At 40.6% G+C, this 71,838-nt stretch overlaps 4 protein-coding genes across 6 annotated transcripts; 2 read left to right on the top strand and 2 right to left on the bottom strand.

Moving 5' to 3' along the window:
- The first annotated feature begins 6,174 nt into the window (after nt 1–6,174).
- On the top strand, nt 6,175–12,071 carry TOPP8 (Calcineurin-like metallo-phosphoesterase superfamily protein). Its single transcript, XM_008809078.5, has 4 exons — nt 6,175–6,531; nt 10,809–11,368; nt 11,458–11,658; nt 11,816–12,071. Exons 1-4 carry the CDS (start codon nt 6,300–6,302, stop codon nt 11,837–11,839), a joined length of 1,017 nt encoding a protein of 338 aa, XP_008807300.4. The 5' UTR covers nt 6,175–6,299; the 3' UTR covers nt 11,840–12,071.
- Nucleotides 12,072–14,482: 2,411 nt separating this feature from the next.
- LOC103719709 (U1 small nuclear ribonucleoprotein A) lies at nt 14,483–30,890 on the top strand. Its single transcript, XM_008809077.5, has 5 exons — nt 14,483–14,722; nt 17,253–17,425; nt 18,317–18,410; nt 27,438–27,511; nt 30,373–30,890. Exons 1-5 carry the CDS (start codon nt 14,635–14,637, stop codon nt 30,664–30,666), a joined length of 723 nt encoding a protein of 240 aa, XP_008807299.3. The 5' UTR covers nt 14,483–14,634; the 3' UTR covers nt 30,667–30,890.
- Nucleotides 30,891–34,685: 3,795 nt separating this feature from the next.
- On the bottom strand, nt 34,686–45,610 carry LOC103719726 (folate receptor family protein). Of its 3 annotated transcripts, XR_015975826.2 has the most exons (7): nt 45,213–45,610; nt 38,181–38,539; nt 37,489–37,823; nt 36,872–36,981; nt 36,411–36,475; nt 35,506–35,552; nt 34,686–34,882 (listed from the first exon to the last, which is right to left on the bottom strand). XR_015975826.2 is itself a non-coding variant. In XM_088716967.2 (5 exons), exons 1-4 carry the CDS (start codon nt 45,286–45,288, stop codon nt 36,876–36,878), a joined length of 876 nt encoding a protein of 291 aa, XP_088573093.2. In that variant the 5' UTR covers nt 45,289–45,610; the 3' UTR covers nt 34,686–34,882; nt 36,872–36,875. The 3 variants fall into 3 exon arrangements, 1 of the variants encoding a protein (XP_088573093.2); XR_015975827.2 differs by lacking the exon at nt 36,411–36,475 and having other exon boundaries at nt 45,213–45,457; XM_088716967.2 differs by lacking the exons at nt 35,506–35,552; nt 36,411–36,475.
- Nucleotides 45,611–56,254: 10,644 nt separating this feature from the next.
- Nucleotides 56,255–57,027, bottom strand: LOC120105566 (FCS-Like Zinc finger 6-like). The gene is made up of 2 exons (XM_039118146.3): nt 56,740–57,027; nt 56,255–56,613 (listed from the first exon to the last, which is right to left on the bottom strand). The coding sequence occupies exons 1-2, from the start codon at nt 56,955–56,957 to the stop codon at nt 56,433–56,435; spliced, it is 399 nt and encodes a 132-aa protein (XP_038974074.1). The 5' UTR covers nt 56,958–57,027; the 3' UTR covers nt 56,255–56,432.
- Between the last annotated feature and the right edge of the window lie 14,811 nt (nt 57,028–71,838).

Here is a 71,838-nt window from a genome sequence, read left to right on the forward strand (position 1 = left end):
TTGGCCCATTTATGGCGTAGTAGAGAACGGGGCCGAATCAGACCGGAACCAGGGAGTTGTCACGGTCGATCGGACCTGTTGGAGTGGTTGAACCGCCGGCCGTAGCGAGCCTGGGGTCTATGGATGGTAAGTGCATTTATTACCGAATGAACCGGCGGCCAGATAGAGCCATACGCTCTGATGGTTCAGTGATCCGGAGATCGTCTTGGGCCGTGTTCATTAAATGCCTGAGTGTATCGGAGACTTGAGGGAGTCTCATGCATTAATGGCAGGTTGTGCCGAACGCCTGCGGAGATCTTATGCCTTGATGGCTTGGAGATAGTGGCAGGTCGCAAGCCGTAGGAGTTGTCAAGTCCCTTGGACTCTAGGCGGAGGTTGAACATTTGGTAAAGGCATCGGTTCGGCAAGGATGCCGAGCCGAGCTGGTCGCGCAATGGGGCGCCCTGTGGCGGGGCTGCTTTGAGTACTCCTGGTCGGCGCCCTTTAGGCGAGCACCTTCTAGCAGAGCGCCTTGGCGCTGTCTTTGGTCGGCACTTTCTAACCGAGCAGCTTACTTTGGGTGGGGCACCTCTTGGCGCGCGCTCTGGTCGATGCCCTCTAGTCGAGCGCCTTCCTGGTCGGCATCCTTTGGCCGAGCAGCTTTCCGGTCGGCACTCCTTGGCCGAGCAGCTTTCCGGTCGGCGCTCTTCGGCCGAGCGCCTCCGTGGATGTATGACTTAGGGTTTTTCCCCTAACAAAGCCAACCATGAATTTGTCATAAAAAAGAATCTTGGCCTAAAGGTCATATTAGTGAGGTTACTGATGAGTGGCGACTGATCAGTATACCTGAAGGTATGCACAGAGATTTTTATGTAGGTGTCCACAACTATAGTTATAGGTTCAAGGAAAGAGAGGTAGCACAAGTGAGCTAGTGAAAACTGTATTGGAGAAAGAATAATATTGTGCTCTCATCCAACCTAAGAACTTCCCTTCTTTTCGAAAAGAAACACAGAAACTGTGTCAGGCTATTGCAATTAGCCTCTCTTCAAATAGTCTAAAAAACAGTATAGCATTGAATGAATCTTCAAATAGTCTTGGATAACCACTCAAACTTCTATAAATAATAATAAGCCGTACTAAAACAAGGAATAGGATACAGTAACTAAAATGTGGGCAGTGGTCACAAACCATTACAAAAATCATCATCAGCAGCACCACCATCATCATCAAAGTTTTACATATCAAATATGAGATTTACCATAGAGCATAAGTCTAAAGTTTAAGAATAATAGAATATCATGAATTCACTAACAATAATGCATCAAGTTCGTCATTGTTAAAATGAGCTGTATTAAAATATGCCCTTTCCCACTTATCACACACAAAAAAAGAGCAAAGAACCTCCAGTTAGTCCACTTCAAGCAGGAACCAGCCTCCATTGTCAATGGGAACTAACCTCCAATTGGCCCATTTCAGGGGGGGAAATCAGACTCCTTTATATCTTCTAGAAGAAGAAGAAGAAGAAGACAGTTTTTCAAGCTCTAAGCTTCTTCATAGCCAACAACATCGACAAAGAACTCTAAATGGGAGGCTGGTTTCCTCTCTAAGTGGACCAATTGAAGGTTGATTCTCATTACAAAGAACCAGATTTCCTCTTTTTCAGACTCCAAGGAAAAAGGCACACAACTTACATAGATAACCCTTGCAACTAAGCATTTCCATCACCTAATATTATGTATGATTGAACAACTACTACATGCCACCATCAAGTCACATGCATAGGAAGAACATCATGTCCTTCAACATTGCAAGTCCAGCTGAATGGATATCTAGAACACCAATTTGTAAATATTCATGAACACAGACTACTACTTGAAGCTGCATATGCTGGAAACAATCATATGCAATATAAACCACAACTTTATCTGGGGCATAATCTGCTATTTATGCCAAAGTATGAATAATGAACAGAACATCAATAGCAATGAAACAAGATGAATATCCACAGAAATTTGCACATGTTCAAACTTGCACTCGTTTTCATAACTTTTGTCCTGTGCAATAAGCCACTTTCCTTCCAAAGAGCACAAACAATATATAATCAATAATAAATCAATAATAGAAGCTGGAAGCTAAAATCAGAGGCATCTAAAGTAAAATTAGAAATATCTATAAACCTGGAATATAATATGTTGCAGGCAAAAATTCTCGGACGGAGGCGGGCCTGAATCGATCGGGACTTGGGGCCGGTCGGTCGATGCCGGAGAGGAGAGAGGAGGAGAAGATCCTCGGGCGAACAAATTAAAGAAGGAAAAAAAACCCACGAACACCCGAAAAAGAGGAGGAGAAGAAGGAGAACAAGCGAGACGGTGGGAGAGGAGGGAGGAGGAGAAAACTACCTCGGGCGGAGCGGGTTGGGGTCGGTCAGTCGATGCCGGAGAGGAGGGAGGAGGGAGGAGGTAGGAGTCGGACGGTCCGCGCCGGAGAGGAGGAAGATGGGGGCTAAAGCAGCGCCGGAGACGAGGAAGATAGGGGCTAAGGCAGCGCCGGAGAGGAGGAAGATGAGGGTGCTCGGGAGTAGCTAGGGCAAGTATGTGGGCTCGTGGTCGGTCGCTGGGTTTTAAGCGGGCTTCGGCGATGCTTGTAAGCGTCGTATTAGCGTTTCAATTAACCACGCTTATACGCGTCGTCTTAGGACAAAAGAACGACGCATCAAGCGTCGTTTGGTCTTAGGTCCACGACGACGCTTTTAAGCGTCGTTCATTGATTCAAATTACCGACGCTCCTAAAAAGCGTCGGAAAAATTGGGCGCGGGAGCAGAATTTGCCAACGCTTTTTTCTAGCGTCGGCAGTTAAGCTTCGGCTTTTTCCTCTTTTACTGTAGTGTCTCTTCCTCTCCTCCCCCTCCTCCCTCTCTTTCCTCTGCTCTTGCCTCCCGAGTGGCCGGCATGCCGCCCGATCAACCGCCATCACCCCTGCGCCTTCCCCTGTATTGGAGATTCACTTCCCCTCGGTTCTGAGCGCCGCCGCCGCCGGTTGACTGCCGGATCGAGCAACAGCGACTGAGATCTCCCTCCTGCCGCCTCCATCGACCGCCGGTAAGCTCTTTTTTGCCCTTTATTCCATGCCAAATAGCATGTTTTCCTCCCTTTGTTTTGGTCCCAAACCGAGATCACTCGGTTTTCCTTCGACGCCGGTCGCCGCAGCAGCAGCCGGCCGCAGTGGTGGCCGGCTGGCCGTCGACCAGATGACGACCTCCACCACTAGGCCGGCCACCCTGCTGCCCCCTCCCTCTTCCGTTCTCAACTCCCCTATCCATGGGGAGTTCGGTGAGGAAGAAGGCCCATGTGGGCCGAACTGGACCAAGCTTGGGCCTGATTCACTGTGGGCCCAGTTGAAACCCGAACCCAAAATCTGAAATCCGAACTCGGAATCCAAACCCGGAATCTGAAACTCGAAACCCAAAACCTAGAACCTGTTTGGCCAATAAATGAAATTTTGCAGTTATGCCCTTGACGATATATTATTTCACAAAAGAGTCAATTTATATTTGGTCCCTATAAGAAAGATTTATTACATAAAAGTCCTCAAATATATTTGTTTGGTCCCTTTACTCAAGTTTTATTATGGAACAGTACTTTGTAATTAGATATTGGTCCCTGCAATGAATTTTTATTGCATAAATGAACCAATTAGAGGTCAACTTTGGAGGCCTTATTGGCCAAACAAGTCAGCAAACTTGCTTGCTTTAAATTAATTAATTCCTTTATTAATTTTAGAGCAATAAAATTAAAATATTTGAAGGTAAGTAACTTAATACTTCAAAGTGTATTTTCTAAAGTATTTTACAAAATAATTATTAGTGGATTAAATTTTAAAATATATTTTGTATTTAGTAAAATGGGCTAGGCATGTTAAATTTTATTTGAAAATTATGTTATATGTTCTGAAATCCGTAAACTATGACTGGGCAATTTATGAAATCTGTTTTTATATATATACATTCTCAGCATGGCTATGATCTGTTCTGTTCTGTTCTGGCTCCATCAATGGGGATTATATGTTGGACTTGTCAACTTGTAATCTGTGAGAAACCAATTTCGACACCATGCCACCGGTGATTAGAATAGTGGATTTGGACATCGGCTACCATCGGTGGGTAAATATAGTAGATTTGGCATTTTTGTGCAACACCGGCTGCCATCGGTGGATAAAAATAGTGGATTTGGTACTTTGTGCAACCCATGCCACTGAATTACGTGGTCGTGGCCAATTATGTTGAGATTCTAGTATCAGAGTTTTTGTAAAAATGATAATAAGTTTGGAAAAGAGAAAAATGATGTTATTTGTTATTTACTCCAAGTCATTATTGTGTATTTTGATCTGATATGTTTTGACTCCCACTCTGGGGTATTTTGTTGCTTACTAGGCCAGTGTAGCTCATTATCCTATTTTCTTTATTTTTTTTCAGATCCAAAGGCTTAATTGTACGGGATTGGGGTGCGTTAGATTTTTCGATGATTTCTTCACTTATTGACATTTTAGTTAGATTAGCTTGGACATTTGAATTATATTGGCATATGCTATTTTGAAATTTTGTAAGACTGTTTCTGAATAATTTAAATATTTATGTCAATTTTAAGTATTTGTATTCGTTTCGATATGATCAGCTGCCTTGCACACCTGTGCGGCCCACCATGTAGGCGTGCGGCGTCTGCCGCGCTCCGAGCACGGGGCTTGACACCATGGCACCGAAGGTAGGTAAGGAATGACCATTGACTAATGGAACCTTTGCCAACTGATGAATGAACACCTTATCCCTCTGAGCCTAGCCTATCTCATCAAAAAGCCACTTGATTTAAACCCTCCACCCTCCCTGGATGATCCTTTATAGAGTATCGCCCTCTCCTCACCCTTCTTTCTCCTCTTTAGAACCTAGTCTCTTTCGAGGCTTGCCATAGGCCAATCGTGGCCATAATCCTAAAGACTAGGAGAGTGAGAGAGGATGAACTATCCATATTTGGTTGGAAAATTTATTTTGGCTAGATGCATTATATATCTTGAAATCTTTATTGATGGATATGATACATTTTAAATATTCATTGTCATATTTTTATTTATAAGAAATCATACAGACTGAAAACTTATATTATACTTAATTCAACTAGAGGTTTTAATAACTTACTGACCTTGTGAAGCCCATTCCCTCTCTTCTATTTTTTTGAGATGCAAAAGAATGGACATAGCTTGAGATCAAGTAAAAAGGAGCTTAGGATCTAGAAAACATTTGATTATTCATTCTTAGTATAAACTGATTGGACATATTCTTATTATTAGTCATTATAGACTATTTCTTTTGAATAATTGTAATAGATTAATTGTTTCTGCCATGGCCTAGTTTAAAATGATATGAATATGAATGAATGAAAAGGTAGATCCTGAATGTCCAGTGCGATTAAACCGTATAGATATGCAGCCTTCTTTTATGTGCTTGGCTCAAGCCATCTCTGGTCGGGGCGTGACAGCCAGGATAAATGTTGATCTTGAAATAAACTCGAACAATGCAAACATTTATCTACTACCTTATTCTTAAAGAGTTTGGTGGATCATGAACTAGAATTGTACCGGATGACGTACTTCAATCATTATCCAAAACAAGTCAGCAAACTTGCAGTCATTGTTGCCTACTCATAGACATGCCTTGTGAATCATAATGCTTCAACAATAATCGTTTATCCTGCCACCATGCACTTGAAGACTCAACATCAACTTTGTGTTGCCACCACCAACCACATCCATACCTGACTCTCCTCCTAGAATTCATTCCTCATTATAGTAACCACACCTAACTCATGAAACAAGATTTAAACTATAATTTCAGGTGGAATCTAGATTCTTCCTTTCATTAATTAACCATGTCAAGCCTAATTCTATCCAATCCACACCTACCCTGCACCTTATGACCTAACCCATGAATCCAAAAGTGGACACAAATACCTGACCCAAGAAAACAACATTAAGCTACAGAGTCGGTCTCAGGAGTCGGTCAAACGCGACATGGGACCCTGCCAAAAGTTCCGAGCTTTCCGTATCCGGCTGTTGCGCCAACGCGCTTAATCGGAGCGCTGAGCCTCTCCGGGGCTCCCCCAACCGACGGCTATTTCGCGTCCACGCGCTTTTGAACCATTCACCGCAAAAGAAAGCCACCACGTCGTCGTTGCCTCCCTCCTCGGACTCAAAACGTTGATCCAAAGAAGGGGGAGATCGAAAGGCGGAGAAGACGAAGGGGAGGCGAAAGCCCCCGGATTTGGAAGAGAGAGATGATGATGACGAAGAGCTCGATGGCGGCGATGGAGGGGCCCGTGCTGGACGACATCCTCCGGCGGCTCATCGACGGCGGCAGGGGCGGCGGACGGGGCGGCGGCAGGGGCGGCGGAGGGAAGCAGGTCCAGCTCTCGGAGTCCGAGATCCGGCAACTATGCGTCGAAGCCAAGCGGGTCTTCCTCTCCCAGCCCAACCTCCTCAATCTCCACGCCCCTATCAAGATCTGCGGTCTGTTTTATTCCCCTTTATCTTGAATTTTTCTTTTTTCTTGTTGCAGTTCTTGCCATTGATGGTGCTCGTGATCGAGCATGAGGTGGTTTTGTGGAAGAATTAGGGCATGAGATCGCGAATTAATTAGGTTGCTGGGATTTTACTGGGTGGTTGGTTTTGAGTCTGTGCGAAAAGAATTTCTTTTGGTCGAGGAAATTTTCGGGGAGTTGTTAGATTTTTTAGAATTAGAAAATTGAAGGGATCATGATTTTGAGGGGTGAAATTGGGGTGGTTTGAAGAATCTATTGTTGGATTATTAGAATAACGTCTAGATTCTTTCTCTTAATTGTAAAAATCATTGTTTGTTGAACCGGGCGGTACGGAGCGTACCAGTATTATGCACGGAGGACGTGGAAAAGGCTCATACCGTGCATAAAAACTACTAAAGAAATAAGGAAAAGGAAAAAAACCCTCCAATATCAACTTCTAGGATGATGCCAAATTGCTTCTTGGACCAAGTTTCGGTTTTCCTTCTGATGCGGTACTTGGGATTAGCTTGATCCTCCTATTAATAATGAGAGCACCTGATTGTTGACTAGATTAAAGGGGAACATATTGGTATGACAGTAGGAACTCAAAGATGCAAACAGATAGAAATAACCAAAAAAACAAATGGAAACATAGCCTTCTAGCGAGGTTTGTAAATGAAAATGAACAACAAAGATCTGAATGTCAACATGTTTCTATCTGCACCCTCTGTAACCATAGCCGTATGAACAAACCCTATCTGCCGATATTTTCGGTCAGCTTAAGTCTCCATGTCGAATACATTCATATGTAGGGATGCATTCTCTATTAATTTTGGTTGTTCATGTTCTTCTTAACATATCCATTCTGTCCCACCTTCTCTTCCTCATGATAATCCAAATCTACTGTTGTCTGAAATTTTTCCTCAAGTTTCATAATGCTGCAACTGCTCAATGCCTAGAGGCACCTTGCCACTTTGTCCACCCTTCTATGATTCTAGTGAACGTACTTTGGCTTCTTTCTTTGTCCATCCCCGATACAACGGTCATCAAATTTGACTATGCCCTTATTTTATCACTGTTGCATGCCATGTACTTCATCAACATCTTGTGCTTTCTAGCATATTTTTGATATTTTATTCAATTTTACTCCCGTTTTATTAATATAGGCTATATCACTTCTAATGAAATAAATAGTAGCATCTCTCCTGCTTATTGGCCTTGTACAGTGTAATGATCATATCTTTGGACTACCTGTTGGTGAGATCTCACAAGTCACTGCAATTAGGATCACCGAAACTATACCTAAAGCTTATTTTACCCCATACCTGCTGGAAAGAGGATTATTGTACCATCTTAGTATCTTGTTTCACCTTTAACACCAATCTAATTGGCTCATTTCGTTTTTACTACATGAATTCTTCAAGTCAATGTAGGTCATGTGTGGATTCAGTCTTTCCTTTCAAAATATATGCCAGTTCAAGTAACCTTCACAGTTGACCTACTCAATATATGCCAGTTTTTCTTAATCTCTATTCCAGTACCCATGCACCATGTGCATACTTATCTAGCATATTTTTTATGCTTTAAATTCAATGGTAATTGGTTAATTTAACTTTTCGCCTTTATTTTTTTATAGCTAGTACCATTACCCTTCTTCAAACATAGGATTTTCCTTAATTTGTTTATGTTATTGAATAAGATAGTTCTCCTTTGATTTTTTTTTTCATGAACTCGTATTCACTTGACCTTGATAGCTTTTTTTTTTTGCAACTTAGGCGAGAAGTTATCTATAGTCTTTCCTTTATTTATCATGGTTAAGGTTTGTTACACAACCATCCTCCTTAGTTGCTTTCTTCTAAATTAAATCTTCAATTTGACTCATTTGATACACTCTGGAATTGACCATTTCATATTCTTTTTGTTTCACGTTTCTCCAAATTTGAACACTCTTAATGCACAACTTGATCTCTCTCTTTATCTTTTCTTTCTTAGATCTTGATTTCAAAAAAGTTTCTCCTCACCTTCTTTTGGGCCAACTTAGTCTCAATATTATTTTTTCTTGTCATTTCTATTGAAATGGATGCTCTTTTCCTTTATTACCTTCTGGATCTTAACGTATCCCACCAAAGTTTGTCCTATGTATATATTCCTTAAAATTTTTTGTACTTTGTGTTTAAACTCAAGAATCTGCCAAATTTATAACATGCTTGCAGCATTCCATTAGGGTTTCCATCTTTTTATTTCAAGTTTTTAACTTGAAAGCTGAAATTGATAGTATATTCTTTAACATTTCCCAAGAGTGGATTTGGTCTTACTTGGATTATGAAGGGTTAAAGTTATTCTCACTGCTCTTTGTTTTAACTCTAACCACCTATAGCAGTTTACTGGTTGGAGATGGTGTCACCAAGGTAGTTTCCATAAGAGTTGGGCTTGCTGTTGTCACAAACAACTACCTTTTGGGAATCCACCTGAGGCAGTTGAACTAGCCTAGTGCCTTCACTATTCTAAATGAAGCCCTGGAGAGTGGCTGTAGCTTTGTAAAAACACTTTCGTGAGTGTTTGAATCAAGGTCCGCCGTACCGGTACCGGTCGGTGTACCGGTGGCCAGCCGGACCGGTACGGTACCGGTCCGATCCGGTACATACCGGCCGGTACGCGGTGGTTTCAAAAACCACAGCGCGCGGCGCTGTGGTTCTAAAAAAAAAACGTACCGGTACGAGGCCGGTAGCGGCCGGTACGGGCTCCGAACCGGCCGGTACGGACCGGTACCGGCCGGTACGGGCTCCGAACAGGCCGGTACGGACCTGTACCGGCCGGTTAAACCGAAAAATACCGGTTTTTTTGTCGTTCCGGTACCGGTCTAGGACCGGACCGGTACGTACCGGCCCGTACAGCATTCCATGGTTTGAATGCTTATTTTAAGCATTTGCATAAAACATTAAGCAAATTCTCTCTCAAGGAGTGCTTTTCTCATTAACAAATCATCCATATAAGTTAAAGATTTTATACATTGAAATGACAGATGCAAATGGGACTGCTTGTCAGTCAAATTCTATATTTTTAAGGCTGGGTTGTCATGTCAGTATCGCAGTCCTATTGAAAATTTTAATATGCTTAGCCCAAACCCAGCTCATTTGTATACCTAACTAGAACTAATCTTAGTTACTGCATTGGTAATTGAGTAGGATATGCATAATTTTCAAAACTAGCTATTGCTCAGAGCATATGCATAATTCCAAAACTAGGGATGCTCAGTTCCTTTAGAATCCCTGAACAACAATTTTGGTTGGGTTCCTGCCAATGATGGCCATCCAAGTTTCATATCATCCACATAGAAGCCTAACCATCTCTCCTGTTGCAAACTAAATATTTTATGACCATATCTCTTCATTTCACCTCTTCTTACATCACATGCTTCTGAATCATCATAATGCCATATCGATTATTTCTTGGTTGAAATAGGCCTGATAGGACAGACACACAGTATAAAGGCATGACAAGCAAAGGTGCCTCAACAACTTATTGTCAAGTTTGGTAGAGATTGTATATTGGGGTCCTAAGTATTAATTCCCATTTCCAGTTTGGATGAGTGAAATGAGCTTCTTTTTAGGAGTTTTGACAGTTCTAGCTCCAGCTTCAATTTCTTTGGCCAAGAAATAGTAAAAAGTATAAAATAATTCTAAAAATTTAAAATAGAGAATGATTACCATCTTATTGTGTCTCCTGAAATTTAGAAGTAATATATGTTAATATTTGTGCCTTGTTGTCCTGGGAGTTGTCTCCATTTGAGGAAAATGTAAGGCAGATTGTGGGGGAAATTGTTGAGGTCTTGCAGAAATCATAACTGAAAAGCTGGAAATTTTGAAATCCTTGATCATTGTATAACCATTTTTAAAAGTTATCAGATTACATAAGTCTTTAATGAGCTGATTGGTAGCCAACAGAGTGTGAACTACAAGTTCATAATTGCTAATTGAACCTGCCTGGATACACTTCGACATACAGCATGCTATCATTCTGGTTCTCATACCTGTAAAGTCTGTAGATTTGATTATAAGTTTTGTCTAGGGTGTCCCTCTGACAATTTTTTCTGTTGGTTATTGGTAATTCTCTGTTGCATGGGACTGAATATACATGAATGTTGTGACTGTTTGATTCAAACTAGAATTCAAGGTTTTGCTTAGTTAAAAAATGTGCATATTAATTAATTGAACTCATACATATTTGAAAGTCCTGTCTCTTTCTAACATGACTGTCATGTTACAGGGGATATACATGGACAATATCATGATCTCATAAGGATATTTGAATGTGGTGGCTATCCTCCTGCTTCAAATTATCTATTTCTTGGAGATTATGTCGATAGGGGTAAACAGAGCTTGGAGACAATATGTTTGCTTCTAGCGTATAAAATAAAGTACCCTGACAACATCTTTCTTTTGAGGGGGAATCATGAAGATGCAAAAATCAATAGAGTCTACGGTTTTTATGATGAATGTAAGCGGAGGTTCAACGTCCGGCTTTGGAAGATCTTTTGCGATTGCTTCAATTGTATACCTATTGCAGCACTCATCGATGAGAAAATCTTGTGCATGCATGGGGGCCTTTCACCTGAGTTAACCAGTTTGGACCAAATAAGACATATTGAGAGGCCCATTGAGATTCCAGATTATGGTCTTCTTTGTGATTTGCTTTGGTCTGATCCCGATCCTGAGGTTCAAGGGTGGGGAATGAGTGACAGAGGGGTTTCATGTACTTTCGGTGCTGATAAACTTGTTGAGTTTTTGGAGAAGAATGATCTCGATCTTTTATGCCGAGCTCATCAGGTCAGTTAAATATAAAACCATTTTTCTCGTTCTTTTTTTTTAAAAAAAAAATGAGCTATCAAACATCTCTGATATGTGGAAACTCTCAGGTAGTAGAGGATGGGTACGAGTTTTTTGCGCAACGGAGATTAGTCACAATATTTTCAGCTCCAAATTATTGCGGTGAATTTGATAATGCTGGTGCTTTGTTGAGCATAGATGAGTCCCTTTTGTGTTCATTTGAGATATTGAAACCCATTGAAAATAGAGCTGGACCAGGTGGCTCCACATTAAGACCAATACCGAAGAAGGTAATGCTTTACCATTGTTGTGGTGTCTTTGTGCCAATGACTTGGTCATGTTATTATGCAATCAACCTTGTTGGTTAATAATGCCATTTATCATAAACTTGTTTTACTCGAACCCTATTGTAGACACTAATTGGTCATTCTGTTCTCTGTTAAGCAGTTGCCAAAATGTGGGAATATTTGATGCCTCTACAGTTATGACTGATCAGCTCAGCTAAAAGAGGAGATTTAAAGGGCTTTGATTTTCTATGTCCATTTCTGCTATTTAGTCTGCTAGGAGTTGCAAGCATTTAACACCTGTGAAACCATCAGGCAGTCAAAGCTTGTCTATTAATTTCCAGGAAAAATCTGTAAATTAATTCTGAACACTTTCTTTCTGTACAGCAATAAAGTATTATTTAGTGTAATTTTGATCACCTCTTTACCACTATCTACTTAGTGGCTTTATGGTATGTTGAAGTTGGATATGCTTTCAAAGCTCAAACTTCTCTCTGACGTCCTTCTATTAGAGGTGGGACCAATGCTCGTCTTGGTTTATGAAGCCATTCAGTGCAGCTATGGCATGTTCTAAGAACGGCACATAGTTAGCAGCAATTGAATTGGTCATCTTTCTTCCACTCTTGGTAATACTAAATTGCTACAGCATCGAGCCACGATTTGAAAGCTGGATCACTCTAAAGCAACAAAGTGCAGTTCGGCTGGAAGGTTGTCTATGGTGTGCTATCTTTCGCTTTTCTCACTCATCGAATTAGTAGCACAATGTAAGTTTTAATATATCGATTGTTACTATTGGTGGATTCAATTGCTCATATTTCATACTGCATTTTGCAGAGTTCATTGGTTCAATGTTTTAATGCTTGGTGACTGCATCATGTGAGAAATAGGGTCATTTGCCAAGGAGCTTCAAGGTCCATGCTCAGCTACTAAGCAACATGGACTTAAGATATCTATCAGAACAGACTACTTGGAACTGATATCTAATTTCCCTCTCTTCCTCAAATTGAGGGATTAATTCAACTCTCATTGAAGGCATAAAATTGTGGTTACTTTTAACCTCCTCTGTGGAGGCCAGGATGCTGACAAGCTGATGGAAATAAAAGTTCCAGATCTCCTTTGGGATAACTTGCTGTCCCACAAATTTCAGAATATATGAGCCTCTATTTTTCTCTCTTTTATGGTTTCTGGATTGCTGGGTGCTTTTCTTTGACTAATTTATTCTATCATGCTGACAGAGGCTGTTGGCTGTTGGTTTATTTCCTACTTTCAAAAGCTTATTGGAACATAATTAATTATAAGAGCCAAACTGCGGTTGGAAAGTTAAGATGCATTGTCTTCAATGCCCTTAAAACCCTTCCTGGTAATTATCCCGTGCTGTCGTCCCTGCTCTCTCATGAGATAGAAGAATTGTTGGCCAGATCAAGATGAGATAAAGACCTGAATCCAATCTCAACACCAGCCTTCAAAGGCTTCATCTGATGTGACCATAAGCATGTGCTTCAGTCTCCATGTGCCTATGTTATCTTCTTTTTTCTGATTTTGTTAACTGTACTCACACTGAGCACGTGTGAGTTGCCGTTGTATTAAAAAAAAAAAAAGAAAACTTCATCAAAGATCACCAACAAGGGGATTGTTCGCCGGCCAGCTCATATTTTGATATTTAGCTCAAAATTTAACTCAAGTTTAGCTTTCTCAAAATTATATTAACTTTATTATTACAAAATATTATAATATATATATATATATATAAACTGTAAGATCAAGATATAATTACAAATTTATAAAAATAAAAAGCCTGAAAGATCCCAATTTTTTGGATGGGTGAACAGCTTAAGGTCCTGTTTGGGGAAGCTTTTGGAGGGCCAAAAAGCACTTTCCCGGCCCTCCTCCCGCTGCCGCCGTGGCCTGGCCCCCTTCCGGCACCGCTGGCCTCGCGGGAAAAGAAGAAAGGAGAAGAAGGAAAGAGAGCAAGGAAGGAGAAGAAGAGAAGAAAAAAGAAAAGAAAAAAAGAAGAAGAAAAGGAAAGAAAAAGAAGAAAATGAAAGAAAAAAAGAGAAGAAAAAAAGAAAAAGAAAATAAATAAATAAAAATAATAATAAATAAATATATTTCAATGAAATAAATAAATAAATAAATAAAAATAAATATTTGTAATTATTTAACTAATTTTATCACCTAGCTAGAAAATTTGTTAGAGAGATAAATGGTCATCAAAAGAGTGAAAAATTAATTTACACTAATAATTATAATATTTTATACATTTATTATTGTATTATACTATAAATATAATATAATATAATATTATGTTATGTTAAATAATTTAATATTATATTAAATTATTATCCTATAGTATACAATGTTATAGTACTATATTATAATAATATTATATTACATTACATTAATATTATACTATATCATATATTTATGTATTAATATATATTATATTTTATTATGCACTATTGTATGATACTAGTAATGTTCTTTATGGTCATTTTGTCATACAAAAAGTATTTTCTCAGTTTGTTTACCAAACAAATGTTAAAGCGTTACAGCACTTTACAAATGTAGTTACCAAACAGCAAACAGCTTTTTATAAAAGTTCTACTTCCAACAGCTCTACTGTCAATAGCTCTACTGCCAACAGCTCCTCCAAATAGGGCCTAAGTGCGGCTTCGAATTACATGAGCTGGCTTGAATTTGGATCATTTTGAGGGGGCTGGTTTTGACCTCGTCTGAGGTGGACAGGGAACCGGTTCGGGTCCAGCCGGTTCGGGCTGCGACGTCCGGCCGTCCTGGTCCGGCTATTATTGCCACTCCACTAATCGGACCGCAGCCGAGGCGGCTCCTTCCCATTTCCCAAGCTCACTCTCCCTCCCCACACCGTTCCCTTCTCCCTTCTCTCCTCGCTTCCCCCCTCCTTCCGCCCTCCTCCCCCCCTCTCTCTCTACCCCCATTCCTCGCACACTTGCGGGGGGGAGAAAGATGACCGCCGTCGGCGATGAGGCTTCGACGATTCCACCCAACAGGACTATCTACATCAACAACATCAACGAGAAGATCAAACTCGATGGTAAGTCCCATCTCCCCCTTTTCTTTTTCTTTCCTTGAGGCGATGCGAGAATCAGTTACCCTTCTTAAATTCTAAACCCTAGGCTGGAGATTAGGGTTTATGTCTTCACTTTTTTTTTTTTTTTTTACTTTAAGTTCTCGAGGAAAACCTGGGGTCTGTACGTGCTGTTGTTGTTTTATTTTACTGCTCTATCGTTCTGGTCTTGATTCGTTGGTCAAAGCCTAGTAAGAATCTTTAACCAAGTGGCATGTCATTGATTCTTCGGTCCAATTTTTAGATCTTACAATGCACGTTTCTCAAAATAAGTCTTGCTTCCGCTCTCTTTTTTTTTCCAAGCTAAGAGTCTCGGGCTTAGTTTTCATGGTGGGCTGATAAATACATGAATTACTTTACCTGGTCTATAATTTTCCAATTTAATCATGAAGTCGTGCTCTCGATTAGTTTGGCGATCACTAACTCCTCATGGATTTGCGCAGGAGTGTTAAAACTGACACAGAATCTGAGGAACATAAGATGTTGTTATTGAAAGGAAGCATGATGTTGGATTTGGACACTATGTTTGTGTGTTAGACTGGATTTGTTCAATAACGTCTTTTATTTAGGATACCTAATGAGTTTTATGGTTTTAGGTTTCAAGATCTGCTTGCGTAATAGACTGTTCTGATATGACTTGCTTTTCTTCTGGGCGGGGAGAATTGCCTGCTAGTATGTTACCTCAGAAAACCGAACCTATGACTGAAAGCTTGTGCAGCGTTTCTTCCTTGTTTTCATGTGCTGGCTTGGCTGCAGAGAAAAATATCTTGCTTTTCTCTGACCTTTATGCAGATGCAATGTATTACTCTTTAATAATGAAAAAAGGAGTAAGCAGATAGTGAAATTTTGGAAACTCATATTTCATACAATCTTCCTGATTTTGCCAAAATTTAAAATTTCATTGTTCTGCCAAACAACATAATGAAACCTTAAAATTGTAAACTTTCAATAAAAAAGATAATCAATAGTTTGAAAGGTTTCCAGCAGTTTGGAAACTTTCATGGCTACCGTCCTGACTGTAACTAGTTTATAGAAGCAGGAGGGGAATGGACATGAAAATGCTTGTATTGATTGTAATAATAAAGAATAATTTATACAAAGAAGTCAAGAACATCTGAGTGATGAGGTAAACATTGATGATAACAGCTGTTTTTCTTTCTCTTCGTTTTGGGTGAGAAGACTTAAGTTTAGTTCCAGTCAACAAATATAGTATGGCATTCTTACATGAAAAGGTTAATATAATTATACAGTGAGTTGAAGCCTGCCCTGTTGTCAACAAGCTAGAATGTGGTTTGGCCATATCTAAGCTTCATAACATTGTTGAGTAACAAATTCGCAACAGCACAAAGAGGATTGTGTTAGGATTTGATTTGGCCAAGAAACAACAAGTAGCGGATAGAAGTATTATGCATCAATATTATTTATCCCAGTGCCTTAGATTTTGTATCCTTAATTCTTTGTGGAATCGATATTTAGGCCTCTTTTCCTATTTATAGATGATGACTGGTAAATAATTTGCTCTTTATTCGTTTTAGGATAAATCATAACCTTAATTTCTAAGTAGTAGTTAAAAAAAAGCTACAGTTATTCAGAAATATAACCATCCTAACAGTCTTTCTATTGTTTCTCACCTCATCTCCTAGACATCCTTCGTATGTTTCTTAGCTTAAGATTTGTGCTTTTGTTTGTTCTGATAATGATGAGGAGCATCAGCATTTGACTCGAGAAACTTGTTTAAGCATGGGAAAAAACCAAATATTTCTGGTCATCTTTTTTTCACAGATTACTGCAATGGATATTCAAAAGTGGACGATGTGCTGTGTGCATATTTGCACAAATGGGCATTTAGCATGCCAATGCATTCTTCTATTTATAGTTTTCAAAGTTATGAATCATTTAAGTGCAAGTTTCTAAAACATATCTAAGTTGTATGAACCATCGACTTTCTAAGATGGATCAATTGTCCATTGGGATCTGTGTTTTTGTATGAAATTCGACAAATTTCAGAGAATAATTAATATTTGACTTCCTGATTTTCTCCGTCCTTTATTCTCTCTTCTTCTATGCTTCTCCATTCTGATTTTACTCTATTCAGATTTTTCTAGATCACCTGAGAAGTCTGTAGCAGCCTGCATAAAAGCTTCCTCTTTGCTTTGTCTCTGTTAAGCTATTTACCTGATCAGACATCTGATATGATCGTCTTCTACAGAAAGTGAACATTGAAATGACCGGAAAAAACAGAGCTGTTTTCCAGTGTGGGCTCTTTGAGGGCCAGCGTGATGAATTATGATAATATCTCTTAGGAGCACTCATCTGCAATTCAATATTGGAATCAAGTAAACTAATTGATCATCTATTCTGAGTTGTTGATAGCTGTTTGATGTGTCACTTTCTTTGTGTCGCTTTATGGATTTGTATCCTCTTATGCCATTTGAGCTTCTCCTTCTGTTTTCTTGGCTTAATTTTGTTTGGCTAAAATCAATATCTTGTTAAACAGAGCTCAAGAAATCCCTACATGCGGTGTTTTCACAATTCGGAAAGATATTGGAGATGCTTGCTTTTAAGACGCTGAAACATAAAGGACAGGCATGGGTTGTCTTTGAGGATGTTTCATCAGCAACTGAAGCACGCAAGCAGATGCAAGGATTTCCATTCTATGACAAGCCCATGGTAAATGGCAAGGCCTTTTAACCCTAATTATAATATTTACAACAGAATTTGTTAAAGCTTTCATAGTAACCCTTGAAATTTTAAATTGGAGTGTCGTCACATGCTCGGTACCATTCCTTACATCATGCTTTTATAGTTATATTGAGTTAGCCATGCTTTGTTTGAGCCATGGCGATCTTTTTAACATTACCAATTCTAATGCTTGCTTGTAAAAACTAACGCTGGTATTCTGTAATAGATTGATCATTTAGGCACCATTCTGCATTCATGACAGAGCAGAAAGCAGTATGGCACTTATCAAGAATTCTTTGATCTTTTAGGCATATGCTGTTTAAGTTGAAATGGTTAAGAACTTGTGTCATAACTTGTACAAGAATGTCTTGGTAGGACACTCCAGAAACTATGTTAAATATCAACACCTCTAGCTGACATATGGACTCTATCGTTGGGGCTGTCAACGAGTGCTGTAGTTTGTCATTGGTGTCCATTGTCTACATATGTCAGCACTTCAAAAATCTTGAAAATTTGGGTTCAGAGGATATGGCATTTGGTATTTGAATAGAAGTTCTTTAAGCGACTTATCATATGACGAAAAAACTGCTTTCAACTTGCATCCTACAACCTCAGAACTAGTTGAGTTTCTCAATTTTCATCTTTTCCACTATCAACACAAATGTAAAAGCAAGCAATGATATTTATTGCATGCAAGAAGTTGCATGTGTCAGCCAAAGTTATTTCTGTTTTAAAGTGTTTATGAAAATCTATTATGCGCTTCCAATATAATATGACATTCTACATCTTTGTTTCCCCCTCTTACATTCTTGTCCCATAATGGGTCCACTCCTTTCTCTACCCTTCATAAATAATAGAGATGATTTTGTTAAAATGCAGAGAATCCAGTATGCTAAGACCAAGTCAGATATAATAGCAAAAGCTGATGGTACTTTTGTCCCTCGAGAAAGACGGAGGAGGCTTGAGGACAGAGGTAAGACTGGATTTTGGTATTCTTTATGTTACTTAAAATTTGTTCGTTCTCTTTTATGTAAGAAAACTGCTTATATCTGTCTTATGTGGTCTGGTGATCCAATTTCTTGCTTCTTGCTGATGGTGTGCGTGCAGAGGGCTAAACATGAATTTCAGAAAATTTTATGCGGAAAGAACGGGTTAAACATTTTAACCCAAAACATGCTTGATATTTTAGATATTTTGACTCTGGTACCAGTCGAAGACAGTCTTTAACTGCAAATCACATGTGGCGCGGGCTCAGTCCCAATACATAGGGTGACACTTGCGCGTGCCTATCAAAGCACTCATCACATGAGCCTCCGGGTGGAGAGCCACGCTTCGTCACACGATCACGCGTGAGAGTTTCCGGAAATCGGATAGTCTCCACTAATCCTTTGCTTTGACACCAAATATCACAAAGCCCTCAGATCCCGAGAATTGTGTGATTCAAATAAATATGCATAAATCACAACTTCTTGTGATTTGAAGATTGAGATCATATCTCAACCATAAAAGAGATCAGATCTCTTACCTTTAGAAGGAGGTTCCTTCAAGGATGCTTCGCAGCCGCACAAGCATCCGGCCTCGATGACTCGTCGGAATGATCAGCTTTCTGGGGAGTGCTAGCTCGCAGGGAGCCAGAAGGTTGGCTGAAAGGGAGAAGAAGGAAGAAGATGGACCTTCATAGCTCAAGAACTCCTTGAGCTTTCATCTTTAAAGCTTCTCTCTCTTCTCACTCTCTTTCTCTAGTGCTCTTGATGTCTTAAGAAGGAAGAGGGGTGGCCTATTAATAGGCCAAGAAGAGGGTGAGGTGTCCCTATGAGGTGTTCGATGAGGTGTCCTGCCAGGACACATGTCACACATGCAAGAAAATGAGGTGTCCTGCTCCGCCACGTGTCATGCATGCAAAGGGGTGAGGTGGCCTGGGGGGCGATGTCATGGATGACCTCATGAGGCAGATGAGGTCATGGATGACATCAGGAGTGTGAGGTGTCCAGGCCCGCCACATGTCACACATACAAGCAAAAGAGGTGTCCTGCTCCGCCACGTGTCACGCATGCAAAGGGATGAGGTGGTCGGGATGTGGGTCCCACATACAGTATGTGGGTCCCATAAATGCAGGACGTGGGTCCCACATACAGTATATGGGTCCCACATACAGTATATGGGTCCCACCTAGGCAGGACGTGGGTCCCACATACAGTATGTGGGTCCTACATAGGGAAGGAAGTCCTAGTCATACTAGGATCATAATTGATTTTAATCCAATTTGACTCAAGCCAAATCTGATTTGGTTGGGGGCAAATTAGACATTCACCAAACCAATTTTGGTGTCAATTACGGTTTTACCAATTTCAAATCATATTTGAATTTGGTCAAGCTCAATCTCTATTACTCAATCAAATTGAGTCTAATCAGTGATCCAATCATCAATTAACTTCTCAAAGCAACAATTGCTTAGGGCAATCAGTTAATCACATTGACTATTTTATCTCTAGACGATTCTTAATCGTCAATCAGCCATTTGATCAATCTAGAAACTTCTAAGCGTGTGACCTCACAGGTTCGAACCTAAGCCGGTAGTACAAGAACACTTCCTGCACTAATCGAAGTAACCATCTAGCAATGGGACCCGACGACCGGATAGGCCGAATAGATGCAAAGCAACATTCTAGAACCTATGGACTATGGTTACCGCATAATTCATCCTCTTGACCAGAAAATATCCAGGGTGGGTTCAGAGTCTGTCTACCCTAAAACGATCCATCCGGAAATATGTTTCAATTCAATAAGTCAAGTGATAGTGATTTGACTTTTTCTGGCCAGGGTACTACTTAATTGAAAACACAAAGCATCCACCCTTATTTCTAAGGGAGGTCAATCCTATCTTGATCTGCAACTGACTACCACAAGTACTTGACTGGATCCAGAAACCTTCCGTCGCTGGATTAGAAATTCAGGTAGTTCGGCACCAAAGTACAGTGAATTGCTTGCAAGCTACCGGTTGCAATCTCAGGTCTAAAGAATACATATACCCATATCCACTCGGAACAACTTTTGACAAGAGAGAGTCCGTCAATTAGTCATGTTTAGTGAACGTACACTACCATTCACCTGTATACCATACTAGTATCTCTATACTCTTTGGTTTGGAAGACAACCAATAAATATGATACACAATGACCTACGCCCGATAATACTATCGTCCTATTAATAGTATATCATACGGTCATGAACATTTAAGGACCTGTGTGACAAAATCATATTTCATCACACAAAGCAGTCCTAAGAACTTCATCACATCGGAGTTTTTGAAGATGTTCTGGTGATGAATAAATACCATGTTATTTATAATTTATTCAAATACATTTACAATCAACAATTGATTGGATTTAGGACATAATTTCCAACAACTTCCACTTGACCTAAAGCCAATCAGTACAGTATCGTATACCCATCTTCAAGTAATGATGGTCAAACTCCTTTACACTGAGGGCCTTAGTGAAGGGGTCGGCTAAGTTATCCTTTCCGTCAATCTTTTGAAGATCAATGTCACCTCGTTCTACTATCTCACGAACAAGGTGATACCGACGCAGAATGTGCCTGGTGCGCTGGTGTGCCTTTGGTTCCTTAGCTTGAGCGATGGCCCCAGTGCTATCACAGTATAGTGGGACTGGTCCATCAAAGGAGGGTGCAACTCCGAGCTCAGCAATGAACTTTCGCAGCCACACAGCTTCTTTTGCCGCATCTGATGCCTCAATGTACTCCGCCTCGCACACAGAGTCCGCTATAGTAGTCTGCTTGGAACTCTTCCAATAGATAGCCCCACCATACAGGGTAAAAACAAATCCAGACACACTCTTGCCATCATCACGATCTGACTGGAAACTGGAATCAGTATATCCTACAAGTTTCAAGTCAGAATTTTCATAGACCAGCCATTTATCCTTAGTATTTCTCAAATACTTGAGGATAAATTTTACAACGGTCCAGTGGCTCTCTCCTGGGTCAGACTGGTACCTACTCACTACTCCTAGCGAGTGTGCCACGTCCGGTCGTGTACATATCATGGTGTACATGATGGATCCCACAGCCGAAGCATAGGGAATCCGATGCATACGGTCTCTCTCTAGCGGAGTTGTCGGACAATCTCTTTTAGAGGAAAATTCCAGAAGCTATCGGAAGATAACCCTTCTTGGAATTCGTCATGCTGAACCTTTTCAGCACGGTTTCAATGTACATGGATTGGGATAGACCGAGCAATCTCTTAGATCTATCTCTATAGATCTTCATCCCAAGGATGTAGGATGCTTCTCCCAAATCCTTCATGGAGAATTGTGATGAAAGCCATATTTTTACTTTCTGTAGTACAGCGATGTCATTCCCTATTAGGAGAATATCATCTACATACAGTACAAGAAATAAAACTACCATACCATTAGCCCATTTGTATATGCAAGGTTACTCTTCGTTCTTAACGAAGCCATAAGTTTTGATAACTCTGTCAAAACGAATATTCCAACTCCGAGCTGCCTGCTTTAGTCCATATATGGACTTTTGCCGCCTACATACCTTAGACTCATCTGCAGAAATAAAACCTTCGGGCTGTATCATATACACCTGTTCCTCTAAATCTCCATTTAGAAAAGCGGTTTTAACATCCATTTGCCAGATCTCAAAGTCCAGATGGGCTGCAATCGCAAGCATGATCTGAATGGATTTCAGCATTGCCACAGACGAAAACGTTTCGTCATAGTCAATACCATAACGCTGACGAAATCCCTGGGCAACCAGACGGGCTTTATAGGTTTCCAGCTTTCTGTCTGCGCCTCTTTTCCATTTGAAAATCTACTTACACCCTATGGGTTTAAATCTTTCGGGTAGGTCAACCAATGTCCATACATCATTGACCTTCATGGACTCTATTTCAGATTCCATGGCTCCAAGCCATTTATCAGAGTCAGACCTTTGCATAGCATCCATATAGGTGACGGGATCCTCATCGTTCTGATCGAGACCAATGGGATCATCGTCCCGGACCAGAAAACCGTAGTATCTATCCGGTCGATGCGGTACTCTACCGGATCGCCTAACGGGTGCAACCTCAATGGGTTCTGAGTTTGATCCAATCAAATCAGACTCTAACGGTTCAGTTCTAGTTGTCTGATCCTCTACCTGTTGAACTTCATCAAGCTCAATCTTAAAGCTGTTCGTTCCTTTACCAAGGAATTTTTTCTCCAAGAAGACAACTCTATTGCTGACGAACAACCTTTGTTCATTAGCCTGATAGAAATAATACCCTTTGGTTTCTTTTGGGTAGCCGACATTCACCAAGGGCAATTATGTGAGAATTTGAAACAATTTGAATATTACCTAATGCTAGAACTGGAACAGTTCTTCCATCTCCAACATTTAGGAATTTCTCATTGTTACCGAAATTTTTAATGACTTGCAGTCCTTTTAACGTATTACAGATATTAAAAGAACTCCCGGTACCCAATATCCAAGTCATAATATCACATACAGAGAAATTATAAGGTGTTATCATATAACCACCTTGACCAGCAACTCTTTGCTGACTTCTCTCATTAGAACTTGAGTTAGCCTGATTCTTAATCAAAGGTCTAGTCGGCTCATCACTATCCAATAGTGATAGGGGGAATTTATAAGAGGACATTTCTGCATAAAGGACAAAACCAAGGCCTTATTAGTAAATGAATCTCTTAATCTAAAGACATGGATTTTAGTCTAAAGATCCTCCCACTATTTTATACGAATCAGGAGCCTCTACCTCTAATCCGAAGAATTACTCTTAATTCTTTAGTGGGCAATATCCAATAGGCTACACCTGGGCCCGGCTTTGGTCGGTATCAACCCAAATACACCTAAAGGTAGGTTCAAAACAAATTGTTTCAACTAAACAACTTATAGTGATCATTTTGCCCCAGGAATCACTTCAGCAGGCGTATATCGACACTACTGAAAGTCCCGGTTAGGTCCAACCATTAACATGTAGCAATCAATGCAAACTATCTAATAGATGGCCAAGCCCGACTTTGGCCGGTATCCAACCGAACCACCCATTCCAATAGTTGCAACTGACTCATCATTATTGTATGACAATTCCAATGGCCATACGCACCAGTGCGCGCACGCGCCTCCAATGTATATATACGCATTGGACTCATTATCACACAACTAATGGGAGGCTATGACGTGGTCATCTCCATTAACCATATCATTTTATGGACCTAATAATTTAGAGGATTTTATAATAAAAAAGCTGACTCAATCCAAATCCTCCCACTGACTTCATAAGTCGGGTATCATAGGAAATAGATTCAAGTCAGTGTACCTAAATCAGTCCAACTGATTTTCTTACAGGCATGGGTTAATTAGAGTCAATCAGAGATCTGATCAAAAGAGATTCACCAAGATGGCCAGGTAAGTGAGATCAGCGGAAGGGTATGCCATTAACTTGACTGGACCGAAACCCAGCAAGTAGCTCCTAATTAAAAACCTACTGATGACAGTTGCCTTTGGCACCAACTGGTTTATCAATTTCAATTCGATCAATATCATAACTCAAACTCAACTACGAAGCCTAAATCAACATCCATTTGGTCTAATCAAAGACATGGACTTGATCAACTACAACTATTGCAAAGATCAAGAGTAATCTTGACCCAATTTAAGAAACAACTCTAATTAGATTAGATCAACTACTCTACCAAGTTTGATTTCAACCATTGAGTCCAAATCAATTGGATTTGATTTAGCTAACCCATTACCCCATGAATTATGCAATGTCTTAGACATTCAAATCACATTTAAAGTCTAGGATCTATATCATTACTCAATTCATAATTAAGTATATTACATTATTCATGTCTTATCTTTGTTTTACATGCTCAATAACTTTAAATCCTTAAAACACTTTTAAGATTCAAGTTAATCATGCAAACAAATATGTTCATTCATCATATGAATAACATAATGAAATAATATAATCAGTTTACATCATATGTAAAAGATCCCATCTTGCATAGATATTTGATATCACAAAGAACCTGGATGGGCTCTAATACCACTGATGGTGTGCGTGCAGAGGGCTAAGCATGAATTTGAGAAAATTTTATGCGGAAAGAACGGGTTAAACATTTTAACCCAAAACATGCTTGATATTTTAGATATTTTGACTCTGGTACCAGTCGAAGACAGTCTTCCACTGCACATCACATGTGGCGCGGGCTTAGTCCCAATACATAGGGTGACACCTGCGCGTGCCTATTAAAGCACTCATCACATAAGCCCCTGAGTGGAGAGCCACGTTTCGTCACACGATCACGCGTGAGAGTTTCCGAAAATCGAATAGTCTCCACTAATCCTTTGCTTTATCACCAAATATCACAAAGCCCTCAGATTCCGAGGATTGTGTGATTCAAATAAATATGCATAAATCACAACTTCTTGTGATTTGAAGATTGAGATCATATCTCAACCATAAAAGAGATCAGATCTCTTACCTTTAGAAGGAGGTTCCTTCAAGGATGCTTCGCAGCCGCACAAGCGTCCGGCCTCGATGACTCGTCGGAATGATCAGCTTTTCGGGGAGAGGAGGCAGAAGGTTGGCTGAAAGGGAGAAGGAAGAAGATGGACCTTCATAGCTCAAGAACTCCTTGGGCTTTCACCTTTAGAGCTTCTCTCTCCTCTCACTCTCTTTCTCTAGTGCTCTTGATGTCTTAAGAAGAAGGAAGAGGGGTGGCCTATTTATAGGCCAATAAGAGGGTGAGGTGTCTCTATGAGGTGTCCGATGAGGTGTCCCGCTAGGACACATGTCGCACATGCAAGAAAAAGAGGTGTCCTGCTCCGCCACGTGTCACGCATGCAAAGGGGTGAGGTGGCCTGGAGGGCGATGTCATGGATGACCTCATGAGGCAAATGAGGTCATGGATGACATCAGGAGGAGTGTGAGGTGTCCACGCCCGCCACATGTCACACATGCAAGCAAAAGAGGTGTCCTGCTCCGCCACGTGTCACGCATGTAAAGGGGTGAGGTGGTCGGGATGTGGGTCCCACATACAGTATGTGGGTTCCATAAATGCAGGACGTGGATCCACATACAGTATGTGGATCCCACCTAGGCAGGACGTGGGTCCCACATAGGGAAGGAAGTCTTAGTCATACTAGGATCATAATTGATTTTAATCCAATTTGACGCAAGCCAAATCTGATTTGGTTGGGGGCAAATTAGACATTTTCACCAAATCAATTTTGGTGTCAATTACGGTTTTACCAATTTCAAATCATATTTGAATTTGGTCAAGCTCAATCTCTATTACTCAATCAAATTGAGTCTAATCAGTGATCCAATCATCAATTAACTTCTCCAAGCAACAATTGCTTAGGGCAATCAGTTAATCACATTGACTATTTTACCTCTAGACGATTCTCAATCGTCAATAAGCCATTTGATCAATCCAGAAACTTCTAAGCGTGTGATCTCACAGGTTCGAACCTAAGCCGGTAGTACAAGAACACTTTCTGCACTAATCGAAGTAACCATCTAGCAATGGGATCCGACGATCGGATAGGCCGAATAGATGCAAAGCAACATTCTAGAACCTATGGACTATGGTTACTGCATAATTCATCCTCTTGACCAGAAAATGCCCAGGGTGGGTTCAGAGTCTGTCTACCCTGAAACGATCCATCCAGAAATATGTTTCAATTCAATAAGTCAAGTGATAGTGATTTGACTTTTCCTGACCAGGATACTACTTAATTGAAAACACAAGGCATTCATCCTTATTTCTAAGAGAGGTCAATCCTATCTTGATCTGCAACTGACTACCACAAGTACTTGACTGGACCCAGAAACCTTCCGTCGCTGGATTAGAAATCCAGATAGTCCGGCACCAAAGTACAGTGAGTTGCTTGCAAGCCACCGGTTGCAATCTCAGGTCTAAAGGATACATATACCCATATCCACTCGGAACAACTCTTGACAAGAGAGAGTCCGTCAATTAGTCACGTTCAGTGAACGTACACTATCATTCACCTGTATACCATACTAGTATCTCTATACTGTTTGGTTTGGAAGACAACAAACAAATATGATACACAATGGCCTACGCCCGATAATACTATCGTCCTATTAATAGTATATCATACGGTCATGAACATTTAAGGACCTGTGTGACAAAATCATATTTCATTACACAAAGCAGTCCTAAGGACTTCATCACATCGGAGTTTGTGAAGATGTTCTGGTGATGAATAAATACCATGTTATTTATAATTGATTCAAATACATTTACAATCAACAATTGATTGGATTTAGGACACAATTCCCAACACTTGCATCTTCTGTTCTTCATGAATCATTTTATGATAAATACTAGCATAACTACTTAAAATAATTCTTTTCCCTGTATTTAGCTGCGACCATCAAATCAAAAAGCAGTAGCATCTGCTCTTTAATTGAAATGATCTTTATTCATGGTTTTAAAGAAATTTGAACTCTAGAAAATTTTATATCTGAAAAATGATGTGGCTATCTTCAGGTTTTTTTTTCAGTTAGTGACATAGTGTGGCACATTTAATTGTGAAGTAATTGCAAATAATGAATAAACAAAATGTTGCAATTATTGGCAGAATGCTGTTACTGGATTTCAAAGCATCAGTAAATAATGTTGGCAGATTATTTAACTTAGAATAGGCCACCTCAATTTTCTTTGACACAAATATGAGGTATTAATAGATAAGTAACTAACTCCTTAAATGCTTTTCAGATACTAAGTTAACGACATATATCATTTCATGTATATATAATGAGGGGCTATGTCTTAACTCCTGCTTGGCTGTCTTGGGAAGTTATATGACATAATTTGACCTACCAAAACTGTTAAGAATCTGTTGTGTTTATGTATATTTGCTTTTCTTAATTTGCATTATTTTGATAGGAAAAGATTCTTATTCTTTTTCTGGTCCTGATACAATGCAGCTGAAAGAAAGCGTCGGGAGCAGCGGCTTGATGCTAATCAAGCTGGATTGGGTCCCTATGGAGCTGCACCACCGGTATGCATTCAGGGATTTTCATTTCTTTCATATTTCGGATCCGACCATGGCCTATTTAGAACTGTAATTACTTTTCAGAGAACTTCTGTACAGGCTTCTTCATGAACTCTGCTAGAAAGCCTTTTGTTCTTGTGTATATTTGTTAGAAAGCAACCTTTACATAATACACTAATAGTACATGGCATAGAATTGATTGCATGCTTATTGTGTGAAGTTATAGTTATACTCCCCCCACCCCCCAAAGAGAAGGGGAAGAAAAAGAGAAAAACAAGAATCTGCATAATCATGAATATGTTTACTGTCTTGGTTACCCTCTCATGCCTTGTATCAGCACACTTCATGCCCATCCAATTCTAATTTGCCATAAGATTGGAAAACCCAATCAAAGCAGTGTTCATATGCTCATGAAACTAAAATCCATTTCTTACGTACAAATTATTAAAATGAAAAAAACTTGATATTTGATTGCCACACATTCCCTAAGACTTGTTCTGCTTCCATGTGCACAAAGAAGAGACCTCCAGTAGGGCTGGGTAATTTTTTGTGTTGAAGGATGTAAAAGAGAAGGGATAGAATTGAAAAGTTGCATGGATGGAGATTGTTAGAATATGGAAAAGTTTGAAATTATATCAGAGGTAGCCATCTAGAAGGAGGAATGCTTGGCAAATGAGGATTCATGAAACTAAACCTAAATAGTTGGGACAAGGCTGAATGATTATAGTTATGGTTAGGCTGAATAATTATAGTTATTGGTTAAGTTTGAAATCACATCAGAGGTAGCCATAGAAGTAGGAATGCATGGCAAATGAGGATTCATGAAACTGAACCTAAATAGTTGGGACAAGGCTGAATGATTAAAGTTATGGTTAAGGATTGCCATAATTGAAGAAGTCTATTGCAAGAAGAAATCTCTTACGGGAATGATCTAACAGGCGTTAATACCTAGAGAGGAATAGGCATAAATAGAAATTATAGGTGAAAGGGGTTTCATAACTCCACCCTGAATAGTTTGGACAAGACTTGATGGTTGTTGTTCGTGACAAAAAAGAGGATTGAATAGAAAAGGGGAGGTAGCACCCGGGAGAGAAGAGGAAGAAGGGGGGGGGGGGGGGGGGGGTCATGCTCAAAATATGTGCTGATGCATAATAAGAGAAGGCTGAAAGAGTGAATGATGAGGTTTTCTATTGATCCCAAAAATAAGGAAAAAATAAATGCAAAAAAAAAAGAACATAAAGGTGGTCATGTTCAAATATGTGCTGATGTATATGAAACTTACATTACGTGGTGTAATTGAGGTCTTAAACATATATATCTGAACTGTTTAAAGTAACATTTGTTGCTAGTAATTAAATAACAAGAGATTATGGCTATCTTCTTATATAATCACCTTTTCCTGTCATGTTGGAGTCACAAATGATTTTGCCAAAGGCTGATAGAATTGGTTCAAAGGTAAATGTGATGTCTATCTATTTCAGGTCCTTTCTGTGGAGAAGCTTAGCAAAGTGGTGATCTCAAAATTTTGAGCATGTTATGTGATATGAAAATATGTTGTTTCTATGGTGATAGATCCTAGGCTTGCTGCTCGCATGCCCAACCCATGTACAAATTTATTAGCCAAAACAGATCTGTTGACAAATTTTATTCCACATATTATCGGCATTATAATCATAAGGATAGCACATTGTTTTAGAAGTAGTTGCCTGTATAGCACCATTCCAAGAGCCATACACACATATTTGTATTTTTAAGTAGGCAAGAATGTCCAAGTTGCAGTTACCAAACCTGGATGCTACTAGCAAAGGGGACAAAAGAAAGTGCTGTTTATCTACCTTGATAGTGGTATATAACACTTGTTAGGAAGTACAACATGAATAATGATATGATAGCACCAATTGAGCACCAAAAGTAATTTGTGTTAAGGAATATAGAGCCGTGCATCTGGATGACAGGCACCTTCAAGGGCAGAATTTCTATTGGGAGGAGAGGAGATTTGCTTTAATATTTGGAAACTCGCATGCTTTGTAGCTCCTATAATATACCAACAATTTTCTGATTTGATCCTTTTGTTGAGAAATTTAATATAACAGACCTGAATGATTGGTCTGTTTTTTGATACCTATGGTCGAACATCAATAATAATCCTTCCATGGTTCTCAATACTGGTTTTGGTGCCCATAGGTACCATAATAGTAAAGTGCTACAGGATGGTTCGTGATACCGATATATACCGAGTATCAGTTCGCTACTAGTACTGTACAATATGCCTGATAAAGCAGAATGGGCCCTGCATTGTTGTCTGAAAGTGACTAGCGATGCTGCATTTAGGGCCCATTTGGTTTGGTGTGAGTGGACTGAGAAGAAACCCACTTTCTTGGAGTGGCATCGGCTCTCCCTGGCTGAAGCCGCATCAGGTCATTTATCCCTAGTAAGGCATTTATCCCTAGTAAGGTCATTTATCCCTAGTAAGGCATTGTGGGAATTCACTTCAGCTCCACTTGTGGCCAACCAAACACCTGAAGTGGGCTCCTGTAGGTTGAACTGAATTCGGATGCCCAGTTACAGGCAACCAAACAGCCTTTTTACCAGCATCTATAATATCAAAAGAATGTTACGAGGAAATGGAACAATCCATAAAACTGTGCTTAAGACAAAAAGTCTAAAATCTAGGTTTTGTTGCATTTATGATAATTTGGGCTCATGACCATAACCATCAACACATACTTGTGTTGATGGTTATGGTCTAGCTTTTACGTATATTGTTGCCTTGGTGTGAGCTCTGATTTACTAATCTTTTTTGTGTTCCTTTTTTCATTTTAGAAAAATTTTCCTTATATACGTTTCTTATGAAAAAAAAAATGCAGCTTTCTCAATTACCTTACCCTGGAGGGGCTAAGTCTGTGGTTCCTGAAGCTCCAGCACTGCCAAACAACATTCTCTTTGTTCAGAATCTTCCCCATGAGACGACTCCCATGATGCTACAAATGCTTTTCTGCCAGTATCCTGGTTTTAAGGAGGTTAGAATGGTAGAAGCAAAGCCTGGAATTGCTTTTGTGGAGTATGGAGACGAGATGCAGGCTACACTTGCCATGCAAGGGCTTCAGGGTTTCAAGATTACACAACAGAGTCCTATGCTTATATCATATGCAAAGAAGTAGGTTGTGTGAATTTCTGGTATGTTTCTTTAGGGCTTTCTATTGCTGCAGTTTTAACATGGGCACTTCTTCCCTTCAGCCAGGGAAGTTTTGGATATTCCATTCTGATCGAACTTCTTAATGTATCATCTCTAGGGGAATTACACTTTGCTGTAGTTTTGCGTCTCTCAGCACTAATGAATTCTCTCCATACATTGCTTTGTCATTCATAGATCTTATTCCAGGGCCTAGTGTGTTGGCTTCTCTTCTGAATGGTGTTGGCCATTTATACTATGAGTTGGCCCCTCTAAAAGGTTGGGATAAAGCATGCACTTGTGGTTCATTGTCATTCTCAGAAACAACCCTGATGCTTTGTATCTTCAATTTTTTATTTAGAAGTATTCTCACATTCAAAATGCAAATGAAGAATTGCATGTGTAAGTCTCTCTAGGCCCGATAGCACCTGTTCTTTTCTCTTATTCTTCCAAATTTCAGAAAAGCTACCATCGCTGGCATTTGCTCCTGTGAAGAAACAGAAGGTTCACTTTATACATATGATCCAGTATTAGTTATCCCAGGCAAGAAATCATCAGGCATGTCAGTTTCTGACACTGGGATCATTTGATCAGTATGGAGTTGTGCTCCAGGTGCTATTTGTTGTTTGAAGCTTTTAATAGGCCGCATAGCCATTATAAAAATTCTGATAATATTTCCACCTTCAGCTCTAATATTCTTCATTGATGGCAACTGCCGGCATCAATCATCTCGCCATTGAATTCTTGCACCGGTAGGTCCGTCACGATACATTTACATGACTGTTAATCTATCTTCAGGATGAGCAGCTCTTTTGGAAAGTGTTGCATCTTATACATTATTGTAACTGGAAGCTCTTTTGAGAACAAAGCATCTGTTGTAAAAAATGCCGAACAAGGACATCTCTATTGTCTGCTTAACCAGTGTTCTTAGTCAACTTTATTTCGTCTTTCTATTTTTGCTGTGCTGATAAGATCATAGGTTAACATTTGACATTCTAAAAGCATTGACCCAATCGATGGCCATAGGTTAACATTTGACATTCTGAAAGCATCGACACAGTCGATGGGAGTATGTTTTTCTTCTCACAGTTTGGTGATAAAAGAATGAAACTTCCTCCCTATCGTTATATTTCCAATTATTCAAACTTTACAGGTGTGAGGAAATGTATAGGCGAAATATGTTTGCATGAGCTTGGGCTTTTTTGTTTTTTTGTTGCTGCTAAGTTGGGTAATTCATATAACATATGTACGGATACATCTAATAAAGTCGGAAAACAGAATATCACGGAGCTTCCGAGGCAGCTCCCTATCCTCCGCCCACACGGTGCTACCAGTATGGTTGGCCACGTAGGTAACCATCAAGTCTGCAGCTCCATTAGCTTTTCTAAACACGTGCTTAGCCTGGACAATCCCTCCATCTCTCATCATTAACCAGATATCTTGAAGCAATGAATGGTCGTCGGCAGCGACCCTCAGTCTTCCTTGGATCCAGCTAATGACTGTAGCTGAGTCATTTTCCAGGATGACTAAATTAACTAGTAGCACACGCCGAGCATGTCGAAGGCCTACCTAGACAGCCCTTAGCTCCGCACGGAAACCGTACAGTCAAATAACAGACAGTCACTTGCTGCCACAATCCTAGAGTTTGGGTCCCTAATGATGAAATCTACTCCACCAGTTGTGTCTTCATTTAGTACCGACCCATCGAAGTTGACCTTGAAGAAGCTAGGGGATGGGAGCTCCCAGGTGAAGAACATCGTACGGGGTGCTGCAAAGGTAGAATAGGAACCCCAAATATCCCAAGCTGTCAGAGGCCCTTCTAAGAAAGAAGCTTGACTAATCTCTGCCACCTGCACCCGGGCGCTCCACTGCGAGCCTTGGCGACATACTATGTTCACCGAAAGTTCGAACATTCCTTGACAGCCATATTTGGTATGCTGTGCAAGTCGCTCTAACCATCTCCTGGCGTGTCAATGGGTTGCCCGACCATCGACGGATGGTCCCTAAGAATAGATCCTCCTGAGACCAATCCTTCCGTAGCAGCCCTGCCAACTGCCAAATCACCCTCACCCATGTGTACTGAAACAGCGTATGGTCCACTGTCTCATCGACCCCGCACATCCCGCACTGAGAAAATTCTCAAGCCTCGTACACTAAATACTGCTCTCATCGAAAGCCGATTCCAGACCACCTTTCATAAGAACAATGCGACCCTCGGGTGGAGGCTCAGGCACATGTAGTCTATATGTCTGCCGATTAACATTATGTTAAATGGCTACTCCTGTAGCCTACAATCGTCCTTACAAGAATTACTTCACCAAATGAGGTTGATGCCAGACTTGGCAGCCTGTCACAACTCAAAATCTGTCCATTCCTCACGTTTAATTTTCAAACTGGGGCTGATGTAGGGGATGATTATAATGAGACTTCCATTGATTATATGCTTAATTAAATGCCTATTTTATTGGTTAACATATCCACTAATTTGCAGATGAGATCGACAACATTTTTTTGACATGAAAAGACCCAACGATCCTGTATCAACTTCCATATCACCACACCTTCGGAAGAAAGCTGAATGACGAGGCTCCCTCAAACATGGGAGACATCCTAGGGAATCAGAATATCAGACCTTATCAGGCCAACAAGGTCCAGTTCTGTTTCGACACTGTAAAGAGGGGAAAGAGAGCACCCTACATTAGATTAATTGACATTGTAACCATCCTTTTCCTTCTCACCCATTCTGGAGATATTGCAGGGAAGAATTAAATTTTCTTAATGGTACACGATAAGGGGATCAGTGGGAGTGTTCAGTTAGTGTATGATCAGAAAGTCGTAGATGAAGAGTAACATGATAATATAAAATAATCAATGCTTAGTCATTTGGGAAAGGCAGAATGCAGACACAAGTAACCTGGTGCAATGCACTATGACTGTAGCATTAAAACATACAACGAGGGCTGCTATTATATGAACCGAATAGGAGGATAATGCTATCATACAGAGATGCCATTTAGTAGAACGGGAGATAGCAAACACAGGAACAACCTAAAAAATAGCACCCACCAAATAAGGAGGGCTGCAAATTATATACAGATATGGTCCTCATGAGTCAGAGGAAGATGCCGGTTTTAGCCTATGCTATATTACAGAAAGGAAAGAGGAGGTGGGCGGTGATGGAAGCTGTATTAATTTAAGCTAGCGAGAAATTTTTTTTTGGAACTTGTGGTAAAAACAAATATCAGATACAACAGTTGACATTGGATTGAATCTCATTCCTTCTTCATGTCAGATAAATACAATTGCTACCATCAACGAGGTCATACATAAAATTGGTAAATTATACAAGGGCACTTATCCAAAGAGGTGAATAGAGTAGCAGTTGGATGATGAAACAATTGAATGAGAGCATCCTAGGAGTCTAAAATTGTGAGAAAAATACTTCACGCAATCTAAAATGAAAGGTAAGTGATGTACCACACCATGTGAACTCAAAACCTGTTAAAGAAAGACATCTTTGCCAACTTTGGATCAAGTATTAGATTATACAGGCATTCTTATCATACAAGAGGAATAAAAAGACTACAGAAAATGATAATTTTTTGTCAGCAAGCAATCAAACCACCTCAGTGGCCGAAGAAACACCAGCTTGCACAATGTCTACAGTACTGAAATTCTAATCAAGGTCGATTAGGACCTTCATGTTGTGAGTGAAAAAAGAAGGAAATGCACCAAATGCTTGCCAAGCAGTTAGCAATATGCAGCAGAAAGTTTGCAAAAGAAAAAGGAAAAATAAACTCAGTTACAAAAATCTAGCCATAGTACATCGTACCAGCCCAAACCGAATAGTACAGTACCATACCGCAAAAACCTCATATAGTACTGTACCAACACTGTGTTAGTGTGGCACCTATCACACCCTGAACCCAAAGCGTAACAGAAGCCGCATACTTGTATAGCGAACCATACAAGCATGCAAAGTTATAGATTATATCAAAGCAAAAATAATTTTTAAAAATTTATTTAATCAAGAATTTATCCAAATGATTTACAATAGTTCCATAGTGACATAAGTCAATGTTTGCTAACTATTAACATAAATCAAATAAAATACTCTAACTAGTCTGACCAAAACTCCAATAACTAAAAGTATCTTCAAAAGAACTAGCGCACTCCTCAAGTCCCGAGCAATCATGCAAACGGATCTGAAAAATAGAAAAAACATAATAATAAGCTATACTAGCCCAATAAGCAACATAATACCCCAAAGTTGGGTCAAAGCATGCCAAATAATAAGTTAAAGAGCAAAATATTGGCTAAAAAATAAATCATTTTTTGAATAATGTATATTTCTTTTTGAAGTATACTATTCTTTTCATAAAGAAATACCAGAAACCCAACAACAGGTTATGGCCACGTAACCCAGTGGCATGGGTCAAAATACACAATGTGCCAAACACTACTATTATTAATCATCAGTGGTACGGTATCCGAATACTACTATTTTAATCACCGGTGGTGCGGTGTCGAAACCGGTTTCTCACAGATTATAAGTCGACAAGGATAAAGAATAATCTCCATTGGCGGGGCTAGATCATAGTCATGCTAAGAATGCATACATATAAAACAAATTTTTCATAATTGCCCTGTTATATTTTTCAGATTTCATAGCATACTACAACATATTTTTAAAATAATTACTATCATAACATTAACATGCTTGACTCGTTTAACTAAATATAAAACAATAACATAATCAAATTTAATCAAATAATTATTATTTAATCAAAAATTCAGAAAACACACTATGAAGTATTAGGTTACTTACCTCTTCTCGCTTCGAAATTCTACTTCAGTTAGACGGGTCAGGTTCACCTGTTTTAATATCATTAAATACAATTAACTTTATGTTATCTTAGAAGCCAAGCAAAATTAAAATATTATTGCATATACGGCCTTATGCCCAAATCAGGATGGACGAAAAGCAATGTTAATCAGACTACAGTACCTGACTGCATGGGTCGGTCCGAACAAGATGAACTGGACTGATCAAGATCAGACAAAATTTAAGTGACTCAATGAAGGCCAATGATGACAGAATTCCAAAGAGATATGACAACGCTGAGGTAATGGGCCGGTCTACCGCTCAGGCATCAGGGTGGTTCAGGATTTCCACCCAAAGGCAACTTGGATCTGAACAAATGATGACAGAATCTTAAACCAAGATCTCTAAGCATACTTAGAGAGAGAAAGAGGGACAAGAGAGAGAAAGAGGGACAAGAGAGACAATATAAAAACAAAGAAAGAAGAAAAGAAGAGGAAAAAGAGGAAGAAGAAAGAGGAATGAAGAGGTAAGGGCCACGATCATGTGGCCGTGGCGGTCGACAGCTGGAAGAACGGCGACAGAGGCAACCGGCGGTAGTGACAGGGCGGTCGATGACTTAAAGAAGAGGAAGCAAGGGCCGAACACACAGATGATCTTGTTCCTTGGTGTATTCGGATCCCAGCCCGCTTGCCGACGGCTAAAGGTCAAGCTCCGACCATGGACCAACATGGAGAAGCGGCTGACGACTTTAGCGATGAATGCCATCGACGAGCATTGCCCGAAAAAGAGAATGAGGCAAAATAGGGGATCCTTATCCCGACGACTTTTGGCTAATTTTGCAGCCGACGACCATTATGTCAGGTCATGGAAGGAAGAACAAGGAGCGGAGAAGAGGGTCGAAGCATTACCTTGGCTCAGTCGGTGTCGTCGGCCCTGATTTCTACCTTGGCTCGGTTTCCGGCGAGCACAGTGACTAGGAATCGATGATGCATAAGAAGAAGAAAGAAAGAAAAAGAGGCGACAGTGGTTAGCAATCGTCGGTGGTGCGTGAAGGAGAGTTGGAAGGACTTTAAATAACAATGGAAGCTAGGATTATCCTAGCCTCCAACAGAGTTCGTGGTAGATGACTCTTCCTCCTCTGCCGCGATCTACAAGGGCACTGCCCTATTTCTAACTAAAACAAGCCTTCAGGCCATTGTTTTGGCATCGGCCAGGCCAACAGGCCGGCCCAGTAAGGCTGGGCCTCAGTACCACTATGGGGTCCGGTACCGAGATAATGAACCTTGCATCTAGCATACAAACAATATGAGGAATCTGCTAAATGACATGACAAAATAGGTACACATTAAAGAGCAGACTAATATGGCACCTCCCTATCTCTGTCTATTAAGGGGCTGCTGGTTGATCCTTGCTTCTAACTTTCTCGCAGTGCGAAGAATAGCCGCTTGCTTTTGGCGATGGCTGTAGCTCTTCCTTTTGCTGCATAAGAACCAACATATATCAGTAGAAATATTTTCGTAACTGCCCTATTCTAGAACTATGGACAATTTTAACTAAAAGCTCACAAACACCTTTTGAGTCCACGATGAGAAAAATTCATCATATGCCAAAGAATATAGATATTTAATCTTATATTTGGTCAGCCACAGGATAACATTATTATAGCTATTTTGCATAGGTTTAGAAACTGAATGCCAGAAGGTTATCATTCTCATAGCCAATAACAACAATAAGAATGACGCTGACAATTAGGCAAACTTTTACACAGGCACAATTGCAAACAAGTGTTTCTTATTGGTAAGCAGTCCAACTTTCCAGTTCAAAATATTCAAAATAATTTGTATGTTAATGCTGGAGACCAACCTTGTGGAGCTAAACGGAACAAAATGCAAAAGCTCTGACACTTCATATAAATATCAATGATAAAAAAATTGGGCCAGCAAGATTTATCACTTTGAATTGCATAGGTTTAAATATCTGACTAACCTTATGAATAGAAGTCCTGCAGTAAGCACCAATCCTCCAACTGCCCAAGAGACCATTTCACTAATTGGCATTTCCCCCACCCATTGCTGAAAATCTTCGAGTACCCTAGAGTTTTTGGTCTTTCCAGGGGAACTAGATTTCAGATTCCTCCAAGAATCAGCAATTGATTCTAAGCTTGCTTTCCCACCATAGCAAAAAGGCTCATCAACATCTTGCGAGCTAACCCTGGCTACTTGCACAGAGAAACCTGCAAGTTGGCAGAGCTCTGTACCATTAGAGGCCCATTCACTTGCTCTACCACAAACAATGTTGCTTAATCCACAAGGAGACAAAACCTGGCATAGTAAGAACAAAATCGAATAAGAATCTCGACTTCAAAAAATGGGGCTCCAGTTTAACATATTTTCAGGGTTTGTGTGTGTGTGTGTGTGTGTGTGTGTGTGTGTGTCCAACCTTGTGTTTGGAACACAACTTCCTATAATCAAGATTTCACTATCAATATTTAAGCCAACAATTAGCAACTGTCAGCATGAAGTAATACTTTAAATAGTTTCTTTATATTTGCCAATATCATTAGACAAAGTTGAGCATAGATTTGGCAAGTGATGTTTGGTACATGTGAGCTTACAAGTCTGAGTGGAACAACTTAGTCGAACTTACTGAAAAACTAAAAATGAACAGAGACTAGCTACCTGAGTTTTTGCATCAATAGAGAAATAAGCATTTGAGCATGCCTCTAAAACCATATCACAGAAAGAGGCGCAAATCAAAGGTGGCCCAGGCTGAATGCCAACACGTGGATCACAAATAGAGCACTCCAACAATTCCCACAGATGCAAGCATTCTTGACTGCCTTCTCCAAATGAAGCTAGCTTTCTTACTGCTAGTAAAGCAGGGTATGTCTGAGCCACATCACAACATGTACTTTGGCGGAAGACCCTGCAGAGTGCTAGATCTTTGGGTCCCCGGGAGACTTTCCTAGGAGGCTTCCCTTCAGATGAAAATGCAGGGAAGCGGCCACCAGGAGAAATACACACTCCACTTGACTGACCTGCATTTCAAAGCATTTATTAATCATTTTATCTGCTACAACTAAAGTTGAACTAATAATCTTAACCAGCAAGAATTATCATGTTTGTATGGGTTCGACTTCATGAGTCAAATACTACCCATTTAAACTTCTCTAAGAGTGTTTATGGCCAGCACTCAAACCTCATGCAAATCCTCCATGAATTGGTGCTAAGTTTTTCGACAAAGGTATCTTTGGGCAAGAGAACTTCCCATAAATCTAGAATAATAACTGGCAAGTCGGGAAAATTAATGGCCTTCTAGGTTTATGGAAAGTGCTTTGTTAGCCTGATGGGATATGGCTACTAATCCTAGGCCTTCTAGGCCAGCTGGTCTGTAAGACAGAAAGAGTGGGGAAGAAAGAACCTCACAGAGTTTAAGGATGAGTAAGCAACAAGTGTTTGTATCAAGCAACGTCTGTTGTGCCAATACCATGCCCCATACTGATTGCCCGGCAGCATGGGTCGGTATGGCCCCACGTCGTGCTGTGCCGGCCCAGTACTAACACGATAGAGGCGGGGTAAAGGGAGAACGAGAGAGGAAAAAAGAGAGAGCGTGGGAAAGAGGGAGAGGGAGAGGATCCCTCCCCCGCTCTCTATCTCTTTTCCTCTTTTTCCTTCTCCTTCTTCCCCTCCGACGGTGTCTCGGTTTTTTTGTCGGAACCATCCCGATCCGCCATCGGTACAGCTCGGGACTCCTCAAACTGAGCAGTTCGAGACAGTTCCACCGACTATGGTATCAAGTAATATTTCATATTATAATGTATATCTACTTTGGTGGCTACCATTTTAGCAGAAGTGAATTAGGCAGATATATCTTAGAAACCATGATAAATCTATACAAAGTAATTGGTGTTTATGATATTCTCAAGGCATAATACTGCTTTTGGTTTTCTATACATCTATAGGTGGCAATCAATCAAGAAAATATTGGTGTGATCATCTTGGTACTGCTAAATATTCAGATGGTAATAAGCTAGGGTCCACCATAAATAGATAATCCACTTTTGGTTTTCTATACTTCTACAGGCGGCAATCAATCAGGAAGATAAGAAACAACAGATAATGTCTGGACTTATGGCTGATGTAAAATTGTTGGGTTAGGATGGCAAGTTTGGTCAACTCAGTAATTACATTACCCACGGATATTTAAAAAAATCTGCAACTGATTAGGAATGAATCAGGACAACAAGAGACACAAAAGGAATGCTACTAAAAAAAAAAAAAAGAGAATTTCATGACTTCGAAGTATTTTATATTGTTTGGAAGCTTAAAATGTATGACTTTCGTATTTTCAGGCAAAATTCCTGAGATGATTAAAAATTATTTTAACTACTAAAACCAACAAAAAGTTCAGAATCATGTTGCACATCAATTGAATGTGTCATATATTTTAATGATAATGTATCTTTCAAATGTTAACAAGAAATTTAAAGCTTTTGTTTAATCTGTTCTTGGTGTGGTGAAGCCACTACAAGAGCCCATAGGCTAAAGGAATATTACATATTGGCCATAGTAGGCCTAAGCCCATTCTCATGTCAGAGTGTAATGAACTGCTTCCAAAGCACGCTGAACTAATGAAGATTGATGCCTACCTGCATCCTTAGACTAAATCGCACATACTTATGGTCTCTATAAACCAAATTGTCCCACAAACCTTGTGCCCGGTTGTCAAAGCTTGCCAACCTGCACCCTACACACTGAAATTAACCAATTCAAATCACGTGGACCAAAGTGTAGTTTGAGCATCAAACCTCTTTGACAAGGGAGAGAGGTGCCAATAGCTAACTATAACAATCTAATATAAGACATAAAACCGTAACTATCTAAAGAGTAGAACATGCAAATATAACATTGCATACTGATACAAACTTGCTATGATGACTATTATATATCATATCACATACGAAGTACCAATATATATGTTACGATTTACAAATTTGAAAATAAAACTACAAAAGTCTATCTTATCTAATTTTTACAAGATTTGAGCTCAGATCATGCAAATCTAAGCTAAGATTTGTGAATCCATGCTCCAGAAAAGGGGCCTTGATCTATTCCTTCAACCTCTTCTTCCCTCTTTCCCCTCAAAAAATCTCTTAAAATCCCCAACAAGTATCGTACTTCCAGGAAAAATTAACTTTCTACAGAACTCCTAATGCAAATATCTATATGATTAGTATGAAGATAGTTCTTAAATACATGGGTTTATCATCTATACGTAATCACTCCTTTGTCAATGGAAAAATGTACAAAATAATTACTCAGACATGCTTATAAGAATTGATGAACATGAGCTCAAAATGATAGAAAACATCCAAATAATTCTCAAGATTGGCATTTATGGTCAATTTCAGTCGGTTTTTGATGAAACTGACTCAAAACCAATCAGTTTTAAGCTAACATGGTTGGAACTTTGTTCCACAAAACAGCTTCACCACAATTTTGGCTGAAATCTCTCGGCATAGATCAAACTTTAAGCCTTAGCCATGTCACTTACCATTTGAACCATGTGGAAAAATTATTACCCCACTGACCACTGTATGTCTCAAGAAAGAATCATAAATGGGCTACCAATTATAAGCTCCTATAATTGCACAAGTTTTCCTCACCTCTTATGGCTTTGGTTAGTAGTTGTGAAATGACGTGTCAATAGAGCAATTTTTTTCATGTATCAACTATTTATGCTAACAAGCCGTCAAACAAAAAAGAAGGAGATTGACATGAATAGTTGGAGTGTATTTTCTGAAGAGATGATGGCTTATGGTAGTGTTGGACTTGACCTATTAATTGGGCCATGTAAATATATGATTTTATCTGCCATGTTGGAATTCATAACCAAATGTGTCTCCACATCCAACCATTACGTAAGCCCCCATTGTAGTAGAGGCTAGATAGGTTCACTTGAGGAGAATCTTTTCAATGATCATGCCCAAATCATGTCATGCATGGGTAGGCTCCATAAGATCATGTAGAATAGAATAAGTGATGTGGCATGATCCAATGTTCTATCCATTCCACTTAATTTTATTTATAGTGTAGAAATGCATTCATTTCCTCTGCATCGATCATAATCTATGATACTATCGGAGTGAAATAAGAGATCTAAGGAAGAACAACAGCTAGATTTTGCCAACCAATGAATAGTATTTTATGGCTATACAAACTGTTGAGGGTAATTCTAGATTTGGGCCACGACAAACTACTTTAAGGAATTTATTGGAACCATTAAATTCGGAATATGGTAAAGTAGCACAAAGCTGGGGGACTACGCCACTTATGAGGGTCGCAATGGCTCTATTTGCGATATTGCTATCTATTGTTTTGGAAATATATAATTCTTCCATTTTACTAGATGGAATTTCAATGAGTTAGGTTCATAAGAACCAAAAAGCACTAGTTTTCAATCAAAAACATTACATTAGACAATCTCGGATTTCTAGACCATTCTGGTAGTTCGATAGTGGGATTTATTTATTTCAGTATTTTTGGAATATGAGTGTGTGACTTGCTATAATTGATCCAATACTTGGTTTCCATTTGGGTCATAGATGTAACCAATCTGCTATTAGAAATATACCGGAAAGAAATAATAAATAAAGAGCTCCAATAGAAAGATCCTCATTAGTACGCAGTTCGATTGTATACTAGCACTAATAAACATCGGAATAAGCGATATTCACCGAGCCGATAGCACCTCCTCGAGTGAAGGCTTCTACAACTATTTGATCAAAATGAGGGTCCCAAATTGCATGAGCAATAGGCCTTACATGTAAAGGGTCCAAACAACAAGTATTAGCTTAAGTTGGGGGGATAGTGAGTTAGTAGTAGTAAGCAGCAAAATAGCTTTGTTAACTATTCCATAGAAACTGTGGATTTTTTTTTTGGTCCATCACATTCATGCATTGACAATCCATGTGATTGTATTGATACTATTGAAAGATGTTCTATTCGCTCATAGTTCCCGTTCGATACTCGATAAAGCAAATCTTGGTTTTCATTTCCTTTGTGAAAGACGTGGAAGAGGGGGGGCATGTCAAGTATCCGCTTGGGATCATATCTTCTTAGGTCTATTCTACGGGAAATCAAAGTTCAAATTTTTGTGAGTTCATCTAAGAGAAAGTATACCACCTAACAAACTAGGAAAAAGAATGTGGGAAAGTATTCAAAAGTTTGAAAAAAGGATACCACCCTTAATTAAAAGAAATGGTGAGTTAGGATTCATAATGCCAAATTAATTTTGGAAATACAGATTAAAGGAGAAATGATGAAAGAGATCGGTGCAAGTGAATAAATCAACAAAGAGGGGTGATTTGGGAAAAAAGATACTTACCACTGAGGGCGAGAGGTAGTTACCACCATCTTTGGTCACTGGAAAGAGATTTTTAAGTTGTATGATCGATCATTTCAACATAAGGCATACCATCAAATCTGTCATCTATAGACAAGTATGGCAGTACTAGAGTTTGAATTGAGATTCCTTGTTCAGAACGTAACTGACAAATAATGTATTCAGATTTCAGATTATGAATTAACATCGTCAATGTACTCACCGACATCCATTCTTATCATACACTTGATACGAACCAACTTCACCAATGGTGGCTTCCACGAATAGGTAAGGTAAATTTTAATAACTCTTATTCGTGTTTAGTATATCCACATCTTCCTCTAGACTCTCAAGTATTGTAATACAATATGCCTGAATTTGTTCTTATCTCTTACTAAATTAACAATTAAATTGGTTGTAAGATTATTTTCAACAAGATCATTCATTGTACATCAAAAAGAAACATTTCCTAAAACATTTTATATGTTTCAAGAAGAATGCATGAGTAGGCTGCTGCAAGGAAGTTTTCTAAATCCTATACATAGAGATTAAACTTATAGGATCCCATCTTCCCCCCCCCCCCCCCCCCCCCAAAAAAAAAAAAAAGAAGAGAAAACCCAACCCAAGGATCGTAAATTCAATAAGAAAGAAAATGGAAACATTTATATGTGGATCATCTTGTCTGTACAACATAGATTAGAAATGCTCTGATAAAAGCAGTGAATTTATATAGAAGCATCTAAAAAGAGAAGGGGAGCTAAAAGTTCAGGAGAAAATTGTGACAAATAAAAAAGAAGATTTATTCTCATCTTAGAGAAGGATACTTTCCTCGGTTGATAAGATCTATAATTCCAACAGAAAATAGCTTGTGAAAGCTTCCTGTTTATAATTATGTTAACATAAGTCATATTCAGCTTCTCAGTTGAAATGGTTCTCCTTTTAAAGCAATTTATAACCTAGAGGCCACCTGCTCCAACTACCTTTGCAAACCTAAGGAATAGGCAACTGTCTTAGGACAGCAACACTTGGGTATCCCGAGATCTCAGCAAAACTTCCCTGCTCCCTCCATGGGTTCCTGTCTTCCTCATCACTGGTGCTCATTTATAGTCCACGAACCAATATTCGTTGGTGGAGATGACTACCTTAGGAGATGGAATCAAAATATCGATAGCCATTCGTTTGGCAATTCCACAGCATGAGACTCCTACACAATGGAATTCAACACAAGTTGAGGTACAAGTTGAAACCTGAAATAGAACGCTCAAGTTTTGTAATAGTTAAGTATCAATTATCTATGATCTGGGTAGTCCACCAACTCCACCATGCTCCTCATCCAACATCTACACCAGATGACTCCACAGTAGATCACATGCCAGTTCAGCTAGATAGTTTAATGAGCTCTCTTTCTCACACTATTAAACCCAACCTAGCAAGCCTTCTCATGCAGTCTCTTCCACCCGATCCCTCAATGCAACCCTTATCTTCCTAACATAGTAACATCTGAAAGTGAGATAGCCACCCACTTCATGACACAAAGTGAAGCCTCAGGAGCTCTAATAACCAATACCACTGCAGCACAACCTCCTCAGTCTCCAATTAAAGACTCTTAGTTTGTCGTGTAATTCCTTATCATCCACCAACTAATGCCGTAACTTGCCTTTGTCTCTGTTCATTTATTTTTCAATAAAGCCAGGGAGGCGAATTGTTTACCTCTCCATTTTACACAAAATAGAAAAGAAAAGAAAAGAAAAAACAAACAATACCACCCACCCCATGAGTCACATTGAAGACACCAAAACTCATTCTCCTAATGAATACCACCCACTCAACAATTCAAATTTCGGGCTGAAGTGCTTGCTCCAATAACCGATACCAACAAGCTGAAGAAGGCGAATATATCTTTGGTTTTAACTAATCAAGATCATACCATTCGATATTTCGTGCTCATAAATCGCTCTTCACCCGTGGTTTTAGCCATCAAGACTCATCAATCAAGGACAATAATGCAACTACAATTAATTAGACAAAACACCAACCTATCGATGGATACCAATGAATTCTTGCAAGCGATAAATTCCCGAGAAGCAGGAGTTTTCGAAAAACATTCGGATCCGAACTTTTCAACAGTTATTGAGAAATCAAGCACTACAGCACAACATATCTACCACAAAATCATCTGGAATCGAATGTAACGTCGTCCTCCAAGCCCTAAATCGCAGAGAGGAAAAAGAAAAGAAAAGAAAATAAAGAAACCTACAGGAGCTCCAAGTAAAACCCTAATTGCAAAACCTAAGATGGATAAGAGTGTGAGAGAAATGGGGATTTACCTGCGGAGGTGGGAATTAGAAAGTTGAAGAAGAGCAGCAGCAGCGCCGAAACGTTGCAATCCATCTCTCGCACCATAGAGCGTGCAAGATTCTTCAGGTCTAAATCCTCTTTTGCTCTGTTTTTCTTGGTATCGGTTGTTGGTTCTTGGCGAAGCGACGAAGGACACAACGCCGAATCCAAGGGTCGATCAAAATAGGACCAGACGGCGACGGCGACGGCAACCGCACGAAGATAGCCTATCCGGTTCGTGGCCGTCTGATATCCGTATCGGGATTCGGGAAGAGCCAAACGAAACGAGCTATTGTCACAAAAAAATAATAAAAAAATAAATAACTTGGGAAAAGGATGCAAAGCAGGCTGCCCCAAAGCCACTTCTGAGTATTTATAAATATAGGTGTAGCCCAGTTAGTAAACTTATGATTTTCTTAGTTATACTGGTTCAATCTATGAATTTGATAGAATTTTTAGCCCAATCATTCAAACAAGCTTTAAGAAGAATTTCAAAACCCATATGGGATGGTCTTAAAAGCACAAGAAGCTCTGATTGAACTGTACCAGCCGATTCATAGGAGTCCTGCTCCCTGGATCATAGGCCGAGCTGGGGTACATAAATTGTCAAATTTTAAATAGACCCAACCTAAAGCCTGGCTAAAAATAAATATAGTTTAGGTTGTGACAGTCGTGATGTATTGCGGCAAAAACTTTTTCCCATCCATTGGCTCCGATAACTTTCTTATGCGAGTCCAATTTAGCCAAGAAAAATATTAGGGTAAGTCCAGCTGAACTCTTATCCCCAACTTGGCATTAGCTAAATTTTAATCATGAGTTTGCTTTGTGCAGCATATTTGATCATCCAAACACCATATGAGGCAGCAAGAGGCTCTATATATCCGAAAAGATTAAGAACTGGAGGAAGGCATAAACAATGAGAATAGTTGATTTCAACTATCATTTGCCAAAATTCTTTAAATCATCTAGACGATTTTTCAATGATCGCGGCCTTGATTTTAACATCTCCAGCACTCGATGAGTCAAAACGAATTGGCTTCATTTCCTGTCGGAATACTGACACGTAGCCCATAAAAACAATATGCCTTACTTCCATAAAATTAGAATGTCCTACAGAAAATTTACACCCTCTCCAACTCCATGACATGCTTCTCCAGCTGGTCCTACAACTCTTTCCTCCACCCTTGAATGAGTTTCTCATGCTTCTTGATCAGATCAAACTTGAAATTCCACTCTTCATGATGGAAATCTCATGGCGACATGATCCAGAGACAAAAAACAATGAGAATATAGCCCCTCACTGATCAAATTCATCCAAAATAAGCATGAGATACTTGCAAGGAAGATTTTCCTTTGGTATCTTAGAAAATTGTACCTAATGGGTATGTACCTTTCCAAGCATTTCCTCCTTGGTGTGTTGATCCTCACATTGTAGCCCAATGGAATACAATTGACGCCTCTTCACAGGCTCCATAAAATATCTTGCATGCCTTTCGACATCAACTGTGTGCAATCAAAAAGCATGATGGAACATGAAAAATAAAGTTTACAGGTTACATTCCAGAGCTGATGATAATATGTTCATTTATAGCATGCACTTTGGCATGTCATAAAAAGAATTGATGTTTCTAAGTTGTGCCTTCTCCAACAGTCATAATGCACTGCTTTCAAGGATCAAGAGGTCCGCACACCACTTTGCTTTACAAGAACACCAAAAGAGGTTTGCACGGAGGATATGAGGGGTGATTACGCAAGAATATGAAGAAGAATATGCCACTTGTCCCAGAGAATACTTTCCATTTTCGTTATTTTCAAGTTCCCAGCATCCGAAACAGAGCCTATACCCCATGCAATGAAAGTGAATTTCTGTAAGATTACATAGTCAAAATCTATGATCAGTTGTCTAAAATTTCAAGCTCACTTTGTAGACAAGAACTTCTAATGATAAGATTTAGGGCATAAACAATATAAAGAAGTGAGGTAATTGCGAAAAACCAAAATTCCATTTGATAAAGCTCAAAAAGCCAGACCTACAATGATATTAAGAACCTTATGTTTCATTATATGTAACTGCCTCAAAGATTTCGCACTGTGACAACTCAATATATTAGACTTGGAAATATAAGTTGCTCACATTTTTTATGATCTTGGAGTGAAGTTAGGTGGTACCTTACATAGAAAAAGAAATATTAGTATCATCTTCCATGTCAAGTTAAAGAAAACACAGCAGTCTTTACGTGTAGATATTTTTTTTTTTCCCTCCTTTTTGTCAGAAATTGTGGTTCACACTGTGCCAGCAGACAAGGAAAAGGCAAGATATAGATCTCTTAGCAATCAATCCTTAAGGATTCTCAAGTAGCTTTCGACCAAAAATATGACTATAATGAAACTTAATGCTTCTGCAGATGATCATTGCCAAACTACAACTAATCCATCCCCAGCACCACTCTACTTTTGAATTTCGAGCAACTACCTGAATGAAACTCTAGGTTTAAAATTACATTTGTAGAGGTTTAACATGATTACCAATTGCAGTTTATCTGTTAAGATTGTAGGATCTAGATATGCACAACAAAATGTGGTAGAAACTATTAGATGATGACAAAGATGACCTAGGTTAATGATTCCACCAGCTCTGACCGCAAGCAGAAGCTTAAGACTGAAAACATCTAAGTTGCTCAGGCATTTAGTCTTTGGGGTTATAACAAACTTGGCAGAATGCGATTGGGCTAATGCGCATCTTTATTCATTCTATCTAACCAAGAAGGATCTGCTCAGTCAATTGAATACCAAAGAAAGCAGTTAGATCAAGTTATCACATTCTAACTATCTTAAAAGGCTAGCTTTAATGTCCAAAAGATGCACCGTTTCCTCCATAGCCTAAGATCGTTTACCTAGAAAATGAAGCTGGTAAGCTATAGCAATTAGCCTAATTTGGGGTTTCCTTCTAAGTCAAATGGTTCTTTTTTTCTTTTTGTAAGATTAGGTCCAATTGTTTTGTAGTTTAGTTTAAGAAAAGGAGGGGATTGCTGATCTTCTCATCGCAGTTCTTCACTATAAACTAACCCATAATTCGTTTATTTATACATTATTCAACAAGGATTCATCTCTCGTTAGGCCACTCAATCAAGTTGAGCAGTTGAACATCAGCAAAAATTTTACAACAATCCAACAATTAGAAAGAAGCTTAATCAATGAACAACAAGAATCCTAAGCATAAAGATTGACCAACTTAATACATTTCCAGGAACACATCGACCATACCAGTGGAAAGCCTCAAATAATTGGATAAAGGTTGGGTTTTTCCTCACAAGCAAGCATCAGGCAGGGGAAATAAACTGCACGGACAAGCAAGCTTTCAGCGGTTCAATATGTAATCCTTTTGTAGGTTGTTCGTTCATTAAAGTTAGAAAACACTCAATTACATGGCTTCTCCAAGTTTAAAAAGGTCAAGATTCATTTGATTTTCCAAATTCCTCGCATCAATTGCCTCGGTGAGAAGATATCCTTGTTGTTCACCGTTGCAGATTGACTGGAGATTCTTCATTTATTCCTTTTTCTTCTCATCTCCTCATTGCAAATCAATTGATTCTTTGAACTTATTGCAAACTCGCTTCGTTTCGTTCTCCAAAATAAATAGCTGAACTGTCAACTATAACTGTCGCTTTTAACCGGGTAGGTGAATAAGAAAAAACTTGGTTAAGCCTGAATTATTACATATATTTCGCCTTAATCTTATCACAGCATCGATTGGTGATAATTCCTTACATTTAATTTTCTAAAATTGCAGCTAGAAGAAATTGTTAGATGCATGCTATGTATCAAACTTTAATAATTTCTTTTCAGTTTGGTTACTCAACTTATAGTATATAGTTAACAAAAATTAATTTTTCAAAAAGTCTCTGTTTACTGAAACTATCATTTTCGGTCTAAGAATCTCGTTAATTTTAATTTTTGGTTCTTAATAGCAATTTTTTTTTTAAAAAAAAAAAATTTGAAGATGCTCCTACGACTCCATAGGAATAGTTTGAAGGCGGAAAATAAAATGGTTGAAATTCCATTCACGATACCTTCTTTGTTTGTTATTGCTGGGCGAAGAGATATCCTGAATTTTTTTCTGCCTTTGCTGAGATCCAGAGAGCCATCCGTACTTCATGGAGGGAGATCCATTTTCTTTTGGAGTTGATGGGTAAAGAACTGAAGAAGATGATGGATAGGACGTGGAAGTTGACCATATGACAATAGAACTTTTTTGCAGAAATTAATTTATTCGCTACATTTCTCAAAAATACTTTTTATTGCGTATATTTCTCACGATAACATCGATCTTCAACGACAGCATGATAGATTTATCCTTCCATTCTAACCTTTTCACAAATTGCTAAGTCGCATCCTTGTAGTATGCTTGTGGATGTTAGAATGCAAGCCCTTGAATGGAGACGTAGTGTTAATAAATTTTTTGGGAACTGAGTGAATCATTGAATTGTGAAAAGAAAGTTCCTAACAGGATAATAAATCCATAATCCAAACGCAGTCCTGACAAGTTCTTGCTTCTTTGTCCCTTGTTCTCTATCATGACTTTTCTTATCAAATAAATGCCTATAAGATAATTTTAATAACTAGTTTGCACACTTAGAACTGCAGGAGGCTGCTTCGAGCTGTACGCCAGTTTTTTTATTGCACATTTAATACAATCACTCCAAGGCTAGCTATGAGAAGGGCGTTTCAAGTTGGCTTTCTGGCTTCCACTTTGTCAGCTCTTGCCTCTTCTCCCTTTGGTCTAAACTTCTACCGTAAGCGAGGCTTGCTTCCTGTTGAGCTTTCTCCTGATAAGCTAGCTTTTTCTACTTCGTTAAATTTGACTTCTGGACGTTTCCCGGCAGGCCCTTCTCTTGCATGGAGTTTCTTGAGCTGACAACGAAGTGAGAGCTTATACGTCGTAGAAACAGCATAACAATATGATGGATTATATCTCCACAAAGTTTTAACTGAGATCTGAGATCTGTTAATTTGGTAGTATACAGCAGTTTCTCTTAACATAACTGGACCCATTTCTCTTGCAGTTTCTCCATAAATACAGGTTGTTGAGAAGGAAGACTTAACATTAGTATGATATTATAACAAAATATAGACAAACAGAGCGAACCAAACTTAACTGGCCCCATTTCTCTTGCATAAATTTGCTAGCTTGTTCTGCAAACTTTTTTCTCATCCCTGCAACTCCAAAAGCATGATTGGGGTCTTGTTCACTTTGTACTTTTGTGATAATTGCTACCTGTAACTTCTGTTCTATGTCACTTTGTTATTGTGTTGATTCGACCCAAATAAGTTCGAGCAAGTGCCATACCTCCATGTTTCTTGCCTTCCACATGCTTCCCTTCTTATGTGGAATTCTCTGCACCTTCCCAAAGTCTAAAACAACACCAATTTTTGACCTTTGGCCTCTAGAGGTTCAAAGGTGCAGTCTGGTTAGTAAATATAGGCCTCTAGTGACCATGTTTTGATCATGCTTCTGGCTTAAATAATCTCTCATTTTTAGTTTTATCTGATATGTGCTTTTCGTCAACCCATTCTTGGCATGATGCATTTGTTTTTGCATTAAATTGCACCTTTTCAAGCCAAATAAAACACATTTGTAACTGTGAATATAAAGCAATTTAAGTTACATAGATGAGCTTTTTCAGAATTTTGTGTTTTTGTTTCTGTCGCACAACTATAATGAATACATTTAATCTTCTTTCCAGATTCAACCGTAGAACTTTCCATCCCTTGCATCAACCATGGATTTAAGGTTTGATCGTATGTTCTTACTCAGCATAGAAGAAAAACTAGTTCACTTTTATTATACAGACCGGAAGGCAAAATTTCTACTCAAATCTGCTTCACAATAACAGTGAGAGCATAGTTGAAGAAGCTCTGGCTCTTGTTATTTGTTGTCAAATGTGGAGAACTTTGGCTTGTTATTTGTTCAGAGTATCCAAATGCTATATATTATCATGAACTGCAACATCGCCGCTAGCTACCTTATCTTTCTACGATCATTTCCAATCAATTTTTTTTGTAGTCATGATGATGTGGATGAAAAGTTTGGCATAAGCTATGCGACGATGCAGATGTTTTGTATCCATTAAGATGATGACATATTTATACTGCTAAACTGTGATTGTCTTGTTTTCATTAGAAGTGGTCTCCTATAGTTGTCTGGGGAGAATTCTGAACCGAAGTCAACATTATGATGCTGAGAAGTGAGAAATATGATCAGGAGGGAACCGGATATATATTTTTTTTAGTGGATAATATAAAGCAATTGAGAGTCAATTATGTACTTAATGGAGGTTCAGAAGTCTTCTATAAGGACTAGTGAATAATGGTGATTTTAGCTAGCCATTATAGTATCAATAACAATGCTGCAGATAAGGTCCCTTATAATAAAATAGTATTGCTGTTGAAATCTTCATGGTAGGAATAAAATATGACATTATTTTTAATAATTATTCAGTATTTCTTATTATAATATTATTATAACAATTATTATCCCAATTATTATTTTAATAATAAAATAATTTTGAATCATATAGGTTAGAAAAAGTAATGGTCATCATAACTTTTTTTCTTTTTATTTTTTTTAATGTATACCCTTCTAAAAATTCAAATTTGCATGAATAACCTCTTAAAATATATATTCATTTTTGTATCCTCATAAAACACTGTTTTTGCACCAATGCCCATAATATAATAGTTTTTTAACACCATTAATAAAAACTATATTTATTTTAGAAACTCTCAGAAATACTAAGTAGCGAAGGAGGCGACCCAATCAGCCGCTTTGTTCGCCTCCCGAAGGACGTGCCTGACCTGGATAGCCCAACACTCCCGTAGCATCCGACGCATGTCATACAAAAGTAAGTGCTCCACTTCCTTCCGTCTTTCTGCCTGGAGGTGATCAACCAAGACAGCGAAATCTTCCTCCAGTATAATCTGGTCAGCCTCTAGCACATGTCTCGCATGAGATAGCCTCTCTCATACAGTCCTAAGCTCCGCTCTAAATGTCGAGGCTTCACTGAAACGATATCCCCCCGCCGCAAGTAGCCCCTCCCATGAGATAGCACTACTATATGTTTTTTTGGCTATAACATCGCTATAACAGTTAACATCGAGCGATTATTTTAGTAATGAATAATTTCAAAACATACAGATTGGGGAATTAATAATAACTATAGTGGTCGATAATGTTTTTGGTAAGATTAACTAGAATATAAAATGTTTCTATAGAAATCTTTAGGGAGAGAAAGAAGTAAAATAGAATAGAGAGAGGAAAGAAAGAAAGATTGAACATCTTTATATTTCGATTAAAACTTTAGTCAAGAATGCATAGATAAAGACCCATGTACGGGAAGAAGGATAGATGCAAAATTTTGATATCTGTTAAGACTTTAGACATTTATATGTGGTAGAATTAGTGCCTAATATTTTTCTTTCATTAGAAATTACTGAAAATTTAAAATTAAGAGTTTTTGGAGGAGTTGGGACCTACACTCAGGAAGATGGCTATATAACCATGTATAAATTCTTAGGAAGCTACCCTGCCTCCTTTGAGAGGGTATGGTTACATCAGTGGCAGTTAAAGATTGTGATCATCTGGCAGGAGAGTTCAAAAGGTGAAGCCAACTCAAAGTGGTAGTATCCACTTTCACAATATCATATTTTATGCTAAAAGCTATTTACCATCCACAACAAGATACTCTGAGGGGGTGTGTTCTGAGTCATTTGAGTGGCTCAATGTTGCATTATCTTCTAATATAAATATACCACATCTAAAAGCATTGTGGGTTAAACTACTGTCATCCGAAGAAAAATTTTAAATTTGAAAGACTCTCTGCGTGCCTTTTAGGTGGGCTATATGATAGGCTCTCAATGATCGGTCTGCGGCTACATAGCGAACTCTCATTGGTCGACCTGCTATATTAATTGTGGTCGGTTTCATGACGTATCAAGAGCTATTGCCCAAAATCATAAGAAAGCAGGACAATGCTTATACATATCACTGCATAGCATTTTGTTTAAGAAAGAACCATAATGTAATTTTCAAGCTGTCATTTCTGGAAACAAGTTCTTGTCTGATGCATGCCTAATGGCTGTAAGCCAGAACTACGAGGTAACGCTGGTGCAAGAGGATTGGGTGAACTTGGAATGGTGCATATTTAATTATGCTAAGACAGATACAATTACAAACAAAAATTATTCCAAAAAGTTATAAGTCGCAAATTTCTTTTGAGACAACGGGCGCCATTCCTCATCTTAGACCAACTTACCCAAGTCAGAACATAAGCCCTTCTGATCCCACACTCGTAGATAAACCAAACCTTTATGACTTTTTAAACTAGGGCTGACATGATCAACCATACTACGAGAAATTATTAGATGAATCAGATCCACTATAAACCTAAGATGAAATGAATCCACCTAAGATGATTTCTCCTAAGAATCGAACCCTCGAACTCTTACTCAAAAAGCAAGATATAATAATATTACCGGAGCTAACACTTGGTAGTAAATGGTAACTCAAAATTTTGAAACCATCAAGAACTAGCCAGAATAGACCCAATCATGCCCAACTCCGACTGACCAGGCGACACTTGGGACCCAAGCGTAAATCATAGACTGGAGTTATTATATTCACATCAACCTACACCTGGATTCTGACCCACTTACCAACCAATCCACTGCGGGTCCATCCAGGCCTTGTCATTTTGCCCTACCAGTTCCAAACCCGACACATAAACAGGTGGGTTCAAGGCAACAACTCTGGACCCGAAACCCGACAAGCAAAAAAGGGCACCCTTTTTTCGTCGCCACCAAGTCATGGGTCCCCTACCATGCACAAGTCCGATCCTGACGAGGACCCCTCATTGCAATGGTGGGTCCGGTGAAAGCAAACCCAGCTCCCCTAATGTTAACATGCAAAAATTCCACTCTTGCAGCCTGTGACATTAACATACAAACCATTAAGGGGTTACCACGTCTCTTCCGTACGATATTATTCCATCCTTTCTTATATACATCGAAAGATGAGAGCTAAGGCTAAAAAGGATACCCCTAATCTAAGAGTGGAAAGCCAAAAAGATGGTAGAAGGCATGAATGCCCACCCAACTTTCTCTTCTCTAAAAACCATTGGCAAAAGATACTATTAGGTTACGATGATCGAGTGGATTCGGAATCGACACAGTGCTGCTAGCGGGATGATGCTATTTCACGACATGTGCTGACTCTTAAGAGAATATAATTTCTACTGGACCACTTATGTCTATCGGAAGGCGAACAGTGTTGCCAACTAGGTTTGCTCTACGTAGCTTATCATTTCGAAGATTTCTACTCAAAGAACTATGTGTCTACTCCTTCTTTTTGCCAACTTTTTTTTTTTCTGATTTTGTTGGCTGCATCCATATCAGTTGTGTATGAGGCGTTGTTTAAGATATAATAGTGGATCCTGTGCAACTTAAGTAATAGAAATTTTGTTCAGCTTGTGTATAGCATCCTATTGTTTCCATTCGATCTGTTCACTCGACTAAATTGGATGATAGGTGGGAGTTGCATGCCATGTACCCATCCCAACCTTCCATGCGACCACAGGAAATTTTTCACACCTAAAGTTGTTCAGGGTTTGGATGGAAAAAGAGTGCCAGTAGAGATGGTGCAAAAATATTTACTTATATATATATATATATATATATATATATATATATATATATATATATATATATATATATATATATATATATATATATATATATATATATATATATATATATATATATATGTGCACTTATATATATATATTACTCATCGCAATTTAAAAACCTAAAAATATTCTTATTTTTAGCATTAATAATAATAATATTTATATAAAATTATTTATAAATATTATTATATAGATTACTATTAGGGCTAATAACAATCACTTGTATAAAATTTTTAATTTCCTTTTACACATAGTCTGATTTACGGTCGTGGTGGTCCCTTTAAAGCATGGGAATTAATTACATGAAATTAATGAGACAAAAACCGTGTTGTATGTGGATCATGAATCCATGATGAGGTGGCACAGGCTGCCGACATTTTTCTACTTATTTCTCTTTTTTTTTTCACATGACATAAATATATTTTCTCTCTTACAATCAATTTTTTCGACAATATAATAAATCAACAACCAACCCATATTATATAAAAAATAAACAAATAAAATGGGACGAGAGCTGCACATAAAATACAAACAAAAACCTAATAAAAAAATTAAAAAAACAAAGAAAAGGAGACAAAAGAGAAGAAGACAAAAAAAAAAAAAAAAAGGCAGAGGAACTTCATGACTCACGTCCATCATGGAGTTCTTCACGTTTCTTTATTTTATTTTTTTCGTAAATATATAGTTAACGTGGACGAAGTTCTTACCACAAAACCCAAACTCAACTCCACTTATTTACTATTGCTGCACACCTTGATTAAAATTCACCACCTTACGGTATTAATATATAATACGATATAAATTGACAAAACATAAAAAAAATTTCGTACAATACAAAATTATAATTTTACCTGCATCGGCCAGTTCAGGAAACTTTGGTGACTATATTTCTATCCCTTTTATATATATCTGATAAAATACTAATGAACAAAAAAAATAATTAATTCTAAATTTTCTGTAGAACAATAAACCAAAACAATTTAGTAGTCTTAATCTTTAGAAATCCAAAAACTAACCAAATGAAAATATTAATATTTGGATCTAAAAATAAGAGAATCTACTAGCAACCAGTAGAAATATGTTGTCTCTTTTTTTTTTTTCCTATTCTCCTGTCTCTATTTCTCTCTCTCTCAATGGACACCGGGTGTCAGCCAGCCTGCCGACACAGAACCAACCGACGAACTCCTCGTAATGATAGCCAGCATCCAAAGAAATACCACCCATAGGACTGGTTAAGCTCTGCAGACAGAAACATCATATTTATTTGTAGAAAGAGAAAAGAAAAAGGAAAGTGAAATCTAATGAACGTCCTTTATTGTTTCTCTCAAGTACAAACCCTACAATGCAATTATTCGATCCAGCAATCTACTTCTCCCACCAACATACAACATATTGGATTTTGTACTACAAGCTAGTAGCTAGTACACCCCAAAATCACAAAACCATGGGCTCCTCCAGTCCCCGGTGGCCTCAGTACGCGAAGCCACCGGCCACCGCCCGCCCCTTCCCGGCCACCGCCCGCCCCCGGTGGCGCGACGCCGGCGCTCCGGCACCCGCGGCGGCGAGGGAGCAGTTGTCCCTCCTCCCGCTCTCCTCGTCCATCCATATCTGCTTGCACCGGCACTCCACGCTGCAGAATGCCCTGTCACCCCTGCAACAAAAATAAAGAACAGTAGAACTTCTAGAGAGAGAGAGAGAGAGAGAGAGAGAGAGAGAGAGAGAGGAGTTTGTACTCTCAAAATACCCACATCGGGGCTGAGTGGGAAGATATGCTCACCTGTACATGTAGATGTCCTTCCCTTCTTGGAGTCTTCCGCGGCAGAGGTAGCAGAACTTCAGGAAAGGGCTTGTCATGGGGAAGGAATTGGGAGGAGGGGGGATTGGAGATGGAATGGAGGAGAGAGAAGAGTTTCGGAGGACGGAGGTCTTGATGAGGATTTGGGTGTTCTTTGGGGAGTTCTTCTGGGCTTCCAAAAGGACACTCAAACCCGCCATCAAACACTCTTCCCTTCTCTCCCTTCTTCTTCCTCTTCTTCTTCTGGACGCGAGGTTGGTGGCGAGGTTGGGGTCATTTTAAAGGAAGAGGTCGTGTCTAGTGCTCCGCAGGCGCAGGTTTAGGCAGTGGAGTGCAGCGGTTCGTGGAGGGATATGGTCACTCTCCGTGAGCTTTCTGGGGATGACCTTATGATAAAGAACCAGAGTTCAGGTAGAGAAGAAAATAGAGAAATAAAAGTTTTAGCTCAACATATATATATATATATATATATATATATATATATATATATATATATATATATATATATATATATATATATATATATATATATATATATATATATATATATATATATATATGTCTGTTTTAAATTGTTTGGAGCCTGGAAAGTTTTATGACTTGGACTCCGTTCTCCAAGTAAGGGAAGGAACTAGAAAACATATGGGAAACCGTGGTTCATAAATGGAGCAAAAAATAAAAAACTTGGGCCGGCCATGGCTTCTAATATTTCATGTACCATGCGTCAGTGTTTCATGTCTGTCTCACGTCTCAACATCAATTTCTATCTTCACAAGGACATTATTTTCAGGTAGTTTTTTGGTTTCGTTTGCAAATAGTTTGGAAGCATTTGGTTAGGGTAGACAGATCAAAAAGTATATTTTGATTGGCTTTTTTTTTTTTAAGTTGCTTATCTTTTATTAAATGCATGCAACGTAAATGCCTCGATGCGATAACAAATTACTCGCTTGTACTGCATTGAGCATTCTTTTAGTTGAGAATGGAGGCTTTGAAACTTAGCTAGACTTTTGAATTCGTATATACAACAGAGCATTTGCTCATCAGCCAAGAACGCATGTTCATAATATGTATGTTATTGTAGAAATAAATAAATAAAGTTGCATTGATGATGAAAAGGCATCATAATTTACGAGAAACAATAGACATGCATAGATGGAAGTTTAGCATTGATCAATTACCTTTATTCGTAGAATATCATTTGCTATCTGTTTATACTATATCCAATCTAAGAAATGGTATAAATTGGATACAGGAGCAAGTATTTTTAAATTGTTGCAACTTGCAAGGTGCAAGGTTCTTAAAGCCTTTATCCTCTAGTTAAAAAAATAAATTGAAGTCTCAATAACTTGAGTCTAAAATTATTAAAGATAAAAAATGTAGTGTTTGTGAGAATTACTTGCTTATCAATCTGTTGTGGTTCCAATTTGGCCCGAGGGTGACTATGCCGGTGGAGCCGAGAGAGCTGCCGGTTGTTGGAAGGAGAAGACGGGAGCCACCTCCTGCGCGACGGCCGCAGACCTGCACAAAGCCTCATCGGTGTTTCCAGTGAAGGCCCTCCGATGATCAAGTTAGAGTGGGGTAAAGTTGGTCCAGCCAAAAAAGTCCCTTAAAAGTTACCAGGCCGAGCTATTTATAGTCTCGGTGGAGTGGCCTAGGTGGCAGATGTACTGTCAGCCCTCATCATGAGGGGGTGTGGCTCTGAGCCGAATGGTGCGCAGCTTAGGATAGCTGGTGGCGTGCAGTACTGCCCGTTCTTGAGAACGGTAGGATGTTGACAGTCACGACAGGGTATGATCGGAGTAGTCAAGGTGTCTTCTGATTGCTGAAGGCCGGTTATGGAGACGTGACGTGGTAATGTTGTGAAGTACGGCCACGTAGATGGGCGTAGGCCCATACATGGGTGTTGTCGTTGGCAAGGCCGAGCTCATTAAGTAGTCGCATCATGCGTTTGACGAGGTTGGCTCGGCGGGTGTTGGGAGTAGCTCGGCTTTCCGACTTCCAAGGCGTGCTCGGTGGAGCGCCCCGAGTTCGAGGGTCGGGGTGTACTGTTAGGGTAGCCGCCCCGAGCTTGGTCGGGGCAATTCGGCGACTGTCTGGATGTACCTCGAGCTTGGTCGGGGGAGTCGGCGAATATCTGAAGTTGGTGGAGCTTTTGGCGGAGTCTCAAAGTCGCGTTGACTCTGGGCCGAAGTGAAGATTTAGCTGATTGTCGTTGTCGTTTACTGAGCCGAAACTGGGCGGCCTTTTAGTTGTGGGCTGGACGATCCATTTTTTTTCCTATCATTTGCCCCTCACTTCCGAGGTCGAGTTGCCTCGCTGCTCGGACGACGGAAGTAGACAGACTCCAGATTGTCCAGTGTTTCAGTTACATAGGCAAAAAGAGGTGTGTTCTGAACTGGGTATGCATGCTAAGGGCCGACCTCTTCCGGTCGTGCTTCGTGAAGCGAGCTTGGATGAATTGGGTTGCCACGTCAGGTGAAGAGGAAGGGATTACTAGAGTCCCTTTAATGCCTTGCTTGCACGCTTCCTTTCGAAGCGTTGTTGGGCAGAACACGAGGGGCCAAAGTGCCTGCCATGATGACCGACCTTTAGTATGGGTCTGGGGGAAGATTTGCTATGACGGTCCCAGAGGTCGCCGCATGGCAAAATTTGGTCGTCCCATCATTTCGGAAAGTCGATCGGAGCTGCTGAAGCAGGCTATATAAAGCCTTGAGAGGGAGATCTCCAGGATCCCTATTTTTCTTCCTTTCTTTATCTGTCGTCGTGTCACGACCCCCTCCCCGTTCCCGGCGGGCCGCCGCGACGGTCCTAGGGTGCGGGTAGGCATAAGGCCACCAGCCACCGCGTAGAACCCTACTACCTATCAATCATCAATAAATCTTGAAAAATTTGGCATGATGCATGCACAAAATGATCACTTTTCCTATAGTGACCTGTCAGGATTATCTCAATACATACAACACACTACCTGTCAGAGCAGCAATCACATAATCCATCACATAATGAACCTGGATAATATATATCAATACATTATCTCAGGCATATAACTCATATGTATAAAAATCTGGTTCCAATTCCATCCATGGTCAAACCCATATCCACAACAGGATCTATGACTGTAACTATATACTATATACAACAGAAGATTTATAATACACCAAAAGGGTATAAACCTCTATCTACATTATACTATACTATACTATGGAGCGGCACAGCTAGCAGGCAATCTCTAACCCTGCTCTTCTCTATACAATACCTGCCCTGCAATCAAAAACACCAAACTGGGGAGTGAGTATATAAATACTCAGTGAGTGGAGTAGAGAGTACTATGCACATGAGACCAGATATAATCATGGCTCGAGGTGAAATCTCAAGATCAATAATAAGATGAACATGATCTCAACATAGAGAATATAGAGTAAATCATCAATATCACCACAATCAATATCAACTCATCTGAAGCATATATGGAATAATCAAGTAAACATATATGCTACTCATGAATATGCTCAACAGATCATAATGCTGGAACATACAAATCAGGTGTCAATATGCTGAAATCATCACTAGACAGCTGTCGGGAGGTGGGTTTTACGCCCCAGGCGAACCAGCAACAACTCCCTACTGTCACATGCATATGCAGGATAAGACACCATATCGATAATGTAAATGCTAGACAGCTGTCGGAAGGTGGGTTTTACGCCCCAGGCGAACCAGCAACAACTCCCTACTGTCACATGCATATGCAGGATAAGACACCACACTAATCATGTAAATGCTGGCCAGTATCCAGAACAGAAATCCATCTCACATCTACATACTAAACGGCACCTCGCGGGAATTCTACATCCGCGGAAAGCCATACTGCACCTCGCGGGGTCTTACTATGCCCGGCGGCAAGCAGAATATAAGTCGTAGGACCGGCCGATCCTACGCCTAGGGCCGTGTCCCCCCCTAGGAAGGGACTGGGCTCCGCCCACCCAGAAGGCTACTATGTGCACAAAGGCCGATGTTCAACCCCATCGACTATAGGTGTCCTGCAGATACTGCCAAGCCATGCATAAATGCCATAATGCACCCTCCCAATACTCTACTAAAAAGGAGTATAATCAAGATTACCACTCACTCGATCATGACCCAATCATAAACTAACATTAGGGTTAGGAGTGAGGGTCAAGGAAGTGCAATACAACTCAATATACCACTAAAAAGGCTCTACAAATCTTTAAAATGGAGGAAATGAAATCAATTTACAAAAGAAGTTATTTCACAATTTGGAACCAATTTAATTACTCATAAAAGAGTATAATCAAGCTACGACTCACAAGTCTTTAAAATAGAGGAAATGAAATCAATTTACAAAAGAAATCATTTTACAATTCGGAATCAATTTGATTACTCATCAACCTCTCGTAATTCCTCTCAATGTTCCCTCAAATGCATGTACAGAATAATCAAGCATGGAGAATCAAGATTATAGAGGAATCTACTACAATATCAATCAATATGCTCAAGTGGAATCAATTCACACTTGGCGACATTCATGAAAATGAATTAAGGATGCTCATGGTGCAAAGTACATGACTCCCACTCACCTGTCAATCTGGCACAGCCCTGATACGCCTCCAAAAATCTACAGCTGGCAGTGGGAAACTTCTTCCTCTTGTTCCCTAGCTTCTTGCCCAACTGATACATGCATTTACAATATATTTAGTTTTATATCAAGGGCTATAATCTACGTGCCAATTATAATATAGGGAACTTTAATTGATTCAACTCCCCTGTTCCCTAAATCTTTTCTTTTCTTTCTTCTTTTTCTTTTTAATTAATTAACTCACCATTTGTGTATTAGGGACTCCCTTGCATGAGTACAAGGTCCCTTTTAGCTTGATCTAGGCTTAATACCCTATTATAGCATGAAATCCCCTATTTTCCACCCGGATGAACAGTAATCCGGACCGACAGCCGGTTACTTCATCCCAGGTTTGATCCACTTTCAGGACTCCAAATTTAATGAAATTTTTACCTAACATTCTACACTCATAGGGGATTCTAAAGAGATAACATGCATTACTATCGGAGGTCGTTTGACCCCCTAAATAATTCGCCGAAGTTCGAACTTCGACACAGTTTTTCCGTAGTGCCGGAAAAATTTGTCAAAATCTGATTCTTCTTCTTTTAACCGCCTCTACAACCCTTATCCGACCCCTCTAGACTACATCCACCCTTTGTATAGCCTAATGTCATCAAAAGACTAGATAGGGACGGATATTTACCTTTTTCTTTTTGGAAATCGAGGTCCTTGCGTAGAGGGGAAGGAGATCTACGTTTTTCCCTTCAATTGGAAGTGCAACCGGGATCCCTTTCCCTCTCGAATCCCCTTCCTCTTCTTCTTTCTTTCTTCTTCTTCTTCTTCTCTTTTTCTTTCTTTCTTTCCTCTCTATTTCACGCCTGAGATTCCCCCTCTCTGTCTCTTGGTTTCATTCCAAAAGCCAGCTCAAACCCTCCAATTAAATCACATCAAGATACTATTCACCCTTTTTTTTATATTATTAAATTTTCATTTTGCCCCTAACACTTCAACATATCTACGGTTATGCCATTAACTTTTGATTCCTTTCCAATTTTACCCTTACCACTTCAACGCATCTACAACTATGTCATTATCTTTTCATTCCTTCCAATTTTACCCCTCATATCAATTTTAAAGGACTATTCTATCCTTTTTATATATATAAAAAAAAAATTTTGGGGGTTATTACACGTCGCCTCTTTTTCGAACCTTTTTGGAGGTTCGCGGAGCATTCCGGAGTTTCCCGGCGAACCTTTTGGCGGTCCTTTTTGTCTCTTTTCTTCGGTGAGTCCCTTAGGTAGGTGTTCTCACCCCTTGTTGGTCGCTCGGAGGGACTTTTCTTTCTTTATTTTCTTCCTTTACTATGGGCGAGGCAATGGGGTCACCCTCGAGGGCCCTTGTGCTTGGTGCGGGCCCATCTCAAGCTCGGGTTTCTTCGTCGTCAGAGGAGCTGAGCTTGATGGGAGCCCTGACCCATATGGGCTTAGCTCACGCATGGTTGGGGAAGAACTGTCCCAAGTTCGGGCGCAGTTTTTCAATCCCTCGGGGTTCACCTTAGAACTCCCTGCTCCCGGGGCTCGGGTTGACGATCCTCCTGAGGGTTGAATCAGGGTGTACATGGATACACTCCAAGCAGGACTGAGGTTCCCCTTGCATGGGTTCGTGAACGAGCTCCTGGCGGCTTACTACTTAGTCCCAGCGCAACTCATCCCGAACTTATGGAGGATGATAGTGGGCTTCCTCATTCTGTGCCTTGCATATAGCCTACTTCCCTCGGTTAATGTCTTCTGGAGGTGCTTCATGCTGAAAGCTAACTCTGCAGGCAAAGGATGGTGGTATTTCTCTCCTTGGGGAGGCCACTCACTCTTTTGAGGTGCACCTTCCTCCATTCATGGGTGGAGGCGCAAGTTCTTTTTTATTTCTTTCGAGCAGTCGTGGGGTTTCGAGTCGGCCTGGGATACCCCGTGGGTTACCGTTAATAACAGGCTGCCCAAGTTGTCACAGCTCGAGCAGGTGACCTTAGATACGCTGCTCGGTTTGGATGAAACTCCTAGACTCGCCGACTGGCTCATTGAGGAGGTCCTAGTAAACGTCGGCTTAAGCTTGGCCCATCCTGGGCGTAAGGGCGAAACATTTACTTTGCTTTTTTATTTTTTCCTTTTTATTGTTGAATTCTAACAGAATATTGTTTGCCAGAAATTGTAGGGATGCGCCTTGATTCTGAGATTTTAATGGCCAAATACCGTAACAAGGTGGTAGCCTCTGATGGAGCTCGGACTGAGCCAAAGAAGAAAACCCAAGCTACTTTGGGACCCAGCCCCGAGAGGCACTGGCTCGAGATCATTATTGCTGAGCTTGCTCGGCCTGAGCCCGAGCAAGTTACTCCACTCGGAGTGAGGCCACCACTGCAGGTGGCGGGGAAGGGCGCAGGAAAGTGGGTGGTCACATCACCCGCTCAAGCTCGTAGCTCCAAGAGAGTCGCCCGATCACCTTCGCCGGGTCCTGAGCGTGGGAATAGGCCTAAAGCTCGGGCTTCTTCCATGGCCGTGGCTCCGTCCGAGGTTCGACCCACTCCCCCGGAGTCCGAAAGGAGGCCATTCCGTCCTGATTGCCAGTTGTTCGAAGATGATACAGTTCTGCAATCAAGTGAGGTCGCATGTGAGGTCGTGCATTAGGCCTCACTCCCGCGCGATTGGGCCGAGTTGGTGGTGTTCGGACTACCCGGGGTCGTTGTCGAGGCATACACTACCGTTGTTTCGGTAAGTGATATTGCTTTTGCATAGATACTTGACCTTGGCTCACTCTTGTTCTCTTGTGCCAGATAATGCATTTGGTCGATATATTGGGGATCGCCATGACCAACTCCCGAAAAAAGATTCAGGATTTACGGTCGAACGTAGCCATCGAGAAGCAACGGAAAGAAGAGGCCGAGGCCCAGGTCGAGACTGAGCTCACCCGAATTCAGGAGATGGAGGCTAAGCTTCTTCAGGTGCGATCGACCGCTGAGGGTCACATCTCGGAGTTGGAGTCTGCGCTAGCCAACCAGGGGCGCAAAATTGAAGCTCTAGAGCAAAAGGCCGAGGAGCTCGGCCGGCTCGCTAAGGAGCAAGTTTCGGTGGCTGTCCCGCGAGTCCAGAGAGTATATGGACGAGTTGGCAGAGACGGCAGCGGACGCCATGGTCCGGGGTTTTGACAATTGCCAGGACCAAGCCCAGAAATTATGCCTCGGAGTCAACCTTAGTGGCTTATGCCCATGTTTGGACACCGCCACCGAGGTGGGCGAGTTAGCGGAAACACATGGATCCGTTGTTGAGGCGGCAGACCTCGTCGAAGCTGCTGCAAAGGCCACGACGGCGGCTGCTACTAAGGCCGAGAGTGAAAACCTCTCTCGAAGTTTGAGTCCGAGACGGGACATGCCAGTTAACCTTTGGCTTAAGTATACATTTTCTTTTTTTCTTTTTTCCTCTTTTCTTTGTAAAGTTGGCCACCTGGAAGGCCCTTTGTATTTTGTCTAACCTTGAGGTCAACTTTCTTTGTATTTGGCCCTTGGCCATTTGGTATTAATGAAGTAAGCTTTTTCTCCTTCAATTCCTTTATGTCTTTTTAGTTTTTGAATTCACGTTTCCTTGCCTTTAAGAACTTAACCACGTATTCAATTTTTTCCATCTTACGTCTAGTCATTAAAAACTGAACTGTGGTGCTTAGGTTCGTATCCGGCCTACGCAGGAGGAACCATGCTGGATATCCGCCGAAGTTTTTGTGATCGGCGTTTGCTTTTAATTTCGTGATCCATTATCCCCGAGCTTGTCCGTTGGCGCGCCCTAGGCGCTCGGATCGAATTCAGCTCTATTTCAGCTCTCGTATCGTAGCTTAGGGCACTTTCAATACGGATGACTGTCGCGAACTTTGACGATTCCCAACTTTGGGGTTTTTCCAAGTTTAAAAGGGGATATTTGGAATCGAGTCGGGTCGCACTCGAACTTTTCACTTTCCCACTCAGATTGGGGTTGATTTATAGAAAGCCTATGGACGGGGGCGCCTTTCCTTGGCTCCCCGTTGACGCCGTAGGGCATCCCGAGCCGAGCTCAAGGGATGACTTTGTAGATGCCCCCCAACTCAGATTAGTGGCCCGCTTGTAGATTCCTGCGGAGGGGGTGCTCTTCCTCGGCTCCCCATTGATGCCGTAGGGTATCCCGAGCCGAACTCAAGGGATGACTTTGTAGATGCCCCTCACTCAGATCAGGAGCCCGCTTGTAGATTCCTGCGGAGGGGGGTGCTCTTCCTCGGCTCTCCGTTGACGCTGCAGGGCATCCCGAGCCGAGCTCAAGGGATGACTTTGTAGATGTCCCCTATTCAGATCAGGGGCTCGCTTGTAGATTCCTATGGAGGGGGGTGCTCTTTCTCGGCTCCCCGTTGATGCCGTAGCGCATTCCGACCTGAGCTCAAGGGATGACTTTGTAGATGCCCCCCACTCAGATCAGGGGCCCGCTTGTAGATTCCTGCGGAGGGGGTGCTCTTCCTCGGCTCTCCGTTGATGCCGCAGAGCATCCCGAGCCAAGCTCAAGGGATGACTTTGTAGATGCCCCCACTCAGATTAGGGGCCTGCTTTGCTTCCATAGCTGATGGGGCCTTTCTAGCTCTTAGTCGACTTTGAGGAGTGTCCTGGCCCGTTTTTGCATTATGATTATGAATTTGCCGCAGAGATGGCCATAGTACGCTGAACTAGTTGGGCCATTCTAGAAATACTTGGCAACTTTCAAAAGCAGCCTTTATTGATAATATATTCGAAAGTTTTCAGAGTGCCAAGTCCGAGAAATCGGACTGCCGTCTAGGGATTCCAGCTTGTAGGCTCCCGGCTGCTGGATTTGGATGATCCGATATGGCCCTTCACAATTTGGGGCGAGTTTTTCTTGTTCCAAAGGTCGAGAGGCTTCGGTTTTCCTCAAGACGAGGTCACCGACCTTGAATGTCTTGGGCTTGACCCTGGAGTTGTAATATTGCGCCACTTTTCGCTGTTATCTTGCCATGCGAATCTAGGCGGCTTTTCTTGTTTCCTCAAGTAGGTCCAAGTTGCCTCGAAGTCATGCCGAGTTCGTGGTGGCATCAAAACTTTCAACTCGGTGGGAGGGAAACCCGACCTTGAGAGAAATGACTGCCTCCGTACCATAAGATAGGTTAAAGGGGGTTTCTCCAATAGGGACTCGAAAGGTTGTTCGGTATGCCTAGAGGATATTGTAGAGATCCTCTGCCCACTGCCCCTTTGCTCGGTCCAACCTGGCTTTAAGCCCTTGCAGGATGGTCCGGTTGGTAACTTCTGCTTTCTCGTTGGCTCGTGGATGTGCCACCGATGTATAGTGGTGATCGATACCGAGCTCGAAGCAGAACTCGTCGAGCCGAGCATTGTCGAATTAGCGGCCATTGTCAGATATGACGACCCGGAGGAGTTCGAACTGGCAGATGATCATCTTCCAGACGAAATCTTGCACTTTTGGTTCGGTGATCTGGGTGACGGGTTCCGCCTCGACCCACTTGGTGAAATAGTCGATAGCGACGATGAGAAATTTTCGCTGTCCCGTGGTCGAAAATATGGATCCCAGGATGTCGATTCCCTACTAGGCAAAAGGCCAAGGGGCGCTGATCGGCGTTAATGGTGCCGCAGGTCTGCGTTGAATGCTGGCGTAGCGTCGGCACCGGTTGCACTTTCGGGCGAATTCCACCATGCCCTTCCACATAGTGGGCCAGTAATACCCTTGCTGTAGAATTTTGTGTGATTCTGGTAACTTCCACAGATCCCCTCGTGTACCTTCTGCATCGCGTAATCCGCTTTCGAAGGTTGAAGACATCTGAGGAGTGGCGATGTGAAAGACTGGCAGTATAGCTTGCCCTCGTACATGATATAATGGGCAGCCGAGTGCTCGAGTCGTCGAGCCGCAAGCTTGTCTACGAGGAGGGCTCCATCTCGTAGAAAGACTATTAGGTGATTCATCCAGCTAGGCTCAATTTCTGCACACAGCATCGGCTCGGGCTCTTCCGTGCTTGGTGTCTTTAAGCACTCGAGAAAGGTGCTTGTTGGGAGCTCGGCCGAGGTGGTGGTCGCTAGCTTCGACAATAGGTCGACTCTTGCATTTTCTAACCAGGGGATATGCTGGATGTCGAAGTTGTTCCAGGTTGAAGTGATGCTCTATACCTTTTGTAAGTATTTTACCATTGACGGTTCCCGAGCTTCGAAGTCTCCCAGAACTTGGCTCACCATGAGCTGGGAGTCAATGAAGACCTTTAAGCTGGGGGCATTAAGTTCTTTAGCCAATTTAACCCCGGCAATCAGAACTTCATATTCCGCTTCGTTATTGGAAGCGGAAAATTCAAAGTGCAAGGCTTGCTCTACCACTATTCCTTCCGGGCTGGTGAGGATGAGGCCCGCACCGCTGCCTCCCGATGTCGAGAAACCGTCAACATGCAGAATCTACAGTCGCTCGGAGGTATTTTCTTCTGTCCGGTCGAGCACAGCTGAGGGGTCGTCTGGCAATGTGGACTCTACCAGAAAATCAGCAAGCACTTGGGCTTTGATTGCCGGTCTGGGGCGGTTGATAGTCAACTTTAAAGACCATGCAATAGCACGTATCTGGTAGAATAGTGATTACGGGTATTGATCCACAGAAATTGGCGTATGGTTGTTTTCTTAAAAATATTTAAAAAGAAGAGTTTGTGAAGAAAATTAAACTAAGAAATTTAATTAAAAAAATGCAATTAAAATGATATCAGTTTAGAAAAAACCTAGGGCAAGGAATTCACCACTAACATCGGAACAAGGGTTATTTGTAATTTATTTCGTTCTTGGATTATTATGCAAATTGGCTACAAGCCTAATAAGCATTCAAATAAAATCTCACAAAAGTAATTTAGGCATAATCCATCTTTAGTTAGCATGAAATGTCTACCTTAATCTAAGGTGCCAGCACATCGCATCTTCCTTAAGCATGAACTATCTTATTTTTACTTCAATGATCATGAAGAACATCTGTATAAACTTTACATTTAAAATCACAGAAATTAAATGTGAGATAAAAGAGGATATCCATTAAAAACAATAAGTTCATACAACCCCAAGAATAGAAATAAAAAATACAAAATCCTTATCCTTTTGCTAGGGCTGCATCCAGCCCTAGTGCAGAGCTCAGCCTTCCATGAAGAATTGAACAGCTGTAGCAGTGGAGAAGGCTTCCATCGCGATCAGCTCTTCTTTCTTTCTTCCTCTAGCGACTCCCATCGAAAACTCCCTCTCAGCACTTCATTATTTTTTTATATGGGAAGTTATTCCCGAAATGCCCAAACTTCTCTCCCTCCTTCTATTTCTGTGGGAAGTCGGCCTCTCCAAGCTTCATGGGATCAACCCCGGTGGGGAAGAGGAGGAATGCATTACCAAGGAGAACTCTCCTCCTTTTATAGCCTCCCTATTCTCTGTTATCGTGCGGAGGATAAGCTTCCTGAGTGAAGAGATAAGGGTGGAGGAACGGCAACGGGCGAGACGCGTAGAAGATTTGATTCGGGCGCTGGAAGCAAAGGTTGCTTGATCTGATCCTCACGGGCAATTCAGAATCCACTGATGCTCGAGATGAAGCTCCCAGTTCTGTTTCCGTGAAGTCTGGGAAGTGATGAGTTGCTGCCGTTTCACCGCAGAGGAGATGCATATAAGTTTCGCTGGGAGCGAGCGGAAGAAAAAATGGCACGGGATGCTAAGATTTGGTCGGTTGGCTTGATTCGGAAGAGGAGATCCAGGAGATAATCTATGGAATCAGTCTAAAATGATGGGAGGAAGTTGGGACTCGTTGGATTCATCATGGTTGGGTGGATAGGCTGGCACTCTAAGGCTCTGTTCCGAAATAGGGGAAGAGGATGAATCTTTAATGGCTGGGGCTTATCCGTGGAGGGGATGAAGCTGGCTTCATGCGGATGAAGGATGAGATGAAGATGAATCTATTGGATGGATGCTAAGCTGTTAATCTGAATGCTGGGATAAGGATGCAAGGCTGGTTCGGATGTAAGGCTGGTTCGGATGCAATGCTGGGAGCTGCTTTCCGTGGAGTCTGGGGCGCACGCGGAGGCTTAGATTTGCTGGGAACGATCGCATGGGATGCTGAGATTGAAACTTATCCCGTTGAGTCAATCTGGCATGCCGAGATGCGTGGGAGGAATTCGGCAGAAGAGAATCATGGACGTGGGATGAAGATGGAGTTGATCCGTGGATGGTGAAAGTTTGATTCGGCTGGGATGGGGAGATGATGTTCACGGTTGAAGGAAGATGCCAGAGGATACGCGAACGGGAAGATGAGCATGGGACCGAGATAGATAGGGATTTGAGATCCATGTTTGGGAGTTTGAGGATGCGGTAGGGAATGATCCGGAAGAGAGTTAATCCGAATAAGAGGATATGTCTCACGGGATAAAGATGAATCGCGGAATCGTGGGAGGAGATGAGATGCTGGGAGATGTCCGTGAAAGGATTCCGGAGGAGGTTGGCTCTGTTCTTGGTTCCGAGTGACATGCAAATGGGCTGAAGAGAGGGACTCGGATTGGTTGAAGCTAAAATAGGGGAGTAAAAGGATGACGTGGAAGCTTTGGATGCGGAACAGGGGAGACATTGGATTTAATTGGGAGGAAGTGATGGGGACGCGTTCCACGGAATGAGGAGATGAGGGATTGGATACGTGGGAACTTGTTCGAATCGGCGAATGTGTGAAGAAAGAAACAGTTGATGGACTGCAGTGTGGGTTTAAGCATTATTCAATTGGATTTGACTCGACCTGCATATATAAGGTTCAATCAATAAATAATCAAATCAAATTCAACTTACCTTTAATTTATAAAAATGCAACGATGAAGGCAACACATCTTTTATGGTTAAATTTACAAAATATGCGAATTAAAATAATGATAAGTGCTATGAGAACGAGGTTAATTTATGTATTATTTAGCACTTATCAGCGGTACTCTAGACTGAATTCTCTGAGCTCAATTGCCCACTTTGCAATTCTTCCGGCATGATCAGACTGCTGCAAAATTTGCCTGATGGGTTGATCAGTCAGCACGACTATGGGGTGCGCCTTGAAGTATGGTCGGAGCCTGTGGGCCGAGGTGATGAGCGTGTAGACAGTTTTCTCTAATTTGAAATATCTGGTCTCCGCATCTTGTAGAATTCGGCTATTATAGAATATGGGCTTCTGATTTTTATCTTCTTCTCGAACCAGCACCAAGCTTACTACTGCTGGGGAGACCGCAAGGTACAGAAAGAGAACCTTCCCATACTGGGGATTCATAAGTAAAGGGGGAGTGGCGAGGTAGCGTCGGAGCTCTTCAAAGGCTCGCTGACACTCTTCGGACTATACGAAGTCCTTAGGCTTTTTGAGAATTTTGAAGAAGGGGAGGCACCGCTCGGCTGATCGAGTGACAAATCTTCTAAGAGCCATCACCCGTCCAGCGAGCTGCCGCACCTCGTGGTCTGTACTTGGCGGTGTCATTTCCAGCAACACCTGGATCTTTTCAGGATTAGCTTCGATTCCTCGTTGTGTCACCATGAAGCCGAGAAATTTTTCTGAAGTGACCGTAAAGGCGCACTTCGCAGGGTTGAGCTTCATTTGGTACCTTCGGAGCGTAGAGAATGCTTCTCCAAAGTCAGCAATATGGTGACTGGCCACCTAGCTTTTTACTAACATGTCGTCGATATAGACCTCTATGTTCCGCCCAATTTGATCTTTAAAGATCTTACTGACAAGCCGTTGATAGATTGCACCGGCATTCTTCAGACCAAAAGGCATGACCCTGTAACAATAGAGGCCATTGTCAGTATTGAAGGCAGTTTTTTCTTCATCTTTAGATGCCATTCGAATCTGATTATATCTAAAGAAGGCATCCATTAAGGTCAAAAGTTGATGTTCGGAGGTGGCATCAACGAGTTGATCGATCTTTGGAAGAGTAAAGTTGTCCTTTAGACAAGCTTTATTCAGATTGGTGTAGTCTACGCACATGCGCCATTTTCCGTTAGCTTTCTTTACGAGGACAATGTTGGCGAGCCAATCGGGGTAGGTGACTTTTCTGATAAAGCCAACTTTGAGGAGATTGTCGACTTCTTTGGCTACCGCCTATTGCCAGGCTCCGCTTCTTTTGTCTGACCAGCTTGTGGGTCGACTATACTTTGAGGTGGTGAATCATCACCTAGGGGTCTATTTTTAGCTTCGGCAGACGACCAGGCGAATATGTCCGCGTTGGCATGGAGAAACTCGATCACATAGGCTCGGATCTCTGGGCTCAAACCATACCTCAAGGGAATGCGAAGGAGAGGCTCGCCCAGCTCACTTCGTTGCTGTCTTGGTTCATCCCGCACTTCTAGCCCCTCAATGGGCAATGCTTGAGGGGGGAACTCGGCTGGCTGCTTGCCTTTGAGCGCAGTCATGTAATACTATTTCATAGTTGCTTGATCCCCCCGGACTTCGCCGACCTCTTTGCTCGTAGAA

Source organism: Phoenix dactylifera, chromosome 2, assembly GCF_051530095.1.
Source record: "Phoenix dactylifera cultivar Ajwa chromosome 2, Ajwa_hap1_PhDact_Kaust_v1.1, whole genome shotgun sequence".
Classification (NCBI taxonomy): Eukaryota; Viridiplantae; Streptophyta; class Magnoliopsida; order Arecales; family Arecaceae; genus Phoenix; species Phoenix dactylifera.

Bases quoted from the DNA above. Each gene is read 5' to 3' on its own strand.
- TOPP8 (XM_008809078.5), top strand. From the start codon at position 6,300: ATGATGATGACGAAGAGCTCGATGGCGGCGATGGAGGGGCCCGTGCTG. The intron at 11,369-11,457 runs GTCAGTTAAATA...GGAAACTCTCAG, and splicing joins TTTTATGCCGAGCTCATCAG to GTAGTAGAGGATGGGTACGA. The intron at 11,659-11,815 runs GTAATGCTTTAC...TCTGTTAAGCAG, and splicing joins TAAGACCAATACCGAAGAAG to TTGCCAAAATGTGGGAATAT.
- LOC103719709 (XM_008809077.5), top strand. From the start codon at position 14,635: ATGACCGCCGTCGGCGATGAGGCTTCGACGATTCCACCCAACAGGACT. The intron at 14,723-17,252 runs GTAAGTCCCATC...CTTGTTAAACAG, and splicing joins CGAGAAGATCAAACTCGATG to AGCTCAAGAAATCCCTACAT. The intron at 17,426-18,316 runs GTAAATGGCAAG...GTTAAAATGCAG, and splicing joins CATTCTATGACAAGCCCATG to AGAATCCAGTATGCTAAGAC.
- LOC103719726 (XM_088716967.2), bottom strand. From the start codon at position 45,288: ATGGTGCGAGAGATGGATTGCAACGTTTCGGCGCTGCTGCTGCTCTTC. The intron at 37,824-38,180 runs GTAGCTAGTCTC...TTACTATGCCAG, and splicing joins CTATTGATGCAAAAACTCAG to GTTTTGTCTCCTTGTGGATT. The intron at 36,982-37,488 runs GTTAGTCAGATA...GTTCTTATGCAG, and splicing joins GCAGGACTTCTATTCATAAG to CAAAAGGAAGAGCTACAGCC.
- LOC120105566 (XM_039118146.3), bottom strand. From the start codon at position 56,957: ATGGCGGGTTTGAGTGTCCTTTTGGAAGCCCAGAAGAACTCCCCAAAG. The intron at 56,614-56,739 runs GTGAGCATATCT...TTTTTGTTGCAG, and splicing joins AAGGACATCTACATGTACAG to GGGTGACAGGGCATTCTGCA.